Below are 72,089 nucleotides of genomic sequence, written 5' to 3'. Positions count from 1 at the left end.
GAAAAAGGAGATATCACCAGAGACACTTCTGAAATCCAGAGGATCATTAGAAACTTTTTTGAAAATTTATGATCCAATAAACTAGAAAATCTTGAAGATATTGACAAATTTCTAGACATATTTGAGTAACCAAAATGAAACCATGAAGACATAGAAAGACCTAAACAGAGCAATATAAAGCAATGATATTGAAGCAGCAATTAAAAAAGAAAAAAAAAACAAAAAACCTTCCTACATCCAGGTGTGGTGGCACATCCCTGTAATCTCAGTGGCTCAGGAAGCTGAGGCAGGAGAATCACGAGTTCAAAGCCAACATCAGCAACAGCAAGGTGCTAAGCAACTCAGTGAGACCCTGTCTCTAACTAAAATACAAAAAAAGGGCAGGGGATGTGGCTCTTTGGTGAAGTGCCCCTGAGTTCACTCCTGGCTACCCTCCAGAAAAAGAAAATAAACAAACAAACAACAACAACAACAAAAAAACCTTCCTACAAAGAAAAGTCTAGGACCTGATGGGTTCTCAGCCAAGTTCTACCAGACTCTTAAAGAAAACTAATGCCTATGCTCCTCAGATTATTTCTGGAAATATAAAGAGGGACACCAAAAAATTCATTCTATGAAATGAATATTATGTCACTAAAACCAGAGTAGAGTTTTTTGGGTCTTCTAAATATTTAGAATCATGTCATCATGGAAAGAAAACCATAGATCAATATCCCTGTTGAACATAGATACAAAAATCCTTAATAAAATATTAAAAAATCACATTTAAAAATACATTTAAAGACAGTAGAATGAATCTGACATCATTTTCCTATGTACAGTATGAATACACCACAGTGAATCTCAACATCATGCACATCTACAAGACTGGGATCCTAATTCAAATAAGATGTACTCCAATTTGTATAATTATGACTAAATAGATTCTAATTGTCATGTATAACAAAAAAGAAAATAAATACAAATTATAAAAAGAAGCTAGAATACTATGATAAAGCGATTTTCATCTATCCCAGGGATGAAACTTTGGTTCAACACACAAAAATCAGTGAATATAATTTATAACATAATTAGAATTAAGGGTAGGAATCACATGACAATCTTAATAGATGTAGAAGAAAACTTTTGTCTAGTTCTAGAAACATTCATGTTAAAAAGCATAGAGAAATAAAAGTTAGAAGAAACTTGCCTCAATATTATAAGGGCTATATGTACCAAATTCAAAACCATCATTGCATTGAACAGAAAAAACTAAAAGCATTTTTTCTAAAATACTTTAGAAAACAAAGGTGACCACTCCCATCAGGGAGGAGGGGCTTGTTGAAAATGTTCTCCACAGTGCCTGTAATGTAGGTATTCAATTATTGTATATTTTGAAATAGATTGAGGAATTATTAAAAATGGTAAAACTGCTATTGCACTATATAGGGGTTGAAAAGAGCAGGCAAGAAATACAAAGGGAAAAAAAAGTGAAAAGATAGAAAATAATGATTTAATAAAGGTATATAAAGGGAAAAAAATTAAATGGGAGGGGGCACTTTTGAGGCAAAACCAGAAAATGTGAAAGGGAAAAGAGGGACCAAGAGGAATACAGTACTTCTGATCTAAGCAAACAAATATAGAAAGATTCCTGTTAATGCTTCAAAACAGAATAATTTAAGTACTGATATTGTGATGCCTCCTTCTTCGTTCTCCTCCTCCTCCTCATCCTCCTCTTCTAATTTGATTTTTTTAAAAATTTTTTTCTTTGCTAAGGAGTGCTTTGGCCATTCTTAGGCATCCTATTTTTCCAAATGAATTTCATGATTGCTTTTTCTATTTCTATAAGGAATGACCTTGGGATTTTAATCAGAATTGCATTGAATTTGTATGTTGCTTTGGGTAGTGTGGCCATTTTGACAACCTTAATTCTGCCTATTCAAGAACATGGGAGATATTTTCATTTTCTAAGGTCTTCTTAAATTTCTTTTTTTATGTTCTGTAGTTTTCATCATAGAGGTATTTTACTTCTTTTGTTAGATTGATTCTCCAATTTTCTTTTTTTTTTTTCTTTTTTTTAGGCTATTTTGAACGGGGTAGTTTTCCTAACTTATCTTTCAGCAGGTTCATCACTGATGCACAGAAACACATTTGATTTATGGGTGTTAATTTTATACCCTGCTACTTTGCTGAATTCACTTATGCATTCTAGAAGCTTTTTGGTGGAGTTTTTTGGATCTTCTAAATATTTAGAATCATGTCATCAGTAAATAGGGTAGTTTGAGTTCTTCTTTTCCTATTCATATCCCTTTAATTTCTTTCTTCTGTCTAATCACTCTGGCTAGAGTGTGAAGGACAATGTTGAACAGAAGTGGTGAAAGAGAGCATCCCTGTCTTGTTCTCAATTTTAGAAGGAATTATTTTAATTTTTCTCCATTTAGAATGAGGTTGGCCTTGAGTTTAGCATGTATAGCTTTTACAATGTTGAAGTATGTTCCTACTATCCCTAGTTTTACTAGCATTTTGAACATGAAGGGGGGTGCTGCATTTTGTCAAATGCTTTTTCTGCATGTATTGAAATAACCATATGATTCTTGTCTTTAAGTCTATTGATGTGATGAATTATGTTCATTGATTTCAGTACATTGAACCAACATTGCATCACTGGGATGAACCCAATTTGATCATGGTGTGCTTTTTTTAAAAAAAATGTTTTTGTGTGCAATTTGCCAGAATTTTATTAAAAAGGTTTGTATCTATGTTCATCAGGGATATTGGTCTGAAGTGTTTTCCCTTGATGTGACTTTGCCTGGTTGTGATACTAGCTTCATAGAATGAGGTTGGAAGGATTCTCTTCTTTTCTATTTCATGGAATAATTTGAGAAATATTGGTGTTACTTCTTTGGTTTTGTAGAACTTGGCTGAGAATTTGCCTGGGCCTAGTATTTTCTTAGTTGATAGGCTTTTGATGGTGTTTTTTATTTCACTGCTTGAAATTGATCTGTTAAAATTGTATACTATAGAGTTATAGTAATAAAAACAACATGGTACTGGCACCAAAACATACATGTAGACAAATGGCACACAACAGAAGACACAGAGACAAACCAAAATAAATACAGTTATCTCATACTACACAAAGACATCAGAAACATCCATTGGAGAAAAGATATCCTCTTCAACAAATTTTTCTTGGAACACTAGGAATCCATATGTACCAAAATGAAATTTAATCCTTATCTCTCACCCTGCACAAAACTGAACTCAAAGTGGATCATGGACTTAGGCATTAGAATAAAAATCCTGCATCTATTAGATGAAAAAGTAGGTAGGTCCACATCTCCATCATATTGGCTTAGAAAATGAATTCCTCAACAAATCTCTAAAATGCAATAAGTAAATTAAAGAACCAATGAATGGGATGGAATCAAACTGAAAACTTCTTCACAGCAAAGGAAATAATCAAGGATGTGAAGAGAGCACCTTCAGAATGGGAGAAAATTTTTGCCACCTGCACATCAGTGGGTTCAACTCCAGGATATAAAATGAACTCAAGAAACTTAACATCAGGGGCTGGGGATGTGGCTCAAGCGGTAGCGCGCTTGCCTGGCATGCGTGCGGCCCGGGTTCGATCCTCAGCACCACATACAAACAAAGATGTTGTGTCCGCCGATAACTAAAAAATAAAAATATTAAAAATTTTCTCTCTCTCTCTCCTCTCTCACTCTCTCTTTAAAAATAAAAAAGAAAGAAACTTAACATCAAAAATAAATAAATAAAGTTAAATAACCTGATCTGTAAATGGGCTTAGGAACTGAACAGATACTTTACAGAAGAAGAAATATGATCAATCAACAAATATGTGAAAAAAATGTTCAACATGTCTGGCAATTTGAAAAATGCAAATTGAAACTACACTGAGATCTCATCTCCCTCCATTCGGAATGGCAATTATCAAGAATACAAGCAACAATAAATGTTAGCAAGGATGTGGGGGAAAAGGTTCACTCATACATTCTGATGGGACTGCAAATTGGTGCAACCACTCTAGAAAGCACTATGGAGATTCCTCAGAAAAATTGGAATGGATCCACCATTAGAGTCAGTTACTCCATTCCTCAGCTTATACCAAAAAACTTAAATCAGCATACTACAATGATACAGCCACATCAATATTTATAGCAGCTCTGTTCACAATTGGTAAACTATGGAACCAACCTAGGTGCCCTTCAACAGATGAATGAATTTAAAAAATGTGGCATTTATACTCAATGGAATATTACTCAGTCACAAAAAAAAAAACAACAACAAGATTATGGCATTTGCTGGTAAATGCATTGAATTGGAGGCAATCCTGCTAAGTAAAATAAGCCAATCCCACCCCCACCCCTCCCACACACACACACACAAAAAAAACAAAGGCCAAATGTTTTTTTTTTTTTTTTTAATATGCAGGTGCTAATTTCATAAAAATGTGGGGGCAAGTTAATAAAGAATAGAAGTAATTTAGATTAGACAAAGTGGAATGGAGGGAAAGTTGGAGGAATGGAAATAGGAAAGACAGAATGAAATGGACATTACTATCCTATGTGTATATATGATCATATGACCAATGTAATTTTATATCATGTACAACCAGAATGAGAAGTTCTACTTCATATATGTATAATATCTCAAAATGTATTCCACTATCATGTATAACTAATTAGAACAAATAACAATAATAAAAAAATAGAATAAATATAATGAATGGGGAAGGCAACAGTATCAAAGAATAGGGGAACATCTAACAATGTAATATGAAAGTAATATATGTAAGATCAAAATAGACGTTAGACCTATTTATAATAATTCATACCAAGGTGGAGACATTTCTTATTGAGTGCTCCTTCTCTAGATTTCATCACAATTTGAGACCTTTAGATAATACACACCACTTTGCAGCTTTTCCTTTATGTTTCCTTGTGTACAGAGACAGTGATCATGTCTGCTCACCTCAATACAATTCTCAGAGGCCCCAATCCAATTTTGGTGTGTTTACATACATACTAGCTTTCTGTTAGGTCTGAGGTGTTTCATCTTAATGGTCTGTGACTTAGCAACAAGGTCATTCCCTGTTAGGGAGTGTGGTTTTGTGTGTCCTCCTGTGTATCCAGTGAGCACTACCCCTCGTATATTTCAGAGTGTATATTTTGGAGTGTGCAGAGTACGGCAAATGAAGTAGAGGTATTGTAGGCTGTTTGGTGTGTCACTGGGTGGTTCGTGGGGGTTGAAGGACTGATGCCCCCTCCAGAGTAAGAGGTTGTAGATCAGTGGACATGTATCTGGCCATACCAGGTGGTAGCTGGTATTCTCCAGGTGCTCCTCTGTATTTCCTGTGAATCTAATGAGAATCGACTTAATTGGCGACTTTGTGACTCATACCTGTGAACATTTCTATAGTTGCTGGGGCTAAGAGTTACTTCCCTGGTTACCATGTTTTTCTCACCAGTCAGTTCTCCTTTGTCAGCTCAACAATCTGAGCCTGTGTACCTGGAGAGAGCTGGGCTACATCTATTGGCTGATTTGTAGGGTGCAAGGGTGCAGGATACAGGGTCCAGGGCTCTCACTGACCTCTGTGGAAAATGTGCACCTGTGGTGCAGAGAATGGAGGCCTTGCCCAGGATGCTCTGCAAGTTCTCTACCACTGTGCTACATCCCTAGCCCCTCCTTGTGGCAGCGTTAATAGTCACATCTTCTACCCTTCTGTTTGTTTTTTTATGGTAAAGAAGCCAAACGTCTATAAGTGTCAAGCAAAGCATTTAAAAATCAATTTGTTCTTTTACTTCTTGGTCACAAAATGGAAAACATGTTTCCATAATCAAATAGACTTGATCTGATTTCCTTATTCATGAGGCCAACGTGCCTGTTACTTGAAGTCCATTAACACTGTAGTTTAACTCATTATTTCTTAGCCTACATGCAGACACATGTGGTTCAGTGAAAAGGGAAAAAAAAATACTCTCTGTAGTTTTAGGGAAAATTTAATAGGATTAAAACGTTAAAAAAATAACAAGAGAAATGAAACTTATCTCAAGATCTCAGCAAAACCACATTATTTGGGGAATATACTGGGAATAATGAAAATGCATGAGAAGCTGTAACAATTTGGAGAAAAGAAAATTCACTACTTAAATACCCCTTCCGTGGGGACTCACTTCTACCTGAGAGAAGAAACCACATGAGAGCAGAAATGTGTTTCCTCTTCTGTCCCCTGTTATATCTCTGGGAAGGTTAGATAAGCAGGTAGATCCATAAAGGAGTGGAAGAAACAAGGGACCACACACCTCAGCCATATGAGCTGAACATTTTACACAAATATGATTTGGACACTGCAGTAATATGGCTTATTTATAAATATCATTCTTGCATATTTTAGGGAGGAAATGACCAGGTCTTTTTTCTTCACTCTTTTAAGAAAAATAAAAGACGTTTTTGTCTTCTGCTTCTTGTAACTAAAATATAATTAAGAGAGCTAAATCAATACAAAAAGAACCTTATGGAGGTTGAAGAGAAGCAGTGTGTTAGTTTAAACTTCAAGCCTTTTCATTTTCCATTGGACTCATTTTCCATTAAAATTCAAGATCAATAATAGAAGCAATGCTACTTTTGGGTCTTAATTTTTATACAAAGCAGGATTTTACTAGATAATTTAAGTAATGCAGAGAAGGCTTTTCTACTTATTAATAAATACAAAATCATTATCAGAAAATAACAGCTTCTACCATTAGGGATATATTTGCACTGAACTATAACAAAATTTTTTTCAGATTTTTGTCTTCAAATCTCTATGATCAATTTATTAATTGTAACTATAAATATGATCATCTATCAAGGAAAAATGTAAAAATAATTTTTGATTAGTCCTCCTATATGCAAAGATAATACTTGAAATTATATGGCCTTGTGTCTCATTCCCTATGTAAATATTAGCAAGCTATGAATAGCATACACAGAAGTCAGTTACTGGTAAAAATTATATTTGAGTAGATTAATAATTCCAGTAGTTTTTTCATTTAATAGTTCTTAAATGAATCTTAATCTCTTATTCCCCATTGTTGCTTTCCTGGTCTGGACCACTGTAGTCTTTGGCCTTAAATATTGCAATAGTCTCAAACCAAGGAACCCTGTTGATGTATTCTCTACCACTGAGCATCGACCTTCAGTGGCCTCACCATCTTATCTCTTGCTTAGGAACACTTAGTGGCTTTCCCTTGGTTTATGCATCAAGTGTGTAAAATCCTTTCAGCATACACTGCAAAGTTCTTCATGGTTTACTGCCTGTTTTCCTCTGTAGGGTTCCTCTCTCTTTACTCTTCCCACTGTAGAGTGTAGCTTCATGAACTGGGATACCTGCCAGTTTGGAGCCTCCTATGAGCTACCTTCTCCTCCTTCTTGAAGATTCGGTTTAGAAATGCTTTGTCTGCAAGACTGTCAAGCACCTTTCATCTACTCCATTGGGTAACCACCCTCTGGGCTGCAGTAGCTCCAAGTGCTGATATTTACCCAGGTCCTGTTGAACAGACAGCCCTCTGTCCTGTGTCCTTCCTGCATGTCTGGTGATTGGCCTAACACAATGGGACTGCATCTCATGCTGTGGGGGCTCAGTGAAAAATTTTGGAACTAGAGAGAAATTCTGAAATTGCATGTACAAAGATACAAACATTGTTCTGTTTTCAATTTATCAAGATTACATTCTGTAATATTAACTTAATCTGCATCTCAAAATTGCATTTTGTTTTCTTAATAAATTATACATTAGGTCTCTTGAGCTCAAATATTGCTTTGGAAAAGTTTCTGGTACCCTAAATAATTCCCGTTCCTATTCTGAACAGAATAGGCACACAGCTTTTAATCAAAGCACATATATTTTAATACATACATGTATATTTTTATATGTGTGTATATTAAATATGTGCTTACACTGACAATACTTATTATATTTTACATGTCTTTAATTTTTTAAATTCAGATCTCTATTTTTCTCAATAAAGTTTTAAAAATATTTCAAAGTTCTGTGAATTATTTTGTCAGGACTAAAAATTGATCTTACATAAAGCAAAATAATTCTCCATTTATTATAACTTTCAATAATATCTCATTAATTTAATTTGTGATATATGAGTTAATGATTTTCCAAAGATACATGTATTTACTAAAATGCAGAAATTGTTCATAATGCATACATAGTTTTAAAAAAGATTGATAGAATTATTTTAAAAAATAACACTAGTAAATTCCACAGCAGTAAAAAAAATAGAGAATGAAAAAAAACTACTCCCAGATTAAAAAATAATAATAATAAGCCTAGCTACATGGTAAATCTTAGAAAATTATAGCAGGTTTTTGTTTTTGTTTGTTTGTTTTTTGTACCAGGAATTGAACCCAGGGGCACTTATCCGCTAAGCCACATTCCTGGCTCTTTTTAATTTTTTTTTCTTAAATTTTGAGACAGGGTCTCACTAGTTTGCTTACAGTCTCTCTAAATTGCTGAGGCTGGCTTCGAAACTATAACAGGATGTTTCTATTATTTTACCTAGTAAAGCAAAGTTTTCAAATGGAACCAAAAGGTAGATGTGGGTGGTAGCATAAGTATAGAAATGAAGGGAGATAGCATATGGCTCTTGAACTATACTAACATGAGGTGTGTGTTTCCTTGGTCATTGCTGGGTATGGGCAGAAGAAATCAAAACAGCACCTATATTCATGTGGTCCAGTTTAGGAATCACTGAGAAATTAATGTCTCTTAATTTGTAGTTGTCTGCTGAATGTACTGAATTGAATTTGATGAATTTTGTTTATTTAGTTATTTATACACTAAGGATTCTTTTTACCCAAATGGGTTCTTGTCATCTATAGAAGCAAATTTTTGTATGTTGTGTACATACAGTTTTGGATCAACCACTAGTTTATTGTGTATATATAATAAATACGTATGTGTATATACACATACACATATTTATGTGTTTATATATATATACATCTACAGTCAAGTACACAAAGGGAAAAAACACAGACAATACAAATACTGATTTTTGCAAAAACGTACCTATTGCCATAATTTCCAATTTTAGAAATAATATGTTGGGTACTCACAGAGTAATGCATACCTACCTATAAGCATGAAACAATAAAAGTTGAAATTGTCATTTTTCTTTTATAAAGAAATTGCATATAACTACTTTTTTTCTTGGGAGAAGTGTGATTCTTTTTAAACAGCATAGCTTACTGCAAGCAGTAGTAATGATATACATAATGATCAATTATATTTCATTATCCCTCTCTGTTTATATTCTCATGAAAATTGAAATATGCCATCATGAGAATTGTGTATGTATAGCATATGGTGTTTAATAGAGAGCAAATACCTTTCCAAATTACTCACCCATGACTTCTGCAGCTCTGCCTTATGAATACATTTATAAATCAATGGTCCTATTTCTTAAGATGATGAATAGCAAATGTTTATTTAAACCCTGGGCTATTTACCAACACATACATCAAAAGTTAAGCATTGCGCAATTATAGAGGATGACTTTCATAACTGCACAAACTAAATGACCACCTCTTAACTGCTGTGAGGCAAATTTCAGGGAAAAGTATAAAATAATTTTTGAATACAAAAAATAGTAACTGCTTCTGGTGCATTTTGAATCTTCAAAAACACAAGTGTTAAAAATGTTTTTTTTTTAAGTTTTTAAGTATTTATTTAAGGAAAAATACAATTATTTTTTTTATTATACTTACATATCAACAATATTTTGAAAGGATCCAATCTTTTTATTGTCACGCAAATGCTTTTATTTCCTGAGTAAATGAATCAAGATCTTTTGGGTCTTTTTCCATCAATTAACTTGCTTGCACACCTATTTCAATTGATAATGCAGCCACAAAAGTTTAGGTTGTGGTTGTCTAAAATTTCTTAAACTGAGCTCACCGAATTTTATTTTCCATGTGTTATGTAAATCATAACTTTAATGTAGTACTTATATGTGAGACTGAATAGTCATGATAGCTTTGAACAACGAAACAAAAATTTTAGACCAATGTTTATCTGATTTCTATATTTTAAGAAATTCAACAAATACTCCTTAAGTTTTGCTTGTGTAAAGTTAGCATACCAGAACAGCAATGAATGAAACAAATAAGAGTATTTTCTTTCTTGAAGTCTCCATTCTTTTGAAAGTGAAATATGACAAATAATGTGATGGATTAAATATCTGTAGAAATTCTCTGCCACTCCTCCACAGAGAGACAATGCCTACTTCATGCCTTTTGAGCCTCTGTAGGACCTGTGACTTGTTTGAGAGAATGCAGAGAAACTGAGAGCAGTGACCTGTGTTACTGGGCTACAGGCTGCTTGCCCTGGCAAGGGCCAGGGAAGGTGGAGGTGCCAGGCGACCAGCACCCTTTTCTGGAAGGACTCCACTGGGTCCTGGTAAGATTCATTGATAATGTGATCTCTTTTTGAGTATGCCAAGAGTCTCATAACTTTTGCAGCTTATTTGAATACTTCAGAACTCTGATGCTTAGTCATATTATGAATCTAGATACTTAACACCATGTTTTTCAAAGGTTCATGGAGATCTACCATCAGAAATTCCTGAGATCCTTTTTCTCTTTTCCTCCAAGCCATATTTGAAAAATAGTTAAATAAGTTAGACCTTCTATGGGTTTGCAAGGAAACCAAAAGTTGTCACTTAAAATAATTTTACACTAATAATACATTCAGTTTAGAGATTTTTATACTTATATAAATGAACATATTGGAGAATTGGCATTTACTTGGGTTTGGGACAAGCAGGGAGGTGAAAGTGGATTAGTGAGAAAAGAAAGAGATCATCCTAATGGTCATAAAAGAAGTAGAGCTTGATAATTCACATGCACATCTTCAAACTGAAAATTAGGAAATTGATTTTGATATATATATATATATATATATATATATATATATATATATACACACACACACATATGTATGTATATATATATATATACACACACATACATACATACATATATGGTATTTTGGGATGTATATACCACAACTTTGTTCTATACATTTACATATGTATGTGTGTGTGTATGTGAAAATACACACACACACACACACACACACACACATATATACATACACACACCCCTAGATGTTTCTCATGAGTTTCACTGACAAAATCATTTTTAATAAAATTTGGAGTCTGTTCACAAAAAATGATTTCATATTCCTGTAGATCTGAGAGAACACACTATAGGTCAACACTTCTCAAACCCACTTGCTAAATAAAGACATCTCAAGACTACTCACAAACAACAATAGCTCTACCTGAATTATCCCTACTATGCAAACCATTCAGTTTGGAAAGTTTGAGTGGATCTTGAGCATATATTTATGTGAAAGCATCCCAGCTAACTAGGTAATTAAAATATGATCACAATTAAGAACCTCTGCCTTGGTCAGTGGTGATTCTGCTTCTATAATGCTGGTGAGTGCCTTCCACTGACTCATTCGTCCAGACTCTGAAATCCATCTCTTTGTCAATTTATAAACTAATATCTGTACTAATAGGATTTTGTAGTGATCATGTTGCATAACTAAACACCACTCAAATCAGAGGCTTTTAGAAAGCGGCTTTTTCTTTTTTCCATATAAATCTAAGTCATCTGCAACTGCAAAGTGGTGTCTTGGGTCAGGGAGTTCAGCCGAATTAGTCTCCAGATTGTAGACCAAAGGTTGCGTTTAGGATTTCTCAATGTACCTGTTATTCTCTGATCCATGCCGTAGAGTCAATGGCTCTTCTTGTCTGAACATCTCAAAGTAGATGGTAGAAGAGAAAAAGGGATGGTGGGAATCTCCATGCCTCTAAAAGCATGCTCAGAAGTGGCGTTCTGTCACTTCTGCTCACATTACGCTGCACAAACTATTTCCATGTACAAACCCAACATCAACAAAGTAGGGAATTACGCCCCATCCACAAAGAAGATATACTTACAGCAAACAGCGGAGGGGGCATTTGGAATAAACAGTAGTGCTGCTTAACCACGATATTCATGCATATACTAATAGCATAGTGTACTTGCAGCTTCCAGGAAAAGAAATACAGAAATCCTTTCACTTTGCAGGTAGTTTTCCACATCTCATTCATTAGTATGAATAGCTTTCTTGTACTTAACACAGGTTTGCATGAAAATAACTTACTATATATTATCCACTGAATGTGAGACTATTTTAACTTATTTTCTTAAATAATTGAGTATATGATTTTGAATAAACTTTTATTTTTCATGCTTTATGTTAGCATTTAAATTGCAATGTAAAAATATGTTACATGTACTTTCTGAATGGAATTTACTATTATGAAAGTGGAAATATCACTGCAAACTTAATTTGTGAAATATGTGTTTTAAAATATATATGCTATAGTTTCTATTAAAAATAATTTTAGTCATTTATAAATTATTGCATGATTGCAAAATATTTAAGCAATCTCACAAATCTTGGTTCCATGATTTTATTATAATGAACAATAGCAAGTATTACATTAAATATTGAAACTTTGGAAATAAAACTGATGTTTTCAGGAACAGTTTGCTTTTAAAAATTATATTCCTGAAATTAATCAGTTTAGTTTTTCATATATCTGAGGTATCTATTCCTTCTTACAATGTGTTATATAGTTTTGGTGCTAAACTGCTTACTGACATTGTTTTAACAGATCAAAACAAACAACATTATTACATCAAAATTTATAGAGAAAGTTTGAGAGCTTAGTTGTGAAATAAACTAGAGTATGAAATTCTAAAATATTGATTTCATGTTCTTTTTTCATTGTTTTGAAAATAAGTATAAATTAAGGACTGTGTCAAGCTCAACTCTATTTAGTCTTATTTAGTTAGACCTGCTGAAGAAAACAAAATCTTAAATTGTAATTCCCAGTTTCATGAAAAATTTATGATTCAATTATCAAAAATCATTCAAATATTTTGGAGTAGTCAGCAAAGAGCTTATTAAATGTATCAGTAATGATCCACAAATAACTCATAAGAGATCATATCACAAAAAATAAAATAAAGGATTTCTGGGGAATATGGATTTCAGTGACATGAAGGACATTAAATGTTTATTTATGTATTTATATACTTTTAAATATATATTTTTTAAAAAATTTTGTAGTTGTGGATGGACAGAATGCCTTTGTTTTATTTGTTTATTTTTAAGTGGTGCTGAGGATCCAACCCAGTGCCTCACGTTCTACCATGAAGCTATAGCCCGAGCCCTGGACATTAAACTTTCATGAGCATATTTAGTGGCTCGATTTTTCAACCAATAGAAAGGTGACAGATTTGGTAGCATTATTCAGATTTAATAAATGAGGTGTTGGCTAAGAAAATTAAATAAATTATGTAGAATTACACTATAGTTCAGTGTAGAACCATGAATCGAAGCCAGATGTTACACTGTAGGCTCAGCATTCTCTGAGAATCTCTCTATGCAGAAGGTGCTGGACGTTGGCTGCATTTCTACAGTACACTGCTCTTGGTTTAATATAAATATATATTTATTAATATTTAATATATTAACATTTAAATCAGAGAACACTGTTGGGAAATATGTTATCTTTATTTAGCCAATTGGAAAATGAAATTTTAGAACTTGAGAAAATTTCTTAATAGTCAATCATAACAATTATAATCGAAAGATACCTTCCTCTTTTTCAGAGGTGCAGAGTTTAAAAGTAATGCTAGGGCCAAACAATATGGATGCAGGAAGGATAGGTGTATGCACTATTCAGGGTTCTCTAGAGGAACAGAATCAGCAGGAAGTATGATTATAAAATGATATTTTTTTTTAGATTGCCTTATACCACCAGAAGCTGGAGATTCCACAATGGCTGTCTGAAGGCTGGAGAAACCAATAGCTGTGCAGTCCAAGATGCTGATGCCTCAGAACAAGAGGGAATCAATAGTGCTACCCAGTCTGAAGCTGAAGGCTTCTGGAAACCCCTGGAGAATCACTACCAAAGGCCACTTTGGAAGAGTGAAGGAGTAAGAATCTGATGTCCTCAAGCAATCACAGCAGCAATCGAGATCCCATTCACCAAGAATTGAACTTGCATCTGCTGCTGCTTCCTTGTTCTTCCAGTTTTCATTCCATCCACACCACCATCCTATGGGACAGTGCTGCCCACAGAGGGTCTCCCCTTCAGTTCTCTACCCCACATGCCAATCCTTTCTAGACACACCCTCATTCACACACCCAGAAACCTTTTAATCTGCAGCATCTCTTTATCCAACCAAGTTGACAATCCAAATCAACTACGACAGTGTGACCTAAATTTTTCTTTATTTCTTTTTTTTTTCCTATTTTGTTTAATCATTTTTCTATAAATTACTTTTCATTTCTTTTCCCCATTTCTTTTTTTTTTATTTTTAGTTTTCTTCCTTTCTTACTTCATAGTAAAACTATTTAATTTCCTGTGCCAAACAGATATAGTCAAACAGTATAGTTGCCTTTTCTCTCCAGAGCAATCTCTGAGATTATAAGTCACTGAAGGTACAAATAATTATAAAGAGGAAATATTATATTATTATTGTATAGCAATATAGCCTGACTTGGAAACAGAAAATAAGCAAAGTTGTAGATATGTTAATTTGACAGATCATGGGTAGCAGATTTTGAGGCATAGTAGAATCAAGTCACTAAAAAAAATGTATTTAGAAATATAGCTGTTAATAATTTGAGGAAGGAAATTAAGATTTAATTACAGCATATCACAGAAAAAAATGCTCAGGGAGAGTACAAGCCTTAGCTAAAATTATTTGGTATATTAGAGCTCACAGTAACCACCCTGGCTTCCAGTTTAAGCACATATTTTAGACAAATGACATCTTAATAAAACATTCTTATTATTTGAAATGACAATACCAAAAGTATTATTATCAAACATTTGACACATCATACATTTAAATAGCACTAAGATGAACTTTAAAAAATAATTTAAACTAAATTACAATTTTTTAAAATCCAAATTTATGTCATATAGAAGAAGATGCCATAAGAAAAATTCTAGGTCATTCACTGGGAGAAAATATGTACAAACCACATATTGGATAAAGAACTTGGTATATATATATATATATATATATATATATATATATATATATAATATTTCATAAAGTCAATCATGAAGATGCAGAATATGACAAAACAATGTAATGGTATTACAAAGGTATGTGTTAATTACCAAGGGAATTGGTGATAAGGTACCATCCTAGGTAAGTTTGGGATAAAACAAGACTGTAAGGTTAAATGCAAAAAAACTACATATACACACTGGGATCCAGTTGTAAGGTTGTTCCCCACAGGAGGCAGCTTGGCAGTTCTAATACTGCTAAAGACATATTCTACATGAATGCTGGATGGCAGGACCCCTACCTCAGTAATGTATTAGGAGGTTATAGACCAAGCAGTGAGGGAGGCTACAATGATGTTATGGAATTAGACCAGAGTCAGGTCATGAGCCATCAAACACTTAAATAGTTGCAGGTGAATATATATGCAGAGAAAAAATACACACACACACACACACACACACACACATATCAGTTATTATGCACACAACCATTTCATTGCTCAGTTAGTTACAAAGCCTAAAGTAACAGCATCCCAGTAGCAATAATTAATGCCTAGATATGAGTTTTTATTACCATTCTCTGACAAAGTAACCAGGTCTCATGAAGATATGCCTAATTTCAGGTAGAATGCACAAAATGAGTGTATGGTATCCTGTAGTGTTACAAAGTATGGGTATGACACACATTCACATCCACAAACACACTCACTCAAAATGAATCAAAGAATATAGGGACAGACAAAAGAGCTCCCAAAGGTCAAAGTAAATTTGAATAAGAAAATAATAAAATATATTAAATTATAATCAAATATATAAAATATATGCCCTGAGTTCATAGAAATAAATTATGGAATAAATATATAAATGGGGATAAATAGGCAAATCCTTAAGCAGAAAAATTCCAGATACTTCACACACATTCCCCTCATTCCTCCAATGTGCACTTCACACAGCCACTTCCTCAAGCTGGCACAGTGTGAAGAGGGACAGAGTGGTCTCAGCTGCTGCTCTGACCACACTGCATGGACAGATGCTCAGGCTCACACCAATGAAATAATCAACAATGATTACATCACTTGTTGGAACCTCGCACACATGTGAGAATGTGATAAAAATGGCACTCAGTGGCCTTCCTACCCAGAAAAATGTGGTTCTAATCTAATCATGAGAAAAGCATCAGGCAAAATCCAGTTGAGGACCACTTCACAGAATACCTGTCCTACCACTCCCGAAACTTTCAATATCATCTAATGTAAGGAAAGTCTGAGAAAAAGTCACAGAGGAGCTGGAGGACACATATGACATTTAATGTATATGGCAATTTGGTTTGGGTTTGAGGCAATTTCATAAAACATACATTTCAGTTAATAATAATGTATCAATAATGACCCAATGATCCAATAATGTCCCAAGGTCATGTAAATTGTGAATGGAAATAGACAGTGGATGTGGGGTATATGGGAGCTCTCAGTACTATCTTTGCAATATTTCGAAAAAAAAACTATTGTAAATATGTATATCCCCTCTGTTTTTCTGTTAGTTGCTGTTATCAGGATGAATAGGCTAGAGATTAGTAGAGTATGATGACTATAGTTAATAACATTGTATTATATACTGGAAATTTACTGAGAGTTGATTAATTTAGAATCACCACCAAAAGAAGACAGAGAGGGAGGGAAGGAAGAAAGAGAGAACGAGAAAACCTAGAAGGTTTTCTTGGTTTCTTAATTTTCAAGTTAAGAAAAACTCAATGATACCCCATATAGAATCATATGTCGTCATGTATGAGTACTATGTAGCTTTTTACATAGACACACAGTTATGCACTAAGTAAAATATTGGAAATGATTTTCTTGCATACAGAAAATAATTCTATGTAACTTAGACTGGCTGGGAGAGGGATGTATGAAAACAGCTTCTATAGAAATCAATAACTCCAATACCACAGAAATTACATGGCTAGAAGGGCATGACTCATGTAGTGATTTTGGATGTATATGAGTTTGAGAAAATACAAGTATTGACTGGATGCTCATTAGATATTCTATTTTTAATTTGCACATAACCTTGTTGAAACATCAATTATTCCTCTTGAGACTGCCTCTTCACCCGGTGTGTGTGTGTGAGTGTATGTGTGTGTGTGTGTGTGTGTGTGTGAGAGAGAGAGAGAGAGAGAGAGAGAGAGAGAGAGAGAGAGAGAGAGAGAGAGAGAGAGAGAGAGAGAGAGAGAGAGAGAGAGAGAATATATTTGCATTTAGTATAAAATAATTATACAGATTTATGAATTCAAAATAATTGAAGATTCAGAGTCTGGCAGGAAAAAATAAGAATTCTTTTGGGAAAATAGCTTTTGGTGTTGGGAAGAAATGAGAACTATTTCTAGGTTATTACTGACATGCAATTGACAAATAAAGAAAATAGTAATTGTTGCTAGCATCTAAAAATTGAATATAATGTTCTACTGTGTACATTATGATAAACATCACCTGAGTCAGGCTGTCTTGGTTGACATCAACAAATCTTGTAGAAATGTGATAAAAATGTCTTCAAAAATGGAAGCACCAAAAAAAATAAAATAACCCAATCAACAAATGGGCCAAGGACCTGAACAGACACTTCTCAGAAGAAGATATACAATTAATCAACAAATATATGAAAAATGCTCATTGTCTCTAGCAATTACAGAAATGCAAATCAAAACCACTCTAAGATATCATCTCACTCCAGTCAGAATGGCAGCTGTTATGGAGAAAAACAACAATAAGTGTTGGTGAGGATGTGGGGAAAAACGTATGCTCATACATTGCTGCAGGGACTGCAAATTGGTACATTCAATGTGGAAAGCAGTATGGAGATTCCTTGGAAATCTGGGAATGGAACTACCATTTGAATCAGCTATCCCTTTCCTTGGACTATACCCAAAGGACTTAAAAATAGCATACTACAGGGACACAGCCACATCAATGTTTAAAGCAGCACAATTCAGGATAGATAAACTGTGGAGCCAATCTAGATGCCCATAAATGGATTTTAAAAAAGTGGCATATATGCACAATGGGATTTTACTCAGCATTAGAAGAGAATAAAATCATGGCATTTGCAGGTAAACGGATGGTGCCGGAGAAGATAATGCTAAGTGAAGTTAGCCAATCCCCCCAAAAACAAATGCACCATGTTTTCTCTAATATAAGAGGCTGACTCATAGTGGAGTAGGGAGGATTAGATGAAATCTAGATAGGGAAGAGGGGTGGGAGGGAAAAGGAGGGGCAGGGGAGTAGCAAGGGCAGTGGAATGTGATGGATATCATTATCCAAAGTATAGTTATGAAGACTGGAATTAGGTGTCAACATAATTTATATATAAACATATATGAAAAATTGTGGTATATATGTATAATAAAATTGTAATACAAAAAAAAAAAACAAAGTACATGTATAAAGGCATGAATTGGTGTGAACATACTCTATATACAAAGATATGAAAAATTGTACTCTATATGTGTAATAAGAACTGTAATGCATTCTGCTGTCATGTATTTAAAAAAATCAATAAAACTAATAATAATAATAATAATTTCTGGATTTGACAATACAGACTTCAAAATTCCTAATTCATGGCCTCCTCTTGCTGTCTACATCATTAGAGCATATCAAGGATATTCACCCCCCCACACACACACACATATCATCATCTTAGGGCTTGATTATCTAAAATATCTCAGAACTACATTGCTCTGAATCTCATGTTACCCTGCGGAGGACTAACTTTGAACAGATTATACTCTGTTCAAAACTATATCCAGGAGCTCAGTCTCTTTCCACTTTGAACTCTCCCATCTAATATAAAATGGTCCTCTCCTGGAGTTAAACAAAGATAGATTTAAAAGGGAGGTCATGAAATCATGTCTGCTAGGTTTCCACAGGCCAACCCTTGAAGTGGACACATCACTTCTTCAATGTTTCATGTGTAATATGTGGCTGTATGACCTCAACTGTCTGCAGAATGACTGAGAAATTCACTTTAGTTCTGTTCCCAGGTAGAGAAGAAAATCACATATAATAAATGTACAGCAATCACTGGACAGTGTTTACTTAAAGCTCATTAACTTTGCCATGTATGAGTCACTAGGAGCCTGAACACATTCTACATATCATTAGATTAGGTCATAGAATGGGGGATAATTAAATAAAAGACACACATCCTATATGTACTACATTTGGAAAAGATTAATTGTCATGCTTTTAAGGAAGTATCACACTGAAAAATAATGTCCCATAGTTTTATTACATTTCATTTTGACGTCTTGAATTTTCATTTTTCTTCTCTTCTGGCTTTCACATCCTATTTCTGGGTTTCATACAGTAGCACCCCTTTAATTCTTCACTTATACCTATGTTCACCTTTTCCTGGTAGGCAGTGGAGATTATATTATGGTTTTCCAATTACCTTGACATTTTTGTGGTGAATAATTTTGTCTCAAAGAGCAGTTCTGGTACTAAACATTTTCTTCTGTTTTCCTGTTCATAATTGCAACTTCCTTTGACTTGATGGTTTTGAGAGCTTCAAGTTTATAAAATTATGGTAGCAACAGACTGTACTCATTGTGAGGAGTACACATATGCACACATACATACACAAATTAGTGACCCAAAATTTCCAAGGGTCCACTGTTAGATTTGTGGTTTCTATAGTTAGAAAACTATATAGAAAATGGGAATTTGAGTGAAGATTTTTTTCACTGCTTTGAAACTTTGGATATATGTTGCTTTATTTGGGCATATATTGGCTTGTCACTAAAAGCATTCTTTATTTCTCTAAGAAAAGATACTCAAGCTTCATATTTCTTATGAGGTGAACCTAATGATTTCTAAGACATATTTTTAATGACTGCCTTTTCTAAGAGACTGCCAAATATTTCATAAAGTTATTTGGGGCAATTGACAAACACATTTACTTAAAAATGTTTCAAAGGAAGAAATTTCTTACCTCAAAAGATCTTTGATGTCCACAGTATTTAATTTCATATTGAGGAACTTGAGGATTGAAAGAGTAAGCTGAGATTTAGGTATGGCATGTGTTAAAACAGCAATTTTCCCCTGGATACATGAGCCATGTCATTTAATTCTGAGATTCTCCAAAGAATCCCTTCTTCCAAAACTAGAAAAACACGCATGAACCTTCTGACATTATCCACCAACTGCTTGAGGTATTTTAACAAAAAATGTGACTGTTGTCCCAGTTAGAGTATGAAATTGTTACTGTTCAGTTGATCTTGAAAATGTCCTGAGTTTCAGAGTTTCCAGAAGTTGGAACACTGAATAAAAATTGGTATTTCTGCTCCTAAAAAAAGTGTACATAAAATCCTTGCAGTTAATAGTTTATGTCTCTTTCCACTTAACAACCAATTGATAACAGGAGAAGGAAATCACATGCAGTCAGCCTGGTACATTATGCATCCATACCTTTTAAACTGAAATATATCTTTACAAAAATATAATATTAAAATGCCTTCTATCAATTACTCTTAGGACCCCAGATGTCCTTTCAACGAGAACCTCACATGTTCACAACTAGAGGCACTTTGAGGGGAAGAAGAAAGAAGATTCTTAATGAAAAGAAATGGTCAGTGAGGAAGAAGGACAATTCTGAAACCAGGGTCCTGACAGTCTAAATATGTGTCACTAAGTTAGATCAAAATAGAGGAATCACATTCATGGAGCTTGCTGATAGCCAAGCACTGGAAAACGAGTTAACGCTATAGTAATTATGCTGACCAAGGTTCAAAGAAGATAACAGCTCACACAAAGTCTTAGTTTGAATTGGTTGTAGAGAAGGGATTAGAATTCAGGTCCCTAATGTCTAGTTCTTTCTGTCCTATCACAAACTGGTGTTACCAATTTAATTGTACATGGGATAAAGTATTTCAGTTAATGACATTTAAAGTCCATCCCAATTCTAAGTCTTTTCTAATCGCTTTTGACTTAATCATATTTTAATCTGTTCATTGTCAAAGGATTGTCTATAGTGTAAAATAGAGAATGAACTAAATAAATTTCATTCGTTATAATTCTGCACAGTCTAAAAGCTATAAATGCTTCTACTTTTCTGACATATAAAAGCTTAGTAGAAAAAAAAAAAAACATAAGTACATGTTCCAGAAGTCATGTACATATTGACTTGAGTGATAAGCATCACATGGCAACAAGAGAGAGCCATATGAGATAGACACTGTGACATCGTGTAAATAACCATAGCCACTCTGCTGTGTGAATTCTGAAGCAACTTGAACTGATAATATTTATTTTCCATGGTAGAAATTTATCAGAAGTCAATCTGGCACAATTACTAGCAGGAGATAATAAAAAAATGAAACTTTAGCATTTTATTTAAAATGAAAATGCAGTGTTGAGTTTTATTGATTATTTTAATCCCATGTCACTCTAAAACTATTGTTAAAGCTCTGTGATTCCCCTTTGACTGTCAGAGGTTTCCAGCAGAGGAAAACCTGAGTTGATCTATTAATAACTGGATAGACTTGGAAAAACATTGTACTCACCCACTTAATGAGAAATGGTGTAATGATTTTAAAAACACAGGTGATCATATTTCATGACATTATTATCATAGCAATGATTTAGCTATGTGCCAAGCTAGTTGCAGTCATGTTTTCTTTTTGAAAATATCTTCAACAGAAAATAGAATATTGACTCATACTTTGCCTTTTGGAAAAAAAAATATACAAACTGGTTAAAATTATGCAAGTTGTGTATTCTGAAAAAGTGCACTGTATGTGCAATTTTAGAGATCCATGGTGATAGGTAGGTGATTGAAGTTTATTTACTCACATGGCAATAGGAAAACATAACAGACTACAAACACCAACACAAAACTCATTCAAGTCCTACAAAAAACTAATAGGAAGATAAAGGGGACAGTTTATAGTTAAGGACTTAAAGTTCTCACATTCTTATGTTGAAGTCTTGTTATGGTTTGGATACAGGTATCTCCCCAAAGCTCTTGTGTTAGCAAAAGGATATTCAGAGCTAAAATGATTGGACTATGGGAGATGTAACCCAATCAGTCTGACCTAGTTTGAATGAAATGTCTGGGTGGTAATTGCAGAAGGAGGGGTTACCCTGGGGCATGCCCTGGAAGGGTACATCTTCCCTGTGGCCCCTTCCCTTTTCTGTCTCTCTCCCCTTCCTTATCCTGCCACAAGTGGTACAGCTTTTTTTCTGCCTCAATGTGGGCCCAGAGCAACAGAGTCAAACAGAGTCAAACACCTATGGACTGAGATGTCAGTTAAACTTTGCCTCCTCTAAGTTGTTCTTGTCAGATATTTTGATGACAGTAGTTGGGAAGCTGACTAAAATAAACCCCAATCCCAATATGACTATACAGAAATACAGATGGGACCTCTAGGGAAAGAACTGGGTTAAATTAAGTCACAAGAGTGGGTTCCTCATCCAATAACATGGGTCTTTTATAAAAGCAGAGGAAGAGAACCAGAGAGACTTTTCTCTCTCTCTCTCTCTGAATAAGTAGATGTGAGGACACAGAGAGATTGGGCCTTCTACCAGTTGAGGAAGACAGGCCTCACCAGCAGCTTGATCATGAAACTTTAGTATCTCAAACTGTGAAAAAAATAAACTTCTGTTGTTTAAACCATTCTGTCAGTGGTATGTTGTTATGGAAGCCTGAGTAGATTAATGCATATATGTATGAGAAAAATTCTCTTCTAAATGTTCATATTACTTATGCAACAAACTGCATTTTTTTCAACAAGAATTACAATAATCAACCAAATGCTTTGGTATACATGCATATTATCTTGATTCACCACCTGATTATATCATACTGATTTTGTATAATTTCTGATAAAGATATTAGAATACACTGTACAGATTGATGAAGAAATTACTGTCTGTACAAGGTAAAAAGTAGAAAATTTATATCTATCATCTCTATAATTTATATCTAAATCAACTCATAAAGCATTTGGCAATGTAAATTGCATCCATACAAGTTTTCAAAACTATATATTGATGAATTACATAAATATGTAAAATGTTAGATCTTATGAAAAGATAATATAACTCTTTAATCAGTTAAGACAGTTACAATTCAAAGGCTATCCAGGACAAATGTGATCACATGATAATTTTATTAATTTGCATATATTTGCATGGCTTCTAGACTAAAAACCTTGCCATATGTCATGTTTTAAGCTTTATCAAGTATGTAGGGAAATAAAAGACTTTCCATGGTTTCCCTTTTTTTCTCATTCTGTATGATTAAATGTGTTTTGAAATTTTATAAGACAGACAAATATGTTTATAAAAAAAATCTCATCAACATAATAAAAATATTAATTATATATTGTTAGAAGTTTGTATTCTAGAATACTCGTAAAGTCAAACAATCCTGGTTTCAAATCTCTTTCTGAAATTAGAAAAGTTGAGCCATAAGTATCAAAATATCAATATCTATTATTTAGTTTGTTACAGATTATACTCAAAGTATTGAACATATTGAGCACTGTATTGCCATTAAACTCATGTCATCTCATATGGTTTACAATTGTTTATATTGGACTAGTTTCGTGAAAGGTGAGTAGTTTTTCAGATTATATTTTTCGTGTATTTTAAAATTATTCATCAAATATATTAAATTAATTCCATGCACCAGAGTATAATTTGGAGGATAAACAGAGAACAAATCTAGAAATGTTTCCTCTACATTCAATGTTTTTTATCAGGATATTATAGCTATATATAATAGTGTGATTTATTTTGACAAATTCATGGAGTCATATAACATAAATTTATTTATTTAAATTCCTAATACTTCCTCTTTCCTTTCCCTCCACCTGAACTCCACTGTTACATTTCCATGAGATTCCTCTTTATTAGCTTATTATTTCTCTCTAGCTTCCTCATATGAGAGAAAACATTTCACCCTTTACTTTCTTAGTCTGACTTATTTCACTTAGCATGGTGTTCTTCAGTTCCACCTGTCTACTAGAAAGTGATATAATTTCATTATTCTTTATAGCCAAGTAAAACTTTTTTGTGTGTGATATTTTCTTCATCCATTCACCTGCTGATGGGGACTTAGGAAGTTCCATAGCTTGGTTATTGCCAATTGTGTCACTATAAACATTGGTATGCATTTATCACTAAAGTGTGTGATGATTTTAATTCTTTAATGTAAACACCAGGGAGTAAAATAATAACATCATAGTAGGAAAACCACATGGAGATCCTCCAAAAGACAAGGTTTGAAATCACCATGACTCAAATTTCATCTCTTAAAGAGTTTCCTCCCTAAAGAGACAAATTGATGCCAAACAATCATACAAATAAATGTACAACAGTAAATAAGTGCCATGAAGGAAAATCATGGCTATGGAAATAAACATATAGAGTAAAATACATAACCAGTTTATTTTTCTGAAAAATTATAAAATGTTACATTTTAACTTTACAATTTAAAGCAACACTTGGGTATTCTTTCTTTGTAGTAAATTATTCCTTAAGAGCATTGCAGTCTGGCATTAATAATGTAATTACCAACTGTCCCTAAGTTATCATTAAGGAATAGCTACAGAAAATTTCTAATATAAATTTTGAATTAAAATAAATTTTAAGCATATATAGGAAGTCATAAAATATTGCTCTTTAATTCCTGTTAACTATAGAAATATATTCAAACTCTACTAGAAATTTTTATTCCATTTTAAATTGTTTCAAATTTTCATATGGATTCATTTTCTCTTATCTATCCATCTATCTGTCTATTTATTTATTTTTTGGTCAAGTAAAAAATACATAAGACAAATGCATAGAAAATATAATATGATGTCAACACCACAGTTAATGAAAAACCAGTTACACACTGAAGAAGGCATGAATGTATTATGTAATTATTTTGACAGCAGGAATTGAAGTGATATCTGTATTTTGAAACTCTCATATAACTAAAAATATAACTATCTTATGGATAATGCATCTAAGTAACATTTTTATTGAGTAATTCAGGTAATTTAAATCAAACTAAATTTACTGTTCTTCCCAATTTTTAATATCCAGAACAATCTACAGATCTAGTTGAAATAGAACAATAATAGTCCTTACAATCTTAATGAAAATTCCACTTCATTTACAATTCTTTTTTATAAATATACTCACTTGGGACTAAATTTTTTCTGTTAATGAGAATATGAGTTAACTACAACTACTCATTTTGAACCAGATTCCAGACTAGAAATTATTTTTAAAAAGCCATTTGCCTCCTAGGTACTTACCAATTTCATTATAAGTGATGGATTTTTTTTTGTAGTATGGAGATTCTTAGGCAATGAAAAATACTGATTGCTTCTCCTTTCTAATATAGCAATAGCTCATGTCTTGGAACTAGTTCTATTGTCAAAGTGAATAATATTTTAATATGTTTAGGTATGGCCTTATTCTTCCTCTTAGAAAAATGGAATGGCTTTTGACGTTAAGGGAGTTTGTTATCAGTCACTTGAGTGGTATTGATGCCAAATATTTTTGATGATGTGTTTGAGCTTCAGGTAAGATTCTGGAAAATAAAATTAAGGTTAAAATGTATGCAGTATCTCTCTCTCTCTCTTTGGGTAGATTGTGTAAGCCAGAAATCATATTGCAGAGAAGCAGGAGGACATGGAAATGGGGCCTTATCAGAAACTAGATTTGGAGTTAGATTGCTTTTGCAGAGCTGTTTCTTAAGCATTTGTGTTTGAGCTCCAGAAATTCTCTGATGTAGTAGCTGAGCTTTTGCTTGCTAAGCCTTGATAAATTCTAGGCAGCATCAGAATGATCAAATAGATTCTTGCCAATCCAAAAGCACAGTTCTATGTGCAACTGTGCCCATTCGAAGATGAAGGTATGCTCAAACCGTGCTCCAATCTTTATGGAACTTATATCATCCATGCAAGAAACATTTGTTGAACATCTGGAGTAAACACTACATGTCCTGTGTTGGTAGATTTAGGGGATTTTGGGGAGGCCATAGCCTTGTCAGCTCAGTCACTATAACAAGAAAGATGAAAACAAACACAAAGTTAAAACATATCAGAAACACTGAATAGTTCTATCAAATGTCCTATTATGGGAGCAATAAATAGCAAGGCAAGAAGAATAAAGAGAAGAGGAACCATTAATGTTCATAAGGTTGTGATGATAGAAATGGGCCTCCAGAGTACTGAGGGAGCTTGCTGTCTGGCCTTCTAATACACACATCCTACACAGCTAACCCTGGGGAAACAAGCTGGTAACACCACTGGTTTAGATGATGAGATTACACTTTAATAGATTTGCACATGTTTTGCCTGTTACTAAGCAAGAGTAAAGAAATAAACATAGAGAAACAAACATCCTCCAATAATTTCATAATTAGAATGTGTTTAAATATACTAAAAACATTCAAGCAACTTAGTAAAAAAAGCATAAAACATTTGGAATCAGTACAATAAGTAGTTAGAGAAGATGCAATGGGAAATTAATCATCCCTGGATATTAATAGAATGAATATTTTATAACTCATTCTCACAGTTTACAATTTTCATAATGTTAGAACCTATACATGGCAAGGAAACAAGCTAGGAAATATACCTCTAAATATTCAGTGTGACAATGTTTTTTCATTTTCCTATCATATTAAAAACAACAACAACAACAACATCAAGAAAATGACTGGTCAAAGCTGGAAATATAAAGATCAAGAACAGCAATGTAATCTGGCAAATAAAATTTCTGTTTGTGTAGCTATTTTTAGATTTTTTTTTTATATGGAAGTACTTTTATCCACTAAGAAAATGAGTTGTATAATCCAGATCACAGGCTGGGGGAAGTTTAACTTTGTTATAATAGTGGTAAATGCATATTGTCTAAAAATGTCTGTATGTGTACAATGACTTAAATGGTGATCCCTGTAAACGGAAGTAGGAAAGTGCATGCTAACAGTTTTTACCGGGAAGAACTTTGGTAATCAATACTTGTAAAATAGTGAATAAAGCAGAATACTGCACACAGAGGAAGAAGTTTGAACTTTGATACAATTGAAATCGAGGCTTAAGTTTAATCCACAGAGCACTTTGGAGCTAGATTGTACCATCAGGGACTGGAATTGCAATGAGGGCCTGGTATACACTACCCCTCCTCAGTTGATTATTAGCTACAAGAAGCAACTAGCATTCAGTCCAAAGTGTTCTCCAGCAAGAAAGAACAGTGAGCAGTCAGCCATCCAGGTTCTGGGAAGCTGGGAGGAGTGCTGATGGAAGGGAGGATCTACCTGGCGCACCCGAAGTCCTCTGATGTGGCCACAACTCATGCCACTCAGATGCACTTGCTGGTCCCTGTCATATTATTGCACATAGAATGTCTCCCCAGGACTTGTCAAACAAACATGGTATCAGTCACTGTTTACAATGCAAGGCAGACATGACTCAAAACTATGGCAACAGGGGTCAGGACCATGTCAACTGAAAGGAAAAGCAAGAGGATTTAAAATTGTTTAAACAGAGAGATAAAATTATGGGCATTTACCTGTGCCAAACATTGTTTTGAAATATATATATATATATATATATATTTCAAATATATATATATATATGTATGTATGAATATATATATATGTATGTATGAATATATATATATGTATGTATGAATATATATATATATATATATATATATATATATATATATATATATATATATATATATATAGTGGGTATCTCTAAAAGACAGTAGGAGATATATATATATATATCTCCTACTGTCTTTTAGAGATACCCAATTGGGCTGTACACAACATGCGGAGTCAATCCACCCATGAGTTGAACTTGAACTTCTTTGTTCTCTACTAGTTGTCCATGAGGGAACCCTCCTGGGGTCATGGTTGTGACCTCACAGACAGGCATGAGTGTGCAGTGTTGAATACATGGTCCCCTGTCGTGAGACCTACTTGTGCCGTTTGACCCTCCTTAAGCTGGATTCCAAGTATGCATCTTCCTCCTAAAATATAATGCTGATGAATTCACCTCACCTTGTACTTGATGGATCCAAAAAGACTCAATGTATGATGCTCAGTTCTGGCTTTATGGTGACTTATGTCCCATGCTTTCTTTCAACACAGATTCAGAAATATTCCAGGCAGTACCTTGTAATCTGCTAGATTTCTTTGTCTCACTTCACACCCTGCAGGATGGATACCATGCTTTAACCAAGTAGGGAACCCTAACGCACATGCTCACCCTGATGCCTTTAGTGCTGTGGAGTCTGCCACGTCATATAGCTGGGACTGCAAAGCTACATACACCACAGCCGACGCCTACGATTGAGCCTTTTCATTCTTGGAGCTCATTTCAAGGCTGACACATCTATTCATGCAAGTAAATACACTGGAGCAGTATTCCCAGAGGTGAAATGTTCTCTCTCTAGAACTTGAAGATGTCTAGCCGATGAAATTTTCAGTAAGGAGATTAGATGCACTATGTAATAGTTTAATTCACTAGATGCCTCTATTTTTCCCAAGGCCCTGACTAGGGAAACAAAATAGGGAAGAGAGAGAGCTTTGCCAGGGAAATTTTTGCATATGTAAGGAATTTTCAACAGATGTTTATGTTTCAGATACAGAGATAAAGGTGAGCTTTGAAGGGGACCGAGGATAAGAAAGTGCCAAGAAAATTTAGTTTGTCATATTAAAAATTTAGCCATCCTCTGAACAGCAATTCAAACTCATTTACATATTTTAGCAAGAAAATTAAAAATGTGTTTATGATTGATAATTTCAGTTGCTTTTCTTAATAAAAATAATAATTCTTAGTACCTCATACAGTTAAAAATGAAGAAAATGTGGAACCAATTTTCTAAAATAACTAAAGAATCTTATAATAATTGCTTTTGAAGAAAAATCTCCTTTAAAAGACATCATATTTGCTCTATACCTATGTTTCCTTGCAGATTTTTTCCCTCTTATCATCTTATTCTTCACTGTTTTGTATCTTGTCCCACCAACTATAAATGGCAAATCACTTGCTTATCTCCCAAAACGTGATGTTATACCGGAAACTTCTTCATGAAGAAAAAAAAAATAACATAAGAATTTAATATGGATAAATTGTGCAGATGTCATACAATCTTAAAGATTCAATACAAACACAATTTGCAAGTTGATAAATTTTTATTGAATCTATGGAATAATATGTGCCTGCCTCCTAGGTTGAGGAAGGTTGTTTTTTTTAAGTTTTATTTTAATATTTAAAATAGATGGCTCCATAAAACATTATGGCTTGCATTAGTGAGAAAGAATGTTTCTTTTTGAAATTTGTTTTGATGAACTATAATCGGTCACCCATTCTTTTTCTTCCTCCAGATGTCCTTTCACTACTTAGTATTAAACAAACTACTTTAATAGCATTGTTTTGACTCTAATATTTTCTTTTTTACACACTATATTTATTTTATTTGCTTGCAAAGCACTTACATGTTCTAAAATGACATTTAATACATTATTTTACATGGGTGGAAAATAATTCTCTGATGGTTTATTTTATTATGCTTCTATTAGGAGAATAGACTGATATAGCAAACAGTATAATTTCAGTACTTTGTCTCAAAACTGCTTGTAAAAACACTGATCTCTGGGATTTTTCTTCTCAGTAATAAAAAGGTTTGAGAATTATGATTTTGCTTACATATCATTTCCAGCATGCAAAATAAAAGCCATTGTACCTGAATCCACTTTGGAGGAGAAAATATTAGTAAAAGGAAAATTCAGATGACTCTCATTCTAAATATTAAATCAAGTTGCAAAAAAATTAAAATGATGAACAGGTTTATTATTTACAGACATCGGAAAATCTAGAGAGAGACTCATTTAAAAATAGAGAACAAAGTGTAAATATGCCAATAATTTGGAATGCATAATTACAAATGTGGAACATAGAATTTTCTGATTAAAACAATGCTCTCTGTTGCTCATAGAAGAGTTTATTTAAAAATTCTGTTTCTAGATCTAAATACATTTCTAAATATCTTTAGTTTAATTTTCAAGTTTTGATATCAAAAACAGCAAAAGGTTTTAACTAGTGGCAAAGGTCTAGTAAATATATAGAGCAAATAATTTTAGATTTGAAAGTATTTCCCTGAAAAATATGAGTTCTCCGCAGTTCATACTCTGAGGATATGAAGATTCACCTAACTTTATTTTTTGTGGTGGTTCTTATTTTGTTTAGGATGAGAAGCCTTGTTTTCCCCATAAAATATGAAAGTATTGAAAAGTACAAAAGTGCAATGGCCCCACTATTCTAAAATATTAGGCTTAAATAATATAAATAAAAATGAAATAAAATCCACTAATGAAAAATGGTATACAGGTGTTCTATCACCAAGTTTTATTGTACAGGATCACTCTCACTTGTGATTAACATGGTTACAAAAGCCCAATTAATCAAGGTCATTCTTCACATTCCAATTATTAAGTTCAAGGTAAAGAGATGGGTTTCCAGATTCATGATATTATTAACTGTTGATTTTACAGTTTTTAAGATTTATGACCTTAAAATGCTATTCCTTAATTGCATTACTTATAAAAAAATATTCACTGTCAAGTCTTTATTCCACATTGCTTGGTAAGTGCTTTGCATATGCTGTATCAATAGCTGAACTTTAGCTAAACCGCTACTAATTTTGATGAGTGCATAAAATAACATGTTTTATAATGGCACTTGAAAACCCAAGTGCTTTGGAGACCTGTGACTTTCAAGCACACAGCAGTTAAGAAATACAAGTTGATGACTAAAAACACAGACCTGAATGCAATTTTGATTTTAAAGGATGGGTAATTTGTTGAAGTAGTTAAGGAATGTTAAATTCCAACATTTACAGTTGTAGAAAATCTTCTGTATGTTTATGAGTATTCAGTATTTCAAGTAAGAGACCATAAAATATTTTTAAAATTATAAATTTAATTACTGTGTAACTCTGATGTTGTGTTTTTGTTTTTCTTTCTGTAACCAATCACTGATACGTCAATTAGTTTCAACTTTGAACACAAGAGTCCTAAGCAGAGACAACAATTAAAAATTATTGCAAATACTGTTGATCAATAAATGAAACCAATACATAAATCAAAAGTTCAGCATGATGCTGAAAGAAAAACTTTAAAAAGTCTACAGCTAAATTCATTCCAAGTTGGATTTAGGTACTGATCAGGAAAAAAAAAATGCTAGTATATATACTTACTTGAAAGTTTGAATAAAATATTTATTTTAAATTATATTTTACTTAACTGATATAAGGTTAGCATATATTTGAATTTCATAGTTTATTTACAGTTACCTAAAATATTTTCAAATCAAGTATCAGAATGTTTATTGTAAACAGTTTGGTGTCAGATATACTTTGGTTTAAAATGACTGCTCACTAGTTTTTGCTATAAGTTCGATCTTTTAACCTCCTTGAGTTACAATTTTTATTTATTTATTTATCTATTTATTTATTTGATACTGGGATTGAACCCACGGGTGCTTTAGCACCGAAGATCATCCTCAGACCTTTCTATTTTTTTTAATTTTGAGACAGGTTCTTGCTAATTTGTCAGAGATGGCCTTGAATTTGCAATCCCAATGCTTCAGCTTCAGGAGACACTGTGATTGCAGACCTTTACTGAAGGTAAAGAATCTCATCCACAATGTACTAAAAATATTTCCTATTTTTAAATTAAAATTTAGCACAAGTTTAATGAAATGATATTTCTATAAACATCGTACAAAATCTAATTAAAAATTCACAAATATAAAAAGCAAATGCTCAAACCATGTAGAACTCTATATATTTCATGTTTTAAAAAAAAGTCATCTTCTCTGAAAGCTCTGATTGGTCTAACTACAACCTTAATCCAAAAAAAGTAAAAATTATTTAAATATCTTTAATAAAAATAAACAGAATTTGCATATTCTTATGAATTGTGTCAAGCAATTTTTAAAAAATTTTTTGCTCCCTTTTTTCCTCCTTGGCACTCTAAGTAGGACACTATTTTGTATTTTGGAGCTGGGTAGAACAGTGGTAGAACACTTGCCTAACCTTGGTGACATTTTGCAGGGCTGCTGAGTAGGACAAGGCTCTTGGAAAGGCACCCATTCAGCGTGCACCTGGCCTGGTCCAAGACAAATCCCAAGGCCAGAAAGAGGCAGCAGGAGACTGAGACACCAGGAATGCATTTTGCTGATGTGGTGACCCCTCTTTGGACTGTGCCATAAGCTGAGAAGTTGAAGTGGGTGGAGTGTGAGCAGGTGCTGTAGAGGGTTGCCAAGGAAACTGGGAAGACCAATTATACCCTGGGCCCTGGATGCCCACACAAAGACCAGCAACAACAAGGCCTGCTGCAGTCAAGTCAGACAGTCAAGCAGTCAGCAAATGGTGGGTAAAAGCCTTCCAGACAGTCATCTGGTTCCCATCATACTCCACATATGGACCTGAGACATATGCAGGCTCCTGAAAGCACTGTGGCCAAGCCATGGCCATCACCTACTTCTAACCCCAGAAACTGAGCCTGGAGGAGCTGACCAGGCTGAAGTCCTGCCTGGTTCAGTACTTCATGGAAGGACCAGACAGAGCCAGTGGACTGGCATACCTCTACTTTGTGGAGGAGGGACAGTGAGACACCCAGCCATGGGGGACTGTCCCTGGAGCATGTTTGGGGAACAGTGCATCCAGGAGGACCTATGTGGGTTGCCTTCCAGATCTCTCCTCACGACTTCTTCCAGGTAGGACACTATTTTGTATTTTGGAGCTGGGCATCTACCCCACAAGGCACAAACACGCCTGCAGATGAGGTGCTCTACACAGTCATCCAGGACTGGGCCCCACTGGATGAGGAAAGTAATGTTGGATGTGTGCTATAGCACAGGCACCATGGGTCTGTCCCTTGCCTGGAAGGTGAAGAGAGTAATTGGGACTGAGCCATTTCAGGAGGCTGTGGTCCACCCCAGGGTGGATGTCCAGATGAGCTGAGCAACTCTGAGTTCAACTGTGGCAGGGTCAAGGACCTGGTACCCAACCTGGTGAGTAGTCTGCCTTCCCAACAACTTGTGGCCATCCTGGACCCACTCCTTACTGCCCTGCATCCCAACGTGGTCCTGTCCATCCATAGTGGTGAGTACTTCAAGTGCTTCCTGTATGTCATGCAGCCCCCGGCAGCTATTGGTAATTCTGTGGACCTCTGCAGGGGCCCCTCTTACCAGGTCAAGGGCTCTCCCTTCCGAACAGTCAAAGCTGTGGCCATGAATCTGCTTCATCAGGCCCCTTACTGTGAGATGCTCATTCTGTTGGAAAATATGGAGCATTAAAATGGCACAGGAGCCCTAGGGTACCAAGTCCTGCCAGCCCAAACTTCACAAGGGCTCCCTAATGATGCCTTGCTGGACTCTGGGGCTTCCCTTTCATCCTAGACCCGGAAGCTACAGAGACCAGCTCTTCCACAGCAAGGCCCATCAGGAGGACCAAAGTTGGGGGCTTCACACAGCCTTGTCTCAGGATACTCAGGAGAGCAATCACAGGGCACAGGACTAGCCTCCTCGCCAGGACCAATCTGTTGCTGTCAATATAGCTCAAAGGGCAGGTAGACTCCTGTGGACTCTCCATCCCTCCCATCCTACTGGAAGACTCAGGCTATGAGGACCAAACTAAACAAATGATGAATAAAAAATATGATAAAAAGCTTCAGCCATTCTATTGATTCTATTTTAAGAATATATCCATAATTGTGATATTTTTAGTTCCTTAACCATTATTATTGTAATTTATTATTATAGACTTCATGTGCTTCTGTGTAATTAGTAAAACTATCAAGGCTTGTTGATAATGGTGTCATATTAAATGGTAGCGTGATTTTTCCATTATATTTGAAAATTCAGCACAATTAAAGAAGATGTGCATTAGTCAAATAGACTAAGTTATAAACAGTAGTGACTTTGTAGTGGATAAATTTGACAAAACTCAAAGTATGATACACAGATTTCCCTTACAAGTATGTTTCAAGTTAGAAATGACCAAAGGGGAATTTGCACAAAATTGGGAGGTCAGAGTGAAGCGGCAGCCATTACCTTCTGCAGGGCTTCTTGTTCAGACGTGGAGAGGGACAGATGCAGAGGCACTGAAGAGCTTCACCTTCTCCTATGCTCATCTCTTTTTCTAGACTGCTGGCTCTAACTGCAATGACCCTATTCCTACCAACAAATGTAGAGTACATAGCATTTTGTAAAACTCTCCATCGCTTCTTTATGCAGCCTGAGGCCAGCAGGCGGACATGCATGGCTTGCCCCAACATTGCAGACTAAGATTCCACCAGACCTTTGCAAAATCAGTTCATACTGATTTAGCAAAGACCAGTTCAAAAAAAAAAATTTCCAGTTTTGGATGGGTTTTATTTTTTAATTTTAAATACATATCCTGAAAAAATATTTTAAGTTTATTTTTTCAGAATTCTGCCACATTTAATGTCTTTTCTGATGCAAATTTCCTTTATTATATTTTCCACTACTTGATTTATATCTACACACATGTACATACACCTGTGTGAGTGCATATGAATGCTAAAGATTTTCATATTGATTTTAGATCTGCTTCCTATTTTTCAGTAAATTTTCCTAGGACTAATAGTACATAGCATTATTTTTAATAAAAGCACATTTTTAAGTTACTGAAAGATAATTTAGAATATTAATTAGATTGGTATAAAACATGCAAAATTTAGCTAAATGATATTGATAATTTAATAAATTTAGATGTCTATCTAGTATCCTGTGTGTTTCATCTGACCTCATATAACTATGTTCATGTTTAATTTAATATCTCTGAAGTGCTTAGGAAACAGTAATTAGGCCTGGTGTGGTAACACATGACTGTTATTGCAGAAGCTAGGGAGGCTGAGGCAGGAGGATCACAATATATGTCCATATAGACATAGAAAGTTCTGAGGCCTTCTAACAATTGGCCAGCAATTTAGCAAGACCTTGACCAAGTTATCAAGACCTTGTCTCAAAATTTAGAAAGTAAAATATAAAAAGGGCTGGGGATGTGGCTCAGTTGTTAAGCACCTCTGAGTTTAATCCTGGTATCCTAAAAATAAAAAAAAAATAAACCCAAGAATAATTAGAACACATCTAGGCTATAAAATAGTGTTCAATATTTATTAAAAAGATTATGTTTATTGTCATCTATACTAATATTCATGAAAAAAATCCTGTTTGAAAAACTTATGATTATGGAGGACAATTGTTAAAAGAGATATTTCCCTTGGACTCTATTTCTCCAACAAATTAATTCATACTATTTTAATATAAGATATTTAAAATGTCTCAGTGCTCTTCCATTTTTATTCAAATTAAAGTACTTTAATAGATCCTAAGTTTAAAAATATGTTAGAGAACACCCCTATTGAGATTATTATTTTAAGATTTTTTATAGAAACTTTCACATGTGTATTGACAACATTAAGTGAGATTATTGATGAATTTGAAACCTGCAGATTTTATAAGGGAATTCCTTTTACTTGGATTAGCTGTAGTGCTAGTGTTACACCTAGATAGTTGTTGAAAGAAAACTCAGAATGTTATAGGGAAGTGATAAAAATTAACTGTGTTGATAAATACTTCAGTGTGTGAAGTAAATTATATCCTGTGAATGTGCATGTGTGTATATGTGTGTGTGCATATATGCACATACATAAATATACACACATATATACATATATATGTAGGATGTATATACATTAGGTTTTATCTATACCTAATTATTCCAATCCTTATTTCAGAGACAAAAAAAATATTCAAATCATTGTATATGTTCAATACAAGTCCTATAATCAAACCATTAAAATTCCTGATACATTAAAATGAAACAATTTGTACTGCATTTATTTTATAATTTTTTGAATCCACAGACTATCTCTGATCTCACTGCTTGTTTTCTACTCCAAATCCTCCATAGTTCTTCCTTAGGTTGTGAAAAGAGTCCATATAGTCATAGAAATTTCTGAGGCCTTCTAACAATTGGTCAGTTATAGTGGTTAGCAGTCCAGATAACTACATTTTACTCCATATTATATCTTGCTAACACAAGAACATAATTTCAGTAAAATTGTTTTGTTAGAATCATCATAATGACACAAAAATAACTAGACCATTATTCTAGAAGTGCAAAGAGACAAGGGCATATCATGGTTACCTCTATCCGGTATTATAAATCTCATATACATAAGGATTTTTCTAGGAAGCCTATAGCTTTTCAGATGCACTTTAATGGATTAATAATGTTGATTCTTGGCTTTTTTTAGAAGAATTATGTTTGTGGAAAGGTAGCTAATTAAATGAAATTTGCAACAGATTTAGGTTTAATATAACAAATAATAGAATATATGCTTGACATTTTAGAGAGGAATAAATAATATTGGGTAATTTTCTTTAAGACTACATCAGTTATCCCACTTCTTTTTTCCCTTTATACATGTACTTTGTGGTGTGTGTGTGTGTTTTGTGCATTACAATTCTTAATACACATATAGACCACAATTTTTCTATCTCTGTATATAAAGTATGTTGACACCCAATTCAAGTCTTCATACATGTACTTTGTATAATGATGCCCATCACATTCCACCATCCTTGCTACTCCCCTGCCCCCAGTTCTTCCACTTCTTAAGTTAATGATAAACGTGGCTGTATAACCAATGTGATCCTGCAATATGTACATGTGGAAAAATAAGAATTCATACTCCATTTGAATCAAATGTATGATATGTCAAGATCATTGTAATGTTTGGAGCGACTAATTTTAAAAAAGTTAATGAAACTCTTTCATTTTCTAAATAACAATGGTAATTTTTTGGATTACAACCTATTCTAAATGTTTTTTTTAAATTTATCATATAATTAGTATTTATAAAAACAATCTAGGTTATCTTTATTATAGTTTTCATCTTAATAAGGAGAAATGGAAAGATAGATGTAAGTAATTTTCTCCAGATCATAAAATGGACTGTACAGGATTTAATCCACTCAAGTTTGAACATGAACTTGGGCACTTGTCCACAAAGCTCTGTCTGCTCATTGTCAGATTACTATGCTACAGTCTGATCTGAGAGATTGCACTGTTTTTGGAAGATTATAATTCAAGATTTGCATGAACTTACTTAGCAGTAGGGCTCATAGTGTCACATTGGTAGATGCCTGTCAGGAGTCTCAGCTGTCAGTCTCAGCTGCCTCCAGGGTCTAAGATACTTTGTACTCAAACAGAAGAATAAGAAAAGTGCTTCTTATTTGATTCTGGATATATGTGTTGATAGCATTTAAAAGTCTTACAACAGAACTCTCAAAAATTAAATAACTGTGCTGGGTACATTTGCTATGGAGATAAAAATCTCTTAATAGTTTCTTATCAATAAATGAAACAGGCCTGCTCAAAAACTCTTGAGTAGAACAGTGTCAAGGTGTAGGGAGTAGAAGGGTAGCGTGTCTGTGACAGCCTGCTCCTTCTGCACTCCACATAGGATTTACTGAGGATAGAAGAAACCCTATCCATAAAAGCACAGTTCAGTCTATTCCTTGTTTGAATCAAAAAATTTTATAAGTTAAATTGATAATGGACAACACCATGGATTCTACTAAGGGCTTCATCTGAAGCTTTAAGATTCTCTGAAGTGATAACTCTAACTAAAATATTGCAGTCACTGCTGGAATGGCTGTTGACCTAAAGGTGATTTATTTTTGGTCAGAGTACAAATATTAATTGATTCAATTTTTTTTCATCTTGGGGAAGTATCCAGAAATTCCATTTGTAATCATGTTTCAAAGAGTTCCTTTAAAATAAGCAGTTCCGGGCCGGGATTGTGGCTCAGCAATAGAGCTCTTGCTTAGCACGTGTGAGACCCTGGGTTCGATCGACGGGCCACCAAATGCCGCAGTCTGGCTGGGCACACAATCATGAGCCACCACACAGCTTGTAGATTCAAACAGCAACTCTTTATTCCCGAACTCACACCAGCCGTCTACAATCACGTTCTGGGGAAATCCACGTTCTCTGCCCAAATCCACGTTCTCTGCCCAAATTCACCTCCACTGGGCTTCTATCTCCCAAATGTATTGTATGAATCCCGTGAGAACTCAAGGGGAACTCAGGCAGCAGGATACACCCTATTCCCAGCAGGAATAATCTTAAACCTTAAACCTGGAACCTAAACTGGGAACGCCCTAAACACGATTATCTTAAAACCCGGAACACCCTAATCTGCCTTGGTCCTTGAGCAAGGTCACGTACATTCAATGTCACTGCAACATGGGGTACGCTGGCAAGGAAACTGTCATACCTACTTGGCTAATGGCTCCCAGCATCTCCCCCCTTCTGATTAATTAAACAACAAGCAATGTGGCTTAAGGACCGTGCCTGGTAGGTTGTCCAATTCAACATATGGTTCTTACCCGTCATCGGAAAACTGACCTTTAGGCGTCAGCCTCCTGTCTTAGGTTGATACCACTGCAATTGAATCATACCCGTCACTGACTACCGGTCCAGCATACAGCCATACTTGTGGATAGGTCTATGCACCAGTGGGGGGGTGAGGTTCTTTGCCTCACCTCTGTTGGCCCCCAAATTTGGCCTTGGTGCCAGTGGGGGAGTGAGGTTAATGTGGCTTATGGACCGTGCCTGGTAGGTTGTCCAATTCAACATATGGTTCTTACCCGTCATCGGAAAACTGACCTTTAGGCGTCAGCCTCCTGTCTTAGGTTGATACCACTGCAATTGGATCATACCCGTCACTGACTACCGGTCCAGCATAAGCCATTGGCCCCCAAATTTTAGACCATCACTAGCAGAAGGGAGGAGGATACAGAAATGCCACGACACCAAGCCAATTGACGGCTCCTTGGGAAAAATTGCATCACTGGTGACACCATCAGCAAAGATATGCCAGCACTACCACAACTAACATGGGGTGCGCTGGCAAGGAAATAAAAATTGCATCACTGGTTAATCACTGTCACAGATGTAAGAATGGCCAAGCTGGAGTTCTGGATATCAGTTGTTATGGATTTGAGTCAAATCATCTTCTTTTCGATCTGTAGAAATTGTTTTAGTTAATCTCTCTGGAATCCAAATCAGCTGCTGTTCTCCCTGTGGAAACACACAAACAAAACCCCGACTCCAGACAATCACTGGGTCAGGACCTTTCCATTGTCCTGTTAGAATATCTTTCCAAAGTACCTTAGGCTTATGTACATTTTTTTGGATGAATCAAAATTTAAAAAGTTTAGAGTAAAAAGGGTTATTTTAAGTTTATCTTTGGGGGGATATATACCCCTTTCCAATTCCCTCTTTATGCTTTAATAAGTATATGTCTGTATCTAATAGTTGTCTTAGCTTTTTGCATTTTCTATCTGTAATACCTTACTTGATATTTTCAACCATTTTTTATCTTATTTCTATCTTCTAGTTTTTTTCTAAGGTTTGTATATTTACCCTTAGTTGCTTAATTTCCTCCTAGTTTTTTTTTCTTCCTATTTTGTGGGTTTAAAATTCTTGTCTTCCTACGTTTTTTTATCTTTCTACATCTTGTTTATCTTTTTTTCTTTTTAACTTTCTATACTTCTGTCTTTAAAGTTTTTCACTTCAAATTTTTAATCTTCTTTATCTAAATATCTTTTATCCTGTTATCTTCCCATTTTTTTAAAGTAATGCCTTTAAGATTAAGCTTCTTTTTTCCATCATGAAGGCATTTTAACCACCTTCAATTTAACCTTTTAAAGCCTTTTAATTATCATCTATACTGTACTTTTAAATGTACTTTTTCACCACCTACAGCTTCACTCTTTGAAACGAGGCTTAGATTTTGTTTAAATCGCTTCAATGTTAGTTTACATGGCTGCCCTTCAACCAAAGGCTTTTTTTTTTAACTCCATTGAGAAGCTTTGTCTCAATCTGCCATGTACAAATACCTTTTTCTTCTTTTTTCCTTTCTCAAGCTTATAAAGTAAGTCTAGTTTCCTCAAAATCTTTTTAAATGGCATTTTACAACTTTTTTTACTTTACCACACAGAGATTATCTCATCTAGAAACATTTCTTTTTCCTTTAACCTTTTATATTAATATATATTTCCACATCTTGAATCTTTTTCTATCTCTTTTTTAACCGTTAACCCTTTTTATAAATTCACATTTTGAAACAACTCTTATAAAATTTCTGATTTAGACAAATTACTCCACTTTAATAAGATGAAAGACTTTCATGTTTTTTGATACTATAATACTATAATTGAAACCCAACTGAAAATTTTTCTACTCTTTGTATATAAATTACGATAGAATCTTAACTCTTAGTAACCTTGTTTTAGCAAAGACACAGACACAAAGCAATATTAAACCTTTTTCCATTTACCAATTTATGAAAACACACATAATGTTTAAATATATTACCTTATGGAACTTAATAAGTAAAGAGTACTTGATTTTATATTTAGTGGTTGATATTTTAACACTTTAGCATTGTAAATTAATCAGATATCTGTAAAAACCAAGATCTTAGACAGTGTAGTAAACAGAACTAGCCGTCTCTTTCTTGAAGAAAAATCCTTCTACAGGATACCATGATGGTCCCATTGATATACTTAATAACTCGTCTTTAAAAAGCCATGGGCTATATTTTTGTATTGTATCAACATATGCCCTAATTGTTCTTGGTCTCACTGGGGTGCCTCCTTCCTCTAACAATTTCTTTTGCTCTGAGGCGAATAACTTCAAACCTTGAGTCAACCATTTTCCCCAGTTTGCCTGAGAAAGTTCTAGGAACAGGCAACTTGAAATAAAAACAAAATAAATCAAAACAATAACACATTGTTTTTTGAATTGATCACCCATTCTTTCACTCTTCCTCAGGGGCGAGCAATTTCACTTACCTCTAAGCTTCAGAAGTTCCCCGCACGGGCCACCAAATGCCGCAGTCTGGCTGGGCACAAATGCCGCAGTCTGGCTGGGCACACAATCACGAGCCACCACACAGCTTGTAGATTCAATAAAATACAATAAAATTAATAAAAATAAAATAAAATAAGCACTTCCTCTATGAAGACTTTGGAACTCATCAAATGGTACTCCTGTGGTTACTTTCTATGTAATAAAAAAATCACTGCATAAATAATTTTATTTCAGGGTTGAAAATTACAGATGCATAAAGAAGAAAAATAGCATTGATTGATAAAGACAAGGGGAAAAAAGTGAAAGAAAAAAAATCCTATTGTGTTCTCAGATTCATGAAGTACAAAAACATGAACTCATGTATTTGTCCATTTGTTTGCCTTCCCTAAAGTCTGTCAGGATAAACATGCTTTGTCTGCAGGAAGTTGCTGATAAGAAACAGTGTCTGATATGATCAAATTTTCATCGATAGGCCCCACAGACTTCATTCTCTAAGCTTTTTGAATGAAGAGCTATTTTAATTTTGGACTTCAATTTTGCCATTGGCCAGTTGTGATTTTTTTTTTTTAATTTCCACTGAAACTTAGATATTCTTACCCTTCCAAGAGTCACTACACAGAGCACAGAGGGTAGTTATGATCATTTAATTCTCTTCAGGAGTTTACAGTTCATGACCAAACAAGGGTTCAGATGAGGGCAAGGCAGTGGCCTTCCAGTCTGCCTCAGGGACACTACAGCTTTTATTTCGGGCAGTTACTTATTCATTTATTCATTACCTCATTCAAAATTTATTCAACGCCTACTGGAAACAGTACAGAAGATTATTAAGTGCCTGTATTTTAGAGTGCAGAGTGAATTCACTGTGGTCCTGCTGCTAACCAGCTCTCTGACTTAGCAAAACCCAAAGTAATGCTCTCACCTTCCCTTCCCATCCCACAGAAATGACAACCAAACACAGTCCAGGGGCGGGCAGTGTGGCTGAGTGGTAGAGTGTTGCTTAGCCAGCTTGAGGCCCTGGGGTTGATCCTCAGCACCAAAACAAACAACAAACCACCACCACAACAAAATAACATAGTCTAGCCTCATTTGTTTTCCTCACTTTCTTCTAAGATTAAATCAGAAAAGTGTGTGTGAATAAACAAGAGATATTTGGACTAATGCCCATTAATGCATTCTGTGCACCCATGATGCGGTCACTTCCAAAATATTGGAGCAGGAAGTGGATGCTCTGTGTGTGTGTGTGTGTGTGTGTGTGTGTGTGTGTGTCTTTTACCCTCTGCCATCTTTATTTGTTCACTTCATTTGTTGACCACACCATGATTTTCTCTTAGGGAGAAATTAAGAAATCGTAGGACATATGTTTTGGGGTAGGTCTCAAGTCTCTTTTACCACATGTGTCCCTAGAGTGTTCAATCAGCACCCCTAGTGTCCACATTTGTGGCCCCATTCAAGGGTGGCCACATGACCCATTCTTCTCTAAACAGGGAGGCCCTGGTCTCACACAGACATTTTTAGGAGCTGAGGCAGCTTTACTGATTCTTGAGGAAAAGCCTCATCCATATGTCATAATTCTTTTTTTTTTTTAGTTTTCGGCGGACACAACATCTTTGTTTGTATGTGGTGCTGAGGATCGAACCCGGGCCGCACGCATGCCAGGCGAGTGTGCTACCGCTTGAGCCATATCCCTAGCCCCATATGTCATAATTCAGTCTCCTCATGAAAATACCACCCTGGAATGAGACTATCAGTACAAGATATATAATATCTTTATATAAAATGGTTAAATTGAGTTTTTGTGGTCATTGTTATCCAAGGATTCTCAAAGCTCTTCCAGGAATAATTTAGATTCATCTGTACTTTTTCAACAAGAAAATGCCAAGTGATTGTATACCACATTCCAAATATTCGTCACTATTCTACTTTAATAAATAAAAGTATTTTTACTGTACATATGCTGGATTTGTTCATTACAGAGTAGATCTTACCATACATGTGACAAGAACTGAAGTTTCCTGGTAGTGTCTTCACATTTCTATGTCACCTTGCTAATCACAGACCTTCTGTCATAATTTTCTTAATCATTCTTCCAAAACATATCTTTGCTATTTGATACATTCTCCCACCAACCTATCTCTTTCCCATAAATCATTTCTGATAAATAGAGAAAAATCCATTTAAATGTCATTCTAGATGTTTTATATTTAGAACCTTAGCTTTTGCAACTACTCAATTATAGGGGACAGCATGTGGATTCTGTTCTATTCAAATCAAAGATAAATCTGCCCTATTGATAAATTAACACTAATTAGGAACAAAAAAATATGGGGCAACCCCTTCCGCACCCCTAGATCATCTCATAAAAAGAAGAAAAAGAACAAAGCAGTCAATTGCGGTGTCCTTGTCAAGCAAACCCACTGCCCCTCTTACCTGGGCTACAGTTTTGCCCTTTCGCACAGGTGACAGCTTGAGAAGAGCAGAGCTTTCTGCAGCACCTTTATCTTTATTTCTGAATTCAGAAACAAAATTACCTTACTATGGGAGCTCTTGAGCCATGGGTATTTCAGAATATAATGTGCACACAACAATAAGCACTATTTTTTTTGCCAGATTTATATGACACAAGTTTCTATAGAAATGTCTATTGTGCTATGCTGTTTACCTTTTGAAGGGAGCAACATTTTCAAGTTATTTGGGTATCGGAGAATGAGACATTTCTCTAAAAATTCTATCAGCATTTTCTCTGAACTCTTCTCCCAGGGCTGAAATCTTAGTACACTGTTTCCCTCCCATTTATCTCAAAATCATTTTCAACTGGCCATGGTTTTCTTGTGTAAGTTACAGTTCCAACAGAATTGCTTAGATTTTAAGATTCATTTCATGTTGCATTTGGTATATTTAATAAAAATAGTTTTATGAGTTATTTAAGACACAAATAAAGTTCCAGTGGTTATTTGCTCGCAATTTCTCTTTGTAATACCCTCAGATGATAGTCTGTTTCACAACGAAAGCATAGCATTTTGAAAAGATTTTTCCGGTGTTTTATGTCATCTCTGTGTAATACTGTCAGGCGTTTTTCTGCCTGTCACCAGATCTTGGGGGTTGTCACCATATCTCTCACGATTTGTTGAGATAAAACAGGATCAAAACAATTGTGTTACCTGCCAAAGGTCACTTAACTTGTGTAACTGGAATTCTTAACAATAAATGAATTATGGGATGTAATCCTAATGCAATTGCACACTTTTTAAAGCACTCTGCCTTTAGAGCTTCTCAGTTAGCCTGCCTGGGTAGAGTACATTCTTTCACTTTCCATTCAGTGCTTCAACTTGTCCCCCAGCTCTCAGACCCTTGAGGTTTTACTTTTGGTGGGGGAGAGATTAAACCCAGGGACACTTTTTCACTGAGCCACATTCCTAGTCTTTTTAATTAATTAACTTATTTATTTATTTATTCATCCTTCATTTGAGACAAGGTCTCATTAAGTTGCTTAGGAACTCTGTAAGTTGCAGAGGCTGGCCTTGAACATGAGATCCTCCTGCCTCAGCCTCCTGAGATGTTGGGATTACAGGTAGGCACCACTGCTCCCAGCCGAATTTTTTACCTTTTTACTGTTGGAATAAGAAAGGAGAAGAATGTGTCACAGAGTTCCTTCTTGTCAGGTCACTTCCAGGGAAAATAATCCTACTATCTGAATTCAACAGGAGTTAGAGTTCACATTTTAATTCATGAATTGCCCTTCTGGATTTTTCAGGATCTCTCCTTTCCTCTCTTGTCTGGGAATTTTCATCTGCTGAGCCCTTGAGGTGCATCTGAGGCAATATCTTGGCTCTGCCTTCATCCTCGGAAGCCCAGAGAAGCAGGTCTTTTTCACATGCATCCACCAGCATGCCAGTATCTGGTCCACCAGGACAGGGATGCTGAGCTCTCTGAGAGGAGTCTGGGAGTATGGCTCCATCTCAATGCAGCCTTCTAGCCTTCTATCCTCAGGCTTCTGACTCCCCCCCCCCTAATCCTCCAAAGACCACAGGTGTGACTCACAGTGTGACTCTCTTAGTTCCCTGGGGTTTCAATGACACACAGTAAGCTCTTAGATTTATTTCTGAAGTCATTTTCTGATTGAAAGAAGAAACAGCAATCCCACCTTTCGCCTTGGAGCAGGTGATGGAATGTATGGCAGTCCTGACAGACCCATTCTCCAAACAAAGATTCTTCTAGTTTCAGATCTGACTCATTCCCTCAGCCAAGTTTTAAAGAATCATAAAACTGATCTTATTCAAGTGCTACTAAGAGGTCTGTATTATAACTCATTTTATGCATATATTACTGTGAACACTGCTTTTTAATAATTTCTTACACAGAGAAAGTATATGGCAAATAACAGGATTCTCAATATGAAACTGTCTCACTATATATTTATAATAGTCATTTGTCCCCAAAATACTATGGCTATATCAAATAAAATTAGTATTAGAATAATATGTGTTCTCTTGCATTCTTTTGACTATGGCCCTCAGGCTGTAAAACAACCCAAGGGAAGAGGGGGAATTCAGGAGGCAGCATTTATAGCCAGCTCCTTAGCTTCACGTTCTCACAGAAACAAAGTGAAGTGCAGCGATTTGTATTTATGGGAGGTGAGTTTGAAGGAAAGGTATCTCTTATTCTTAATTCTTTCAATAAGTGTGTATTAATCACTGGGGACACTCATGCTGCGTCATGTAGTATTAAGATGAAAATGCTATTTATTTTTAGGTCCTGACCTTGAGGAAATCACAATAGAGCCGAACCTTTTTGTTGGGCTATTCATGTAATAAAACAGATGTCAGTATACTTCCTACTAGAATTCTGTGGAAGCAACAAAATAACGTTTTGTATTTGTTAAATCCAGTTGACTATTCTGCTTATAAGCCCACGATTGTGGGTTTCAAAGTCCTTGAACATTTTGTCTATCTTTAAGAGAAGATGGGTTTTGATGGCTTGATAAAACCATCTTCCATAATGCCATATATATCTAACACCCAAGCAATTAGAGCTGTCACTGGCTAATCAGACTCCCTTCTCTTTGTGTCCATTCTGTAACTGTATTTAGTCAGAGGTAAGGGATAACATACTATGATAAATATGAACTATTAAAGGGATAGACACCACAGGACAAAAAGACGTATGGTGGTATGAAGGAGGAAGGAGACTGTGACAAAAGAAATAAATGACACATGTAGCTTAGGCTCCTGAATGGGGACAGTTTCGATGAAGATGAAAGACAGGAAAATTAAAACGAGAAGAAGAAGGAAAAAAAAAAGGCTTACTGGAAAATGATATAGACCTCCCAGGCATCATTTCAACAGCTCACCGAGATAAGAAAAGCCTTAAAGAGGAGAGATCATTAATCACTGGTGTTTCAATTAGCCAATATTGACTGGGATGGCAATTATGGCATTGATAAGAGAGGGCTTCTTTCCTGGAGGGAACGCGGGCTGTTTCCTGACATATTCTTTGAACGATCCATAAGGAGCCTAAGCTATTACACACTTAGACCTAATGCGGCTGGAAAATGAGACAGGGATGAAAAATAGGACAGTGGTGCAATCATCAAAGTTGAGCAATCACAATGTCACCCGGACGTCAGTGCCCTTGAGGTTACTTGTGAAGGTAACTGAACAACAGCACTGAGCTTCAGTAAATAGGTGCAAAGGCCAAGAGGGGATGTGAGTGACCTTCTAGAAATTGATTAAAATCCATTTCAGCCAATTTATGAAAAATCAAGCTTTTAATAGTAAATAGTAGACTGCTGACCTTACCATAGAAAGTTTTTTTTTTTTTTTTTACTTTGTCTTCAAACTAAACGTAATAGTTATAATTTCTAAATAAATTGTTTATGGCTTTGGGAGAAAAGGAGCAGACTCAAAATTTCTTTTAAAGGGGCCACGCGATCTTAAGTCTATCTGTGCCTCTTGCTGGTTGGTATGTGTGAATAGCTTTAAGAGTAGCCTCTTACCTATTGCCTGAAAGTGCCAGGCTAAAATCATCATAGCCTGTGTGCTAAAAATAAGCAAAAGATGTATATTTTTTAAAAAGAAACGCATGATATCTTACTAATGCTTTGCAGTTTACAAAACCAAAGTAATTTAAGACTTGTGTTAAGTTAGAGGAAAAAACTGATTTAAACATTCCACAAAAACATGAAGTTAAACTGTGAATATGAACTTTTCCAAATATATTTTCTGAAGTCCAAAAGAGTGAACTTTTGGAATGAATCACAAAAATAGAAATTTAGGATTAAAATTTTCATGTTAAATTGAATAAAATAAAAAGAATATGTGCCGAATAATTGCATCTAAATTCAACAAACAAGTTCTAATTATGTATCACGCAAATATTTAGCCTACAATTCACTTCTATACGTCAGACTCTGTGGTCAGAACACTTAAACACATGGTAATTACATAACCTTTTCACAGAACCTTTTAATAACTGATTCAATAAATGTGTGTATTTATTAGTTAGGGCCCCAATAGGAAAAAAAGAAAAACTATTACCCTCCAACTGTTATGATTTTTTAAAGAGATGTTCTCTGAAATATGCATAAGGAATCCAGGAGGACCTGAGTCAAGCCGCAGGGTAGACATACCTCAGTCCCTGCACCCCAGGCATCCAAGGAGGGTGTTCATGGGAATATGCAGTCGTGTCCTGTGGAGGCCACCGTCAGAGAGAGAGATGACCTTTCAGTGGAGGGATTCTGCTTCTGAGTTGACTCCTCAGGGAGGCAATGAAGGCAGTGAGTACCCTCAGCTGCTCCTTTCCCTCATTGTGGTCACCTGCGTGTGGCTCCCCTGTGGCACAACCACCAGGAAGCACCTGTGCAAGTCCTCCATGACATAGAGCTGGACACCACACAGGGATCCGGAGGAGCACACGAAAGGAATCTGGAGCAACATAGAACACAGAAGGAACGAGCAGCTGTAATGACTAAGTAGGTGGAGATTGTAGGATTTGGATACCTGGCTCCAAATTGCCTGGTATGACACATACCTTAGTGACAAAGCGGAGGGCAGAAATTTTTTCATGTGCTGCTCCCTGTCTAACACTGCTCTAGGTTGGAAGGCCTAAGAATTAAAGACAGTAGTGTAAAAATAAAATGGGGTTAAATTTTTGTCAATTACTGGGTAGAAATTTTTTATAAATTTACTATAAATCAAAATGAGAATTTTTTTTTTTTTGGTCAGTGTTTGGAGGAGCTAATAAGAAAGTAATTAATAAACCCATCCTTCATTTTTTTTAAATGTTTGTTTTGAGGTCACTGATACTACCATAGACAGGAGTGGCTCTTCTTCGCCCAGGCGGGACTGACAGGTCAAAAATGACCTCTTTAAGGAACATGCTTCCTGTTACTTCAGCCCTTTCTGAGAATCCTCCTTTCATCTTGTATGGACTTGGAGCACCATTCCAACATGCCCTGAGGAAAGAAGCTGGGCCTCAGAGTTGGTGGCCTGTGGAAATCAGTTATCTCAGTTTCAGTCTTAGGTGCAGTTCTTAGCAATTCATGGAATCTTGCACTGGGGTTATTGACTATGTTGTGTATGAACTAACAAAAATCCTACAGCTGATTGTATCACCCTGTTTTTTCATAAAATCATTTTGTTTATGAAGACTCAATTCCATGACATAGAATATAAGCCATTATGTACAATATTAAGGGAAGCACATAAAATAAATGACATAGTTTTTTTCAATTTAAATTAAAAGAAGCCAGGTTTGGTGGCACATGCCTGTAATTCCAGTAGCTAGGGAGGGTGAGACAAGAGGATCAGGAATTCAAAGCCAGGCTCATTAACTGTCAGGGGCTAAGCAACTCCATGAAACCTTATCTCTAAATAATAAATAAATAAATAAATAAAGCAAATAACCCCACTAATATATCCTGCAGAGTATTTTAAACACTGCAGTTCATCCCATCAGCCCTCACGTATTCAAGAGTAGGTTCTTATTTATTTATTCACCTTCCTACACACTCAATTTATCACTGGTGAAAATATCTGATTGTTTATTTGGGCCAGGTCCTATAATGAGCAACTTATGGTCAACCTTTGTGTTTTGTTTTGTTTTTTTTTAAGAGAGACAGAGAGAGGAGAGAAAGAGAGAGAGAGAGAGAGAGAGAGAGAAGAGAGAGAATTTTTTAATATTTATTTTTCAGTTTTTCGGTGGACACAAAATCTTTATTTTATTTTTATGTGGTGCTGTAAATCCAACCCAGCGCCCCACGCATGCCAGGCGAGTGCGCTACTGCTTGAGCCACATCCCCAGCCCTCAACCTTTGTCTTAACACACACAACAGCCGTGATGTTCGTTGTTATCAATCTCCTGTGCAGACGTGAGGACTGAATGGTGACAGATGAAGTTGGTGATGCCCCAGTTACCAGACATGAAGGAGGTGGGTCCCGACCTGCACAGGTGTGCAGACTCAAGCTTTGGCCTTTCCCCACACTGTCATAGTGCTGGCTGTTTGTTTTCTTGGTTTTATGATTCTGTGCTTTGTCGATGTCATTCCTTGAGAAGTTTCTGGCAGTCTTTCCCGTACTGACTGTCTCTGTCACCCACAGCAATCCTGCCAGCTGACCCTCCTCACTCTCCACTATTCCCCTGACATCAGCTTTTGCAAGGTCATCGTCCATCTGGTTTCCTGGCAGCATCAGCCCAGGTCAGTGACCACTGGCACCGTCTCTGCTACTGTCTTCCCTTACCTTCAGTGACATTCACCCCTGCCCTGTTATTTTTTTTAATTAACTCTTATTAATTATAATTCATTTCTTTTGGATTCTATGACTTTGCTAATACTTAATTTTCTTTGTCTTGCTTCTCAATTTACTGCATTTCTAAATGGATTTGAAAATATTTCTGTTTAATTCCCTGTCATTTACCAGAGCTGTGCACTTTCCCATGTTATCAAGTGTTTCTGTGTCTTTGATTTTCTTATGGAAAACAAAGCAAAATAACAATACCTAACTGTATCAGACTGGGTCCAAACAGGAGATAACTGTACAGTAGTTAAAATAGGACTTTTAATAAGAAGTATTACTAAACTATGATACAAGGATAATTTTATAAGGGAAATATGTGTGGTCTCCTAGAAGGAGATTGAGACATCACAGGAGAACACAGTAGAGTTCAAAGTGAGAGACATTCTTCTGGTTAGACTGGGCAGGAGCTCTTCTGCGGTCAATGCACAAACAGCAATCATGCAAACACAGGCAAATGCTGTGGCATTCAGGAGGACTGCAGTTCTAGCAAAAAGGCTTGGGGTTCAGATGGGCTGTAGGGCTGCTGTGGGAACCTTTCGGAGCAGGTGGAGAGTCTGGAGACTGCGCAGGGAACACGTTTGCTGCAGCCAGAGCACGTAGACCTAACCTTCACATTATGTAAAATTTGTTGAAACTGAATTAAGTAATTTTCATCCTTCATTATTTACATTTCACTTTTCTTCCCTTAATATTTTCTCCTCCATTGCTTTCTCCCTAATAGCTAGCAGAATGCTTGCCAACAAAGAGGTAATGATTGAAAATTGGTTGAACGAACAGTTGAAGGATTGAATGAGTTCTTGATTTTTCTAGTGCTGCGCACTTCTTAAATGTGGTGGTTATTTTAACATCCTTCAATAAAGAGGTGTACAATTCATCTCTTTTCTTCTGCTCATTTCCTCTACCTGCTACTGAAGATTTACTAATGTTGATGCTTTTAAAGACTTGATAAAGACTTTTTTTTTTTTACTTTTATACTAATTTTGAAAAGAAAATATTAGGCAAAAGACATCACAATTCCTTATTTTTCTCTCAAGTATTTGCAATGATACATTTTCTGTTTTTTTTTTTTTTTTTTTTTTTTAGAATAGCATGGATATTGTTATATTATCATATAATTGCATGAGTAGTACCAGTAAAAAATATGTAGAACTTGATTAATTAAGGAAATACGATACCCTAATCTCAATAATTTAGTATGGATACAGAGGAAATACAATTCTGTATGACAGGAAAGAAAATGTCTTAAGATCTTGCATTTTAAAAATATTATCATATTTTCATTTCTGTGAGTTCAAAGTTAGTTTTTGATTCTCTGACTAATTAGTTCTGCAGGTAGACATGTGACTGGATAACTAACTGAGAAAAGGAATAAAGTGTTGTCACACAAAATCCTAGAAAGACTATTTTCTTATTATTTGATTCAGATAAGTAGCAGATTTATTTTCTTTCTTACCTTTTATGTGACAATCTTGGAATGAACTTGCTGGTTCAGAGATAATGTGCATAATCATGAACATCAACAAAAATATCTTTTCACCTTTTCATAACTGCAACCTGTGCCATTCCCATTTTCTCAAGGCATCTTATGAATCAAGTAGTATTTATCATATGTCTCAAGTATATTTTTCAAGCAATTATTAATCACTTGCTTTATTGTCCACATTTTTCTCAAATACTTTCTTCCAGACACTTCTTAAGAACTTTAGGAAACTTATTTTTGGTTCACTAAAAACCCCAATAAATATCAATATAACTCTATAATTGCAAATTCCTAAATAAAGTAAAATTCTAAAATCGAGATGTGTGTCATAAGGTTACCAGAAAAAACGTAATAAGAAAAAAAAATACAGATGTCTTGTGCCTGAATAAAAGTAAAGAAAGTAAACAAGTCATTATGCTGCTGCAGAAGAGGAGTGACATGTAAATCCAGAGATGGGATTTTCATCACTACAAAGTGACACTGTTTGGACTTCACCTAGTGGTTCCTTTTGTAAAACTGCTCACCACAGACAGTAATTACCCTTGAGGGCCTTTGGTGAGAATTGAATTTTCATTCAATAAGTCTTACACTGGGTCTGGAGGGTAAGGGAGTCAAGCTAGCTGTTTGCAAATTAAATTATGAGGATAAGATAAAGATGCTGGGCTTGTCACTCTGTCAGTTGGATAGGACATTACTGAAGCATTTGGATAGATGGTAAAGATAAGAACTGTTTATTTCTCCCCCTTTGACTTGTTGGGTTGAGTGAAGGGCTGTAAAAAAATGCAAGAGAGATTTTAAATTGGTGCTTGGCCTTCTTTGGTTAGAAACACAACAATTTGAGCATATTCAGCAACAGGTACAATCTTCATTAAAACAAATATACATATGTAGTAAAAACATCTCTTAATACATGGTCCAAATCATTTCTGAAAATATTCAATCTACATCTAAGTATTCTGCAATCAAAGAAAGAGAAAATAGCTTATTATTTCAGCAATCATATTAATAATGTGAGTTTTGTTTAACAAATTGAGTACTTTCATTTATACAAGTGTATATGTATGTGTATGATATATAAGTATATGAATTTTTGTATTAACATTCTTGTTCAAAATGATATACATAGTTAAACTGAGGAATGGAATTTTTCTCTGCTCTCAACTAGCAGCTAATTTTTTCATTAGTTATTTGAGGTTATGTTAGTAAATATGATACTTATCCAATCAGTCACTAATAGCAAACAGATAGAAGCCAGTATTTAGTGAAGGGGTCATTGATAGGTGGTGTCAGAAAACATTCATTGCTGGTGCTGGTATATTTTGGTATGACTCAAATGAGCTTAACACACCTGAGAGAATTTCTGGACTCTGAAAGTCACATCACCTGGCCCTTCTGGAAACTCATTTTATGGACTACTTACAGAAGTGGCATGATCTGTGACCTATTTATATATATAAACCTAACAGACTGGACTAGCATTGGAATGTGGTATATTTTAATACATATGTTCAGGAACTATGTTTTGAAGTTCTTATGTGAAGAATGAAATGCACACAGGCCATGCATATTCAGAATTTAAGCCTCTTGAAGAAAAAATAAATGAACATCTTCAGAGAAGATCCCTCTTGATTTATGCACCTGTTGGCAGGTGCTCAGGGATGGTTGACAATCCTCTAAGTTCCTGACACTGACACCTGTCCTGGTCCCTTCTAACTCAAGAGGTGACTCCTTCCTACACACCCAGCCAGTCACTCTTGATATCTTTCCTCCTCTGCCCTGTATCAGATCATTCTCTTCTTGACCAAATCATTTATCATGCTTACCCACTGCCTTTATTTTTTCTGTATCACAAGAAAATTCCAAACAAAGACATCAAACAAGAGCAACCTCATATTTCTTTTTTTCGGTGTCTGCAGAGTTTCTTTACTACTCAGTTGTATGAAACCACTAGAGGACATTGTTTTTACTCATTGATTTCCCCCACTATCTTTTAAACTCACTCTCGCCTGATTTTTACTCGGTGATAAGTGGGTAAATGTTCATTGACCAGCTTTCTGAAGAGCAAGCTCTGATGTGAAGTGTTTTCTGAGATTCCTGGTATAAATATGTTCTCTCACTAAGGCCAATTTCAAAGCCATCGGGGTCCATTTGAAGCTGCCCAATGTCGTGATTGGAGGCGAGGAGCTGGACTGACAGCCCTAAGGTACTTTTCCCCAGGAGCCAGTTCAGGCATCCCAGGCTTGCATCCCAGGGGCCAGCCCCTCTTTGAAATGACTCTCTTAAATCCACTGCAGTAGACTCCACTTCCTTTGCATTGGATTCCTTGCAAGGCCCAAAACAGCTCTGCTAAGATAACTAATGAGCTCAAGTTGTTAAATCCAGTATATTTCATTTTGGGCATCTACTTGTTCCATCTAAAAGCAGCATTTTTTTTTCTTTTTTTTACACAGTTGGATTCATTTCAGTCCTTTAAATACTCTCTTCAATTCCTTCCAGGACTCTCCACTTTCTTCATGGTCTCCCGACCTCCTTGGTTGCTCTTCCTCTGCCTTTTTTACTAGATTTTCTTTTCTTTATCTTCTTAAGACTTTTAATGCTAGAATGTTCCTCTGCTAGAATTTGACATCTTCTGGAGAAAAGTTGCACATCTGCTTCTTCCGTGATCTCAGCCAAACTTCTGGCTGTATACACCATCTAGAGAGGGGTGAGGCCCTGATTCAGGCAGATGTATGTGTCTGCATATGGAAATCCTGTTTGCAACCTTAAGTCTTAAAGATAAGCCCACCTTATGAGCCACTGTATTATTGAGACATGTATGGTGACATGTCTCTGCCATTATAACATCAGGAAGGTGAGTTTCATTCCCCCCAAATCCTTCTTTCTCCTCCTTTGTCCTCCCTTCCCTTTTACCCCTGGTAGCCACTGATATTTTTTTCAGATTGTATACTTTTGTCCTTTTATAGAGTGACACACCCATTGGAATTATACCATAGTAGTGTTTTTTCCATGAAGTAATAGCCATTTAGGTGTCTTCCATGTCTTTTTTGCAGCTTGATAGTTTAATTCTTTTTAGTATTAAACAGTATTCCATTGACTGGATGTACTTATCCAAGTACTTGCTAAAAAACATCTCAGTTGCTTCCAAATTTAGAGCAATTATAAATAACATTATTTTCAATACTCACGTACAGGTTTTACTGTAAACTTAAGTTTTTAAATTGTCTGAGTTAGTACCAGGGAGCATAATTGCTGGGTTAATATGGTAAGAATACAGTCAGTTTTGTAAGAAACTGTCAAATTACTTCCTAAAGTGACTTCACAATTTTGCATGTCCACCAGCTGAGAATAAGAGTTCTTGTCACTCCACATTTGGTGGTGTTACTATTTTGGATTTTGACCATTCTCATGGGTATGTATTAGATGGAACAAGTAGATGCCCAAAATGAAATATTGGATTTAACAATTTTAGGAAATTGCAATTCCCTAATGAAATATGATAATGAGAGGCTGGAGTTGTAGCTCATCAGTAGAGCGCATGCGCATGCCTCATATGTGTGAGGCACTGGGTTCCATTTCCAGCACCACATATAAATGAGCAAATAAAATAAAGGCCCATCAACATCTAAATATATATATATATATATATATATATATATATATATGTTCTAAAATAAATACATAAATATGATGATAAGCGTCTTTTTAGACGCCTATTTATCAGTTGTATGTCTTTCTTGGATGGAAGTAATTTGTTGGCCTTTAAAATGAATTGTGAATTTTCACATTATTGCATTTTATTGTGCTTCCTTGCTAGCACAAACCTTGGGTTTCATCTCCAGTGATGCAAAGAAATAAAAAGAAAAACAAATTAGTCCTTTTTATAGTTGGATCGCTATTCTTTGTGAGATGTCTCTTTTGCAAATATTTTCTCCAAGTCTGAAACATGTCTTCTCATAGTCTTAACAGTGCTGTGTGCATATCAGAAGTTTCCATCCTAACAAAATGCAGCTCATCCATCATTCCATGAGTCATGCTTGATTTTGTGTCTAGGATGTTGTGCTTATAACTGAGATCATCTAAAATTTTCCTATGAGATCTTCTAGGAATTTTATAGTTTTGTAGTTTATATTTAGCTTTATGATCCTTCTTAATTTTGTAAAGGTATAAGGTCTGTGTCCAGAGTCTTTTTTTTTTTTTTTTGCATGTGGATGTTGAGTTATTTTAGCTACATTTGTGGAAAAACTCTTTCCTTAAACCAATGAGATTGTCATACTTAGCTTCATTCTCTTTACTTGCCCCAAAGACTGAGGCTTAAAGAATCTGCAAATATTTATGTAATTTCTATAAAACAGTAGAAATAAAATTATCTCCTTTGTCCTTGTCATTGTGTTCTAGTATCCCCGAATTGGCAATTATGTGTATAAAGAGAGCCACTACTATCACCTGAAAGTCAGTTTTTAAAGAGGGGAAAACTTCAAGCTATCAGGCATCACATCACAGAACAGAATCAGATAAAATCTTTTATTTTTTACAAGTGTTAGTTCTATGAAATCCAACACTCATGGGGTCCTAGTGAGGTGGCTCAGGGAGAGCACCAGTTGCTTACCTTGGAAAGTAAAGAATTATGCTGATAAATTACACGTTTCTTTGCTATGTCTTGAGTATATTTTTCCTTTTGGGTGGTTGACGGGGAACGCACCTAGTGTCTTTAAAATCTCTCTTTTATTCAGGTGGCTTTCTTGATGACAACACCATTAACAAAGTTAACAGGGACAAGGGTATGGGAGCTATTTTTTGGCAATTGAATAGCGGTAAAAAAATAAATGGCCCCTTTTATAGTCCATTATTCAATTTTCTTTTATGAAGCATACTTTTTAAATGATCAAAAGTATGTCATTGTATTAAAAGTGGAGTTTGTAAGTTTGGAATGTTCTAACTTCTGTAGCTCTATCTAAGTAATTATTGCTTTTAGAAGCTTTACCTTTCTGCCCTGTGAGGGTTCTTCAACGAATTACTGACATCTGAGCAGGAAGTTGTGAAGCCTCTGACAAGTCAGCTATCAATTTCTCCTGGGATATCTCAGTTACCAAGGTAGAAACAAACAAGAAAACCAAAAACTATTAAAAATTGTTACCTTACATGACAGACCCATATGTGTATATGCGTGGTAGGTATGAATCCAGAGCAAATTTGACAGCTGTAGTCACTTCTATTAACTCATTTGTTTGTGCAGACTTTATTCCAGATAAAATATAAGCTGCCAAAGTTTTGTAAGTCAGCACAGCCTGGGAGGCCTTACTGGAGACCTTTCTATCCCCAATACCTGACCTCAGTGATCTGTCCAATGTGCGGTATGAATAGGAAGAGCAGAAAAATTGGATTGGGGTTGTCAAAAGTTTCAATCTCCAACCAGGGAGAGAGGCCAAAAACAATTTCAATCATTCAAAAGCCCTTTTAGATCCTAGAGCTCAATCTGGGGGATCTGAAGAGTTGGCATGTAATTTGTGTGTGGCTTTTTTTTTCCATCTTAGTATGTTTAGTTTTGTTTTTTGTTTCACTACTAGGGATTGAACCAAGGGGCACTTTGTCACTGAGCTACATAAGCAGTCCTTTTATTTACTTATTTATTTTATTTTTTGAAAGTTGTTGAGCCTCTTGCCAAATTGCCATGATGGACCTCAAACTTGTAACCTCAAACTTTTTCATCCTCCCAAGTAACTGAATTATAGGAATGTGCCAGCATTGCCATCTGTGTATAGGAATCGTTTTACTGGTTTTTTAATTTTTTGTTGTTGTTGTTTTGTTTTTGTTTTTAGTAGTAGGCCATTTGGTTCACAATATGAGTTGACTCCTAGATTGTGATACTCCGTGGCCTATGCAGTCTCAAAGTGCCATGGCTGACAACAATCTACCAAACATTTGTCTCAGTTGAGCATTACTACAATCTTTCTACGAAGCTTTGAGGCCCCTGTGAAGTAACAGATTCTAACAAATCAAAATTATAATATTGCATACCTTTCTAATTTCTGAGGATAGCAGCAATTTAATTTCTGGTATCCTCAGAAAGTAATCTACATTTTAATTGCTAAATAATTATGGAATTCTTTGGTAAGACAAATCTAAAACTTTTTTTGTTGTTGTTATTGTTGTTAAATGAGTCTTGAAGCTGTATGTGTGTATGTGTGTGTGTGTGTGTGTGTTTCCATGAGTGTATGTGCACGAGTGTTACTGAGGATTTAACTCTGGGGCACCCTACCATTTAGCTATGTACCCAGCCCTTTCCATTATTTATTTTGAGATAAGGTCTTACTAAGTTGCTGGAGGTGACCTCAGACTTGCGATCCTCCTGCTGCAGTCTCTCATGCTGCTGGGATTACAAACATCTGGGACCTTACTAAGGGAGTGAAACTCTTGAGAAAGCCATTGCTACAAATTCTAAGCTCATTCACAAGCAATGGCTTAGATTGTTCTGCTGGAGGAACAGAAAGAAATTGAGGAAAATAAATAAATTACAAAGAAAGTCTACAGACAAAATATCAAAGTCATAAGTCCGAATAGTTGCATAGTTAGGAACTACAGGGATTCATGATTAACATTTTGTACAATAAGTATAACAATCGACCATCTTTACCAAATTCTGATCAAAGGTATGGGAGTTTTAAGGGTGAAAACTACCCTTGCAAATTCTTTCCTTTTTTCCTGGTACTTTTATACTAATTTTATTTTCAAAATTAAGCTTTCCACAAAGGCCCCTGTTCTGCATGTGGCATGGATATTCTCCAGGTGGACAATTTTTACTGGTTCTGTCTTCCCTGCACTGAAGCAATGCATCAGCTGGTTTTCACCAGGACACCTTTTCAGCACTGCGTGAGAGCACCTGCTGGATACCTTTACTTCTGGGAGGTGCATCCTCTGTCACTAGTCCAGCCTTCTTGCCCCACAGGAGCTCCACCTGCAGCAGAGAATATGGTGGTCTTTACATGGCACAGCAGGTCTTTTCCAATTGATTTGTGGGACTATCAGGAGAAAATAAAAAACACTTCTTCTTCAGTTGGAGGATCTCTCTGTAAGGCAACGCAGGACAAAGGCAGATGGAGAAGGCTGACCCCAAATACCAACAGCCTGCATCATTCTATCAACAAATGAAGGGGAGGCGCTTCTGAGAAAACTGCAGAACAAGTCGCGCTGGTGCTTATCTGGAAGAGCAATGATTAGAGGAGAAGTTATCGACACATATAATATCTTGGGTCCTACCCCTGGGGGAATTCCAGCTGGTCAATTGTGATCCATTTGCTGGTGTTGCCTGACTCGGAGTCAGTCGTGTCCTTGGAAGCATTTCTGATACTCTTATTCTTGAAATTCCTGAATATTCTAGAATCTCTTTCCACCATCCCTTTTGTACCATCTGGCTTCTGGTAATAATGATAATGATTTCCTCTTCCTATTTCCTTTTACATAGTGGCCAATGTAACAATTACTCTCTTTAGTCAGAGTTCTACAAGAACAGCCACCACTGGAGTCTTTACGGTTTTTTTTTTTTTTCTTCTTCTTTATTTTGCTCTATTTTCTTCCCAAACTGAGTGGCTGTGATTGATCTTTAATAATCTTATATTCTGGCATCTTAGTACCTTGTCTTTAGAATTCTTGGTCTTAGATTTGAACAGAAGGCCAGAGAACAACACAAAGGTTACTGAACTAGAATGAGATTTTGATCTCTGTGTCCACACCCGTAAATTTTTGGAAAACCTAGGCGCACTTTGATGGAAATGAGCGGGGACTCACCTGTCTTCGGGTTGTATCACTGCAACTTCTCTCAGCTCCCTGTAGTGCAAAAGCTGCAGGATGGCCATTAGAAGCCTCTCTCCTGGCGGTCTCCAGGGCTCTCTGCTATTCTTAGTTTTTCTGTAGTTGTAGAATCACTTCCTTTCTCTGAGTTGATTTGGGGGAAAGAATGAATAAAAACCAAGAAGGCAAGAAAAGGGAACAAGGATGTCAGAGCAAAAAGGAGGAGGGTTCTGAGAAAGCCTCAGCATGTTTAGTGTTCCATTTCCCCCTCCACTGATTCATTGTTTGAAATATTTTTTTCTGCTATCTAAATCATTTTTTTTCTTTAGAATGATATCCATTCATAAATAACAGTAATTTATTTGTTTGGGATGGGACCTGTCTCAGAGTCTTAGCAAATGTGTAAATTTATTCAAATTAGAAGAACCACCCTTGAGCCCTGCAAGGTTGACTCTCAGGGAGAGCTATAAGAACTTTAAGAGGAAGACCTGAAGCCCCATTCCTGATTCCTCATCACTTCAATCACACAGTGACCAGGATGGGATTTTGGAACCCGAATTACTCTGACTTACTAGACAAGTTTGAATTTGTTAATTTTTTTTCAATTGATGCATAGTTATACATATTAATGACATACGGTATGCTATTTCAACAAAGGCAGGTAGTGTGCACTGATAAAATTAGGGTAATAAGCATTTCCTTCACTTTGTCATTTACAAGAGGAAGGACGAACTGTCAACTGGAGGTTGGGTTATGGGTTCTAAAACTGTGCAGCCCTTTCAGTGTCGGCTGCACAGCGGGAAAAGTACAATTCCCAAGAACCCATTACACATTTCATGAAAAGCTGAGAAAGTCAAATTTGAATTTGGAAAATGTCGTCCAAATTTAGAATTCAAAAGGAACGAAGAGATCAAAAGGAGACTTTTATAACTGGGAGTCCCTTACCTGAAAAAGAGACAGCCCCTCTGGTGGCCTACCCATTCAGGACATTCCCAGCACCATGCTTCAACCTGTTGCTCTCACCAAGGTGGAGAGAGAAAACACGTTCATTGTAGAATAATTGTGAAACCAGAAGGCAATCTGCATCTCTGGCACTCTACTAAGAGATAACAAAGACAGAAGGAATCTCACCTTGTAATATAGCTAAGCTCATATGCATTCTCAAGATAAACAGTAATTAGTGCTCAAGTGAGGGGACTTGACAGCAACATTTGTCACACATAGTTCATTCTAAATTCACTTCAGTAATTGTGGTGACCATCTGTGTTAGCTAATTGACTTTATGCAAAGAAAAAAAATAAACTCCTATCTTTAAGGCAAGAGATAGTTTTATAACTTGGGGTGAGGAGCCCTCTGACCTTAGCGTCCTATATTCTCACACAAACTGGGATACAGGACCATTATTTTTCTTCAATGATTACATTTCAAAGAGATGGTTCCAAGATCTTTAAAAAAGTCACTCTAAGTCATGAGTTGACAAGAGGACTATTTAGTTTTTACAATGATTAATGTATATTTCAGAGAGAAAAGGAATATGGAAATGTTCTAAGAAAATGGTGGAGGTAGGATATCTATTTTTGACAGGAAAAATTAAATGTCTTATTTTTAATTTGTATTTGCCTTTATAAAACTCAAAACTAACATGTCCTCATCCATCATCTTTCCCAAATCTAGGCCATCTACAGTTTTTCAACTTTCAGCTCATGGAGTTTTCCTGTTTTTCCCCATTCAATCTTAAAATTTTGCAATGCCCTTCCTTTTCAGGATTTGCTTTAAAAGTACTTCCAAGCTGAGCAGGGGGGTACACACCTGAAATCCAAGCTACCTGGGAGAATGAGTCAGGAGGATCATAAGTTTGAGGTCAGTCCAGGCAACTAGGTGAGACCCTGTCTCAAAAGAATAGAAAAAGAATCATACAAAGAAAATAAAAAATACTCAGAATCTGAGCATTTTATACCTCCACTGATAACTACTAGTATAAGCCACTTTCTTCTCTCATTGAAGTCCCTATCTCTGATCTTGATTCCAACTTTGCCCCACTCCCCAAACTGCATCTGCATACCTGGCACAGAGGTGCATGCCTGTAATCCCAGCAGCTCTGGAGGCTGAGGCAGAAAGATCACAAGTTCAAAGCAAGCTTTAGCAATTTATCAAGGCCCTAAGCAACTCAGTGAGATTCTGTCTCTAAATAAAATATAAAAAGATCTGGGGACATGATTAAGCACTCCTGGGTTCAGTCCCCATTTTAAAAAAATCAGCAGCATCTCCAAATCATCCATGTAAGAGACCTACCACTGAAAGTGACACCCCAAATGTGCCCTTGTACTTTTGACTCCATCTCCTGGTTACCTCCATCACACATGCTGCTGCAGACACATTCTGATGTCCTTTCTCTTCTTTCACTTGCTGGTCACTCCTGAGGCTAAAAACTAGCCACTGCTTTTACTGCTGTCTGGAATGTTCACCTCCCAGGTATCTGCGTCTCTCCATTCCCTCCTCACATGCTTTTTCAGCAAGGGCTTTTTGGAAATGCAAGCCACGTCACCCATATTTCTTATTTTTGTAGATTTTCTTTCTTATAGTATTCATTTTCTTCTAACTTATTTAAATAACATGTTTTCTGTTTCTCCCCACTAAAATATTAACTCCTTCAGGGCAGGAAAATTTGCATTTTGTTCACTAACTGTTTTCCACCATTGTGAACAGTGCCCAAATCCAATTGGCATTCAAGATATGGATTGTCGAGTGAATGAGTGAGAAATAATGGGGATGATTTATTGTGCATGTGCCCTGTATTACTTATAAACATTATTTTGCTTTCATACTCATAGCAACACTATGAGGATATTTTAAATTTAATATTATACTAAGCATTATTCCTGATACTCTAGAAAATGTCTTAGTGCATATGTGTATGTGTGTGTGCACACACTCATGTGTGATACTGAGAGTTGAATTTAGGACTCTGTATTTGCTAGACAAGCACTCTGCAACTGAACCACTAGCACAACCAAAAAAATGCACCGCCTGAATTGTGTGTCTAAAGTCTTTTTATTTCCAAGCCTGCATTAATTCCCCAGCAGTTAACCTTGCATAAACTCTCTAACTCCTACATTACCATCTTCACAGTGTGACTTTACTTTCTCCTTCTCTGCATCCCCCTTATGCAAAGTTGGCTATTTCACTCCTTTTCTCTCCTACAGCATTTTAAAATACGTCTGTAGTTGTGTCAACTGAACTATATTATCATTAAGCTCTTTCTTGCTATCGAAAACTGAAAAGCTCCCTTTAACAGAAGTATGATTATTTTTTTTATCTTTGCCTTTCCAAAAGATTGCTGAATCAATGAAATCAGTAATATTCACAGATATACCTAATTTGTAAAGTAAAATTTTCTATTATACTACTATATTTTTTGTTGTTTCTTAGTAGATATCAGCAAAATGTTACAGAACATTTAGTAAGCCTCGTAGTTCCTTCTCTTACAATGCAAATTAATTTCTCTCAATTTTGAACAAAAGTTGTAGCTATAAAAAATTTTAGAAGAAAATAAAAGTTATTTAAATGGTTTTAAAGAGACTTTGGTAGTTTCTTTAAAAATAAAACTCAATGTTCAAAATAATTAATGTTTTATAATCAAGTAAATTCTCAAATTGTATTGTGTGTTTTCATTCAAATTTCTTATGCACTGAAGATTTCATCATATAGGTATGATTAATGATTAGACAGAACTGTGAGAATGGTACAATTGTGGATAAATTTGATTAAGTAAAGGGAATAGCATTATTGTCTAAGAATGATTCCATTTTCTTAGCAAATTCTGAGTCCCTGTGGGATTCAAGGACACACAATAGGGTTATAGAGCTACAAAGATTTAAGTATGCAAGTTTTCACAATGGAAATGGATTTACATTTTAAAAACATACACATTTTTTTTCTAAAATATATTATTTGCCAATGAGTATAAAGATATATTAAAAGCTACTTTAGCAGTTTAGTAATGATATATTCATATATATTTTATTGTGCCTGGATTTAATATAAAATAATTTCTACCCAGTAATTCAGTGCCTACTATACACCGACAAAGTGACAGATATTTCAGTTGACACAAAACTTGTTTCTGATTAGAATCAATATAATATAAAATTATCTATTTTATTTAGATTTAAATATTATAATACTTATATATAAGTCCAGGAAGGCACAGTGGCACAGGTCTGTAATCCCACTTACTTGGGAGACTGAGAAAAGAAAATTTCAAGTTCATGGCCAGTCTAATCAACTTAGATGCTGTCTCAAAGTATAAAATTAAAAGGGCTGGAAATGAAACTCAGTGGTAAAATGCCCTGGGTTCAATCCCTAATATAAATGATAATAATGATAATGATGATGATGATAATAATAATAATAATAATAATAATAATAATAATAATAACTTTAAAAATAAGTAAAAATTAGTGAAGCAGGGAATTTCATACCATAAAATCTATGTTATAAGAACCATTAAGTCTAAAACCAAAAGCACACAATATACACAGAAAGTATAAGATATGAGATAAAATAAAAGAGAATAATTCTTAACACATAGAGAAGCACATTACACTAAGAACTGAGCTTTTTATTGTGCTTTAAAAATCATTAAATCTTGTAATCTGCATATCAGCAAAGAAAAAAATCTAGAGCAAATGCCAAGTAGGATCACTAAACTGATCGCAGCTTCAGCAAATTAAACTTTGCACACCAGCGCCGTCACTGTCCATTCATCCATCATTGCATTCTAATTTTACAAATTAACCTGGGTACTACAGAATATGGATTATCTCAATTACAGAAATGTGGTTTCCATTATCATTCCATTATTATTCTATTCTACTTATACCCATGTTAATAAGTCTCAAGAATAGTTTTGACTCATAATTCAGCAGAAATTTCCCCACCAAAAGCCCACTTGTTAAACGTAATTATTCCATATTCACGTTTTTCATTATACTTAAATATAATTTCAAAGACTGAAATTCTTACTCAAAAATGAGAAACAAGAGAGTAGGGAAAAATAACAAGATGGATAAATGCAAGATACGTAAGCATGCCTTTTAGTATCCCCCACGCTGCAGGTAGCTACTGGGGAGGTGTTTACATGTGAGCAGTTTGAACTAAGACTCAGCTGCTACCATTTATCACTGAATCACCTACCAGCCCTGGAAACCTTCTAAACCTCATTTACCTGTGTGTAAGTAAGGAGAAGTAGAATTTGTAGGGCTATCATAAAGAGAAAATAAGTGAATTCATGTAAAATAGTTAAGTTATATGTACATAGCATATGTCCATTAAGGATTTTGGAGAAAACTCTCAAACAACAAAATATTTACTTGCAAATCCTAGGTAGTAGCATTTATATGTGGAAGTGCACAACCCTAAGTTCTCAATAATGTTAATGTCTCAACTATGTGATCAACTGAGTGTTTGTGTTCATAAAAAATCATCCTCTTTATCTCATATACCATCAGAAAATTCTGGTTATCAACAACATTGATGATGAGTTCTGCAGCCCAGAGCTCAGTCACCAAGCTAACATTGAGCTTCTTTTCCCGATCTCTACTTTTTGACCTATTTCAAACCAAAGAAAACATTTGTCCAGGATTTTGCCTTTCACATGCTATTTCATTTCTTGAAATAGGTCACCCTCCCTGTTTAATTATGTGAATGACTATCATTTCAGATACCTCCTTGCTGATATTTCCACCAAGACCCAGATTCTATTTCAATCTTCTCTGTTAAATTTTGCTTGGAACCATCATATGAGTCTCCCTTGCATTATAGTAATTTGCTTTTATTTAATTCCAATTATTGGATTACAGATTCCTTGAATAGCTGTCCCATATCTTATTAATCTTCTTATTTTATGCATTGCGAAGCAGGAGGATGTAGACACCATAGCTGATGGAGAATATTCTCTAATTTGAATACAGACCATGCACTCTTCTTTCATATGCACTGGACAAATTCAAGAAGAGGACCCAAAATGTAGAAAACTCATTTGTGTTTCTCCAGAATAAGTCTTATTTTATGATACTGTATTTAAAAATCGAAATGAACAGACATTTTTTAAACAAATAAAGAAAAATAAATTAAGCTAAAACAAGTTGATTTTGGAATAGAAGTGCTGTCAGGCTACAAGTTGGAGGCACCTAAGTGTGGTGGAAGGTAGAGACGGCTTGGAATCTGCTCTTATAATTTATTCATAACTTTAATACCCCAAACACAAATGTGAGTATGTGATTTATTGTCACTACTTTATTCTCATGAGATGTATGTGGGAAATAACAGGGGACTATTACCAGAGTAGAACCAGGACAGAACTTATGCTGTGGTGAGATGCCCAATGTCTACATAAGTGATGTAAAATGTATCCGGTGTCATAATGTGGTAGCAACCCTAACAGTTTAGATGAGCCTAAGTTTAGAGCTGTCCTGGAGGAGATTGGAGTAAAAAAAAAATGCAAGAACTAAACAGGTTGGTAAGAACAGATGTAGTTTGTGAAAATGAACTTGTAGACCCACATTGGAAAATTAAATATAACTGCTCAGACAAAAAGTAAGATTCACAACTAAAATATGAAAAAAAGTTCTGGAAGAAATTACAGGAAAAGAGAACACTGAGCAATGTGAAACTGTATTTTAATAAATTTTATATAGATAAATAAGTAAGAAATTGCTTCAAATTTGTATGTTCAATATGCTAATAAATATATAGGGTAGGTATATGTTTTAAAATAAAAAGAAATTAAATTTCTCATATAATGACATGAGAAGATGCTTACTAAAGATTATAAATTGCTGTAAACTTGACATAAACTACATGCCTGAGAGGAAAACATTCAGAAATCAGGATTAATGAAACAAAAGGAAAGAGGCTGAAAGAGAAGTGAAGAGAAATAACAAAGAAGTGAAAATAATGAAGTAAGTTGCAAAAATAGTGGCAATAAGTGATAAAAGATTGAATGTAAGCCCTGACCAGAAACAAGAATTGTAAATTTTATTTAAAAATTCTCCCACACACTGCTTTTTAAACAATGCAACAAATACACAGGTAAGCGTATCCCTGCAGACAGGGGCCATTGGAAGAATCACTGGGAGGAAGCAGGCAAAGGCTAACTAAAGGGAATACACACTCAAGCTCAGTATAAGAAGACTGAGCATGAAAGAAAAGAAGGAAGTGAGGATAGCAAGCAGGGAAATCACAAGATACAATAATAATAAAAATATATGAACCTAACAATACAACATGAAAACAGGGTTCGAAATCTAACATTGTTAAATACAAAGTTAACTACATCACATTCAGAGTAGATTATTTAAACTTAAAAACTGGCAGACAGATCAAACAAACCAAGTTATTTGAAAGAATGGAAAAACCTGAAGCACCAAATCAGGCAGGGTATGTCTCAATGAGAATGAGAGGACTTCAAAAAGGCTGCAAAGAAAGCCAGGCCAAAAAGCATCTCAGGAGGAGGGAACAGTTGTGGGAAGGGTGCTAAGGCGGGACCTGCTGCTAGGGGGCGCCATGAACAGCAAGCTGGTGGAGTGGCTGGAGAACAGGGAGCCTGAGGGCAGAGGGTGCAGCCAGTGCAGGTTTTGAAGTCTGATTGGATTGGAATCAAGAGACCTAGGAGGAAAATTAGAAAATGTCTAAAGACAACTCCATCCAAGAGCAAAAGAGAAGGCAGAAAATCCAAGGAAAAGTATTGTTTGTTGTTTCATCTTTTAGATCTAAGAACTAGCAAGGAACATGTTTGCTTTGAGCGATGGAGGATCAGTGCAGTGACCCAGTAGAGGAGGGAACCTTAGGTCAGAACTTGAACTGCAAACTCTCCTTGACATTAGCAGAAAAAAATACATTGAGCCACATAGTCAGAGACAGGCTGGGGTACCAGGATCAATGACAGAAACCAAGAGAAATCTGATGCATATTCTATCATTTTTTATTCTGTTCATGTGCTATATAAATTGCTGACTAGCCGGGATTGGTTGCACCTGCCCTGTCTTTGCCCTAGCCCAGTTCTACATCAATCACCCTAGCAGAGTATCTATTGCTACTTACTATGCTTCATTGGGCTTGGACAAAGATCAACACCGTGGATGCAGGAAAACTCAGGATCAGGCAGAATTCACTGAGCTTATTAATAAACCAAGTGTATACTTGAGCCTACCTAAGATCACCTGATTTTTGTTCAGAGGCACTAACTTAGGGTGTGATTTGTTCTACACCATTATTGTGGCAAGATACAACTGATCCATCTGGAACAACCGGTGTTGTTCAACAGCATTGCAGGCTTCTATGTGAAATCTGTATTTCCTATTTACACAATTTATTCCCAACTTCATAATAGAAAGGATAAACAGTATTTTTTTTTCACTAGGTGAAGGCCTAGGTGCTTCATTAGGCAGTCTTACTGCCTGTGGAATTATGACTTATTTCTCTGGTCTGGTCCCTATTTTGAGAAATCAACCACTCAGCAATGAAGGTAGTCATTGGTAAAAAAAAAAAAAAAAAAAAAAAAAAAAAAAAAAAAAAAAACTGCTTGCTTACTGACTTTATGTATAATCTCTTTTACAGAGACAATGGGATCATTAAGTTATTTGTTCTTTAAATTAGTGGAACAAAGAAGGAAATAATAATGAAAACATTGAATCTATCAAATATTTAAAAGTATCAAAACAATGAACTTTGTTAGCAGTGTAATCTAAAGCATGAGTAGGAGAGATTATCCTGTGTGTGTTTTGAAAACATTGGTTAAGATAATTAGTAAGCTATCGTGACTATACTTCTTTTTTAGACTGACAGTCAGGGAAATGGTTTTACCTACTTGAAAGCCTATTGCTCTTTCAAGGATGCTGGCATAAAACATGAGACTCCTGGATAATAGATAAAAGACTTTATTATTCATTTGTTACTCATTTATTTTTTACACAAACAGCACAAGCATAATATTTGCTTTGGTTTCCCTACACCACCCACAGGGGTGAGGTGGAATGGTCAGATCATTATTGCCTACACTGTAGATATGCTGTAGCAGAGGAACACCGATTGTGGGTGTTCCTTCTTTCCCAGCAAGTAGTAAGGAAACCCACTCTTGGTGCAAGAGGGAGATATTACCTTAAGGTTGTCTGATAAAAATACAGCCTTAGAAATGTCCCACATAGAGTTGCTGGCATTTAAATCCTTGACCGGAAGCACCATGAAGATTTTTCCAATGTTCTACCCTCACCCCTAATTAATTGAGAGTAAATATAAATTTCTCAGAATGGTGACACTCCATCATCTATTCTGATTATCTGACCAAGTATGCAAGTCAGATTTCTATGGCTATAACAGAGCATCTAAGATAAATAACTTGTAAAGATGAAATGTTTATTTGGGCTCATTGTTTTGAAGTTTCATTTCATGGTCAGTTGGTTGAATTGCTTTTGGATCCATGGCAAGGTAGTCAATTGAGGTGGGGTCATTTGATGGAGCAAAACTTTTTACCTCAGGGAAGTCAGAAAGCTAAGAGAGAGAGGGATGGGGCAGCATCTCACCCCCAATGATCCTTCCACTAGTCCCCACATACTTCTTAAATCTCCACTACCTTCTGAAAGCCCCAAGCTGAGGACTTTAAGCACATAGGATTTTGAGGCACATTTCAGATCCAAACCATAGCACATAGGCTGGAGTCAAATCTGTTCAGTTTCTTTCCCACCCCATTAATCATCATACACAGGCTCTAACTTTTAATAGATATCCAGAAAAAAATAATGAGATTTTATCTGTCATGACATCAACCATGTTCCTCAGGTTCCTAGACTCAGACAACTATGAAAATGGCCTAGAGAGAACAACTGAATCTTATTTCAGGTATACAAAGTGTAATTTAAGGCCAGTGTAGTGGCCATGATTACTAATATGGGGGAGCTAAGATTGATCCATTGATTTTTTTTGTTGTTGTTATTGATAAAATTTCTGGAGATACAGAGATGGACCAAAAAGTCATTTCCATCCTCAGTGGGAGATATTGTGAAGCCAGCTCTCCCCATATGCAAACATTCTAGCTGAGGAGGCAAGCTCATTACCAGAGATACATCATTCAACTTGATTTGACTTGACTCACCCTTGTTTTGATTAATTTGGGCATCATTATCAAGTAGCGACTGCCTCAACCCTCATACATGTCATTACTCAGTGCCCCTTGGACAATCAACAAAAGCCTATGTATTTGTAGCAGTCAGATTAAAGAAAGTTGTGCTGTTGTGTGTTTGTATACATGCAGGGGAGAAGGGGAGAGGGTGATTCCATGTCCAGAAGCCGCCACTAACGAGGTCAAGAGATTTCCTAGACCAGGATCATCAAGGTTTCTATTTTCATAGTGTGTAGTGGGGATAACAAACCCCACAAAGGCCAGATTGTTATCTCTTTTCCAGATTCAGAGTGACTGTATGATAGTTCTGCTAGGATATGGTGCTAGATGAAGGAGATGAGGAGACATTGATGTTATCTCCTGCTCTGATAGGTTCCCCCCGTATGTCAAGGTTCTTGCTGTCTCTCAACACGTACACACAACATCAGTGTGTCCATCACAATAGATAGGACTTCACCTTTTGTCTGTGACTTCTTTTTTTTTTTTCTGGATTGGTACTGGGGATTGAACCCAGCGGGGATTTACCACTGAGGCATAAACCAGGCCTTTTCTTTTCTATTTTTTTTTTTTTAATTTTCTTGAGACAGGGTCTTGCTAAGTTGTTTAGGACCTCCCTAGTTTGCTCTAAGGATGGCCTTGAGCTTGTGGTCCTTCTGCCTCAGACTCGGGCGTGGCAGGGATTACAGGCATGCACTACAGCACCAACTTTTGCACAGAGAACTTTTGCCTTGAGGGTCAGGTTTGAGTGGGACAGAGCATTTTTATAAAATTTCCAGAGCCTCATTATAACCTGACCTTGGCATGAAAGGGCCACCCACATGCTAGGGTCCTAATGAGCAATGCCCTGAACCAAGATGTCATCTCTTCATGATCTAGGACTGTGAATGTCCAACAAGAGAATGCAATGATGGAACAAGCATGGGTTTGAGTGCCTACACCTTTCTGACTGCACCAACACCTGGCCCCTGGGAGGGGGCCCACCATGCTGGCCTAGGGCTGCAGAAGGAGAAAGAAAGAACCCCAAATGCCCAGGAATGTGTAAGCTGTAAGTAAATTTTCAGTATGTCCGCGTGATTCCACATCCCTTTTCCCCCAAGAGTTTCACAGAGTGCATCCATGAGTGAACCGTGCCAGGGATTTAGGGGGATATTTGTAAATCAAGGGCCTGCAGAGCAAGCAGCTTATCTTCAGGAGGCAGAGTATAAAGTAACGGTTTCCCCATGGGTTTAACTGTCACTAATTGACATAACATTACAAAGCTGAACTCTTAAATAAATCATTTCCATGGAAAGAGGGAGGCCTCTTAGGGTCTTCCCTTGTTAGTTATTGCGTCTTAAGTTGAAAAACACCCAAATAAGGATTTCAGACTACAAAATCCCAATGCCCCCTTACTTGAGGCATTTGAGTTCAAGAAAAGCTTGTTAGCTAGTTACTAGTTATCTTTAGTTTTTAGAGGTTTATATGCTGTGGCACAGATAGGCAGTGCTTTTGTTCTGGGAAATGCCATCTCTGGGTACTCTGTCAGCAATTGAATGTTGCTCCTTCTTCCATTTTTCTATTTTATTTATTTTGGGCCTCATAGGAGGAGACAGGGATTGTTTCCCTATATGCAGCTGTCACAGATTAGGACACTTCCCTCTAACACTCCTGGCTGTTATGGGATTATGCCCTTGAAACATCAGTAACAATAATGCCTGCAGAAATGAAAGACACCAGAGCACACCCAGTCATTGTAACCAGGTGCAAGGTCTCCTTAGCTTCCTCACTGAGAACTCTGCCTAAATCTGATCAGATGACTTTAGGAGCTTCCTCTCTCTTCCAGTCTAGGGACAAAAGTAATATGACCCTAGAGTGCATGGAATATAGGAAACGGGGGAGAGCAGATGTAGAATGGGAAAGGGGTACAGAGGAAGATTTGTTTTGCTCCCTTGGTCTCTAAGTACAAAATTAGTGCCCCCAGAAGTATGTTACGTTTTCCTTCATAAACGGTCCAACATCTGGCACGCTGCTGCTTCCAGAGCATCCTATCTTCTCTGGCACGTGCATGCGTCTGTACCTCTGCTTTGTGCACACTGCCCTGCCATGGGGAGTAGTTCCATCCAGTAAGCACAGCTTGTACTGCGCCTTTCATTGCAGTGTTCATTTGCTTGCTGAGAACCAAACAAACATCTGCTATTTGGGGCTTACTCAAAGCACTGCGTTAATGAGCAAGGTCCTTATTGCTGACAGACTGACCTCAGCCTTGGGAACTCCAGTGCCACAGTAACAATGCCTTTTAGCTTGGGGCCCTGCTGTCATCACAGTATCCTTCTCCCAGCCAAAGCAGAATAAGCAACACCTAAAGCTCAGCTCGTGGCTTATTTTAACCCTACCTCTCATGGTCAGCTTCATTAGTAGGCGAGACTCTTCCTCTCACCCAACCCACTACTTAGGCAGGAAAATTTGCTACCCAACCCCAAGTAATGTGCTCATACTCTCAAACATTTTTTGTTTGTAGCATCTTTGAGCATCCTCTGAAAACCATGTCTTTCTAGTATCCCATGTTCACCATCAAACTCTTAGGTTTGAAGACTGAATTGGACTGTTCTTCCAACGTAATAAGTTAGCCCACTAGTCGTTCACACTGCAAACACAAGGCAGACTTCTGGATTGTCCTTTGACAGTGCAGTTAATCACATGAGCACCTGAGCACCAGTACATGCATCGACTCCCATG

General features: G+C 35.8%; 1 pseudogene; it reads left to right on the top strand.

The window, feature by feature from the left end:
- The first annotated feature begins 26,051 nt into the window (after nt 1–26,051).
- Nucleotides 26,052–33,624, top strand: LOC124103081 (tRNA (uracil-5-)-methyltransferase homolog A-like; annotated as a pseudogene).
- Nucleotides 33,625–72,089: the final 38,465 nt, after the last annotated feature.

Source organism: Marmota monax, unplaced genomic scaffold (assembly GCF_021218885.2).
Source record: "Marmota monax isolate L192 unplaced genomic scaffold, Marmota_monax_Labrador192_F-V1.1 WCK01_AAM20220418_F8-fsc00039, whole genome shotgun sequence".
Classification (NCBI taxonomy): Eukaryota; Metazoa; Chordata; class Mammalia; order Rodentia; family Sciuridae; genus Marmota; species Marmota monax.
This window is presented reverse-complemented; position numbering and strand designations above follow the sequence as displayed.